Here is a 53,804-nt window from a genome sequence, read left to right as displayed (position 1 = left end):
TCCACCATTGTAAATACAGGGCAAACAGATAAACATACAGAAACAGTTACAGATGGAGATACAGATACAGATGCAATGACAGTTATAGTTACAGATCAGTTACAGATACAGATACAGTTAGAGATACAGATAAAGTTAGAGATACGGATGCAGTTAGATACAGATACAGATGCATATACAAGTACAGATACAGGTACAGATGCAGATCCAGTTACAGATACAGTCACTGATACAGATATAATTACAAACACAGATATAGTTTCAGATACAGATACAGACATATGTACAGTTACAGATACATTTACTAATACAGATATAAATACAGTTACAGCTAGATACAGGTCCAGTTACAATTACAGTTACAGATACACTTACCAACAAAGATACAGTTACAGTTAAAGATACAGTTACCAATACAGACACCATTACAGTTACAGATACGGTTACCAATAAAGATACAGTTACAGTTAAAGATACAGTTACCAACACAGACACCATTACAGTTACAGATACGGTTACCAACAAAGATACAGTTACAGTTAAAGATACAGTTACCAACACAGACACCATTACAGTTACAGATACGGTTACCAACAAAGATACAGTTACAGTTAAAGATACAGTTACCAACACAGACACCATTACAGTTACAGATACGGTTACCAATAAAGATACAGTTACAGTTAAAGATACAGTTACCAATACAGACACCATTACAGTTACAGATACAGTTTCTGATATAGATATAGTTACAGATACAGTTTTAATACAGATACAGTTACAGTCACAAATACAATTTGAGATACAGATACGGATACAGGTACACATACAGTTACAGAGACCATTACAAATACAGATACAGACACAGTTACCAGTGCAGATACAGACAGCTATAGTTTCAGATAGATACAGATACAGGTTACAGATATAGTTACACAAACAGTTACAGATACAGTTGCAGTTGACACAGATACAGTTACAGTTAATAGAGACACAGATATAGTTACAAATACAGATTCAGTTACAGAAACAGATATACATACAGGTACAGATACAGATCCAGTTACATTTATAGATATAAAGATACAGTGACAAATACAGATACAGTTGACACAGATACAGTTACCAATATAGATACAGTTGCAGACACAGATACAGTTACAGTTAATAGAGACACAGATATAGTTACACATACAGATTCAGTTACAGAAACAGATATACATACAGGTACAGATACAGATCCAGTTGATACAGATGAGGTTACCAATACAGATTCAGTTACAGATACACATAGAGTTACAGATACAGTTACCAATACAGATACAGATACAGACACAGTTACAGACATAGAGGCAGACACAAATACAGATCCAGCTACAGTCACAGATACAGTTATAGATACCGTTTTAAATACACATACAGTTTCAGATACAAATGCAAATACACATACAGTTTCAGATACAGTTACAGTCACAGATACTGTTTCAGATACAGATATAGTTTTAAATACAGACACAGTTACTGTTACAGTTACAGATATACATACAGATGCAGTGATAAAGACAAACAGATACAGTAACAGTTACAGCTACAGATACAAATGTAGATCCAGACCCAGAGCAGTTTCATGGCCCTACAGTTCCTCTACATGTCACTTACTCATCTCACCCTCCCCACTAACTCCTGGCAACCACTGATCTTTTTCATAGGGAATCATACAGCTTGTATCCTCTTCAGACTGGCTTTTTTTCGTTTAGGAATAATCATTTAAGCTTCTTTTATGTCTTTTCATGGCTTGATAGCTTATTGATTTCACCACTGGATAATACTTGGTTTTCTGCTTGTACTACAGCTTATTCATCCATTCACCTACTCTAGGAGTTCTTGGTTGCTTTTAGATTTTGGCAGTTATGAATGCTATAAATATATGTGTGCAGGTTTTTGTGTGGATATAAGTTTGCCACTCATTTAGGTAAATACCCAGGACCATGATGGCTAGATCATATGGTAAGAATATGTTTAGTTTTCTAAGAAATTGCCAAATTGTCTGCCAAAGTAGCTGGATCATTTTGCATTCCCACCAGCAATGGATGAAAGTTCCTGTTGCTCCATATCCTCACTGGCATTTTGGTGGTGTCAGTGTTCTGAATCTTGGGCATTCTAATGGATGTGTAGTGTTCTCTCGTTTTAATTTACAGTTCTGTGATGACACATGATGGTAAATGAATTTTAAACGGGCATTGGAAGCACATTTACAATGTCAAAGGCACAAGGATGGTACAAAACTCAAAATATTTTTTTAAGTGTGTACTTAATTTGATTTTGGATAGTTCATGAAAGGCAATAAAATAATCATCATGAGAAGCTAAATTTGATCTACTCCCTTGCACCTGACTTACAGTGGAGAATTATTTTTATGTTGACTTAGTTTCGGGGGAACACTTTCATTAGTCAGTGCTTTGGGACACAAAGGGAAGATCACTGGCCTCTCAGGCCTCGAACCCAGTGTGCAAGTTCTGTCTAGGTCGCTATGACAACGTCTCTTCCTCTGCCCAAAGGCTGCCATTTGCTCAACTCCTGTGTAATCTCTGTAGACCCAGGTCACAGCCTTAGGCTGGCCTCTTCTAATCCTGCCTCTGTCAAGCTATGAGTTATTTTCCTGGAAAAGGAGGCCATCCAGGCTCCTTTGATTGCCCCACGAACTGTTCCCAGCCTGCGCCATTCCTGCCCTTTCCTGCACAGAGCCCACCAGTCCCCGTGGTCTCTGTCAGCTCCTCAGTGTTTGTCACTGGAACTCTTGATTCTCCCTCATTCCTGAGCCTCTGCTCGAGCTTCAAGACCACCTCCAATATCCCCTCCTGGGGGCTCACCTGACTCCTCCCTCCCTCAGCACCTTCTAACACTTCCTCGTGGTGTTTAACTGTGTGTGTGCGCGCGTGTGTGTGTGTGAGTGAGACAAATCTGGTCCTCCCACTAATGGGGGACTTCTCATTCCTCCTGGACTCAGCATCCAGCCTGCTGCACGGTACTGATCCTTGGATGGCAGTGAAGAGGGTCCCACCTGCTCTTCTCACTCACCTACTTTGAAATTCAGAATCAGCAGGAAGCCCTTCCAAAGAATACTTTCCCTGCAGATAGCGAACCTGTGGAAGACAACACCACAAAAGATGACAGTGAGAAATAAAAGTCACTTCAGGAGAAGTTGGTAAACAAATTTACAATTACATTGGTTCCACAGGGTTTCCATGGATACCTCTGCTGCAGACATAACCCAGACCCAAGGCACTTCCATTTCTCTTAAGGCCTACTGCTTATATCCTACCACTAATTACAACTTTAACCTCACTAAATAGCACTTCATAAAAGGAGGAAAGGCAGTCATGACTTCCTGAATCAATATGCATTTTGATAAATGTTCTAGAGAATTTTGGCACTGAAACAAGGAGTGAAGGAGAGAAAAGTCAGTAAAGGATAAACCATGAAAGCAGCTCATAAATAGATTAATGATATTATATTTTTTTATTTTAATTTTTTATGATGAAACAAGTGACTGCAAGATACATAATTCCCCATTATAAAACATGATTCTTTTATTATGGTAAAATACATGTGACATAAAATTTGCCATTTTATCTTTTTTTTTTTTTTTTTTTTTTTGAGACGGAGTTTCGCTCTTGTTACCCAGGCTGGAGTGCAATGGCGCGATCTCGGCTCACCACAACCTCCGCCTCCTGGGTTCAGGCAATTCTCCTGCCTCAGCCTCCTGAGTAGGTGGGATTACAGGCACGCGCCACCGTGCCCAGCTAATTTTTTTTTATTTTTAGTAGAGACGGGGTTTCACCATGTTGACCAGGATGGTCTCGATCTCTTGACCTCATGATCCACCCGCCTCGGCCTCCCAAAGTGCTGGGATTACAGGCGTGAGCCACCGCGCCCGGCCCCCATTTTATCACATTTTATCATTTTTGAGTATACAGACATTAAGTGCATCCAGATTGTTATACGAGTCTCTCCAGAACTTTCTCATCTTCACAGATTGAAAATCTGTACCCATTAAACACCAACTCCCCTTCTCTCTTCCCCTCAGCTTCTGGCACCCACCATTTCGCTTTCTGTCTCTGAATTTGATAACTCTAGGAACCTCATATAAGTGGAATTACGTAGCATTTGTCCTTTACGCGATGCTTATGTCATTGGAATTGTCTTCCTGAGGTGAATCACCTTCCGTTGTCTGTATATACCATGTTTTGCTTATTCATTCCTCGGTAGGTGGACATTTTAGATGCATCCACCTTGTGGCTACTGTGAATGGTGCGTCTATAAAATTGGTATACAAATGTCTGTTTGATTCCCTGCTAGAAAACTTGTTTTTTAATAAATAGAAATATCAAGCAGTAAAGAGAAAGGGTCTTTGATAAAGCATGATTGCCTCTGTGAAGTAAAAAAAAAATCGATTCTCTATAAAGCATGGGCTCTGGCTCTTCTGATTGCAACTAAGATATGATAGCCATGTTTTTTGTTTTGTTTTGTTTTGTTTTTAAGTTTCAAAACAATGTTTTACAGACTTGCCAAGGTACAGTGTTACTCAGGAAGAAAATCTCATACAACAAATGCCCCTCAATGCACGTAATCAAGTAACTGTAGCCAAAAAAAAATCGACTTTCATCTGCATAGATCAATTAACTCAATACCTTGATCATCTAATTCCCTACAGGCCATTCTCCAGCATGCCCTGTGTCTCCCCTTCCAGCCTCACTGCCAAGTTTCTCTCCTTCTGTTATGCCATTTTCCCCTTGTTCACTCATGCCTCCTGCCAAATGCACTTACCCTTTTTCTTTAATGGGTTCCAGTTTTAATGGGAAAGGCTTGCTTAGTTGTCCATAAGCCCCACATGCCCCTTCACATCAATGCTGTCTTAGATTGTAAATTCCAAGGCAGGGTAGGGATTGGTTTTGTTTCCTCTGAGTTGGGAAGCTGCCTGTGTTTCCTGGTCCTCTGTGTGGAGGAGTGGAGGGAACGGGGCGGGGAAGCTGCAGAGCAGGTCCTGGCCTCCCTTCCATGGCTCTTGCTTGCTTTTATCATATCAGGGCGTGAACATCTCATCGGCATACTTAATTAGCTTGTCTTATTATGGTGCAATCAGAAAGCAGACCTTTTTGTTCACAACATCTAGTGTTTTTAATATTCTTGGCTCTTGACATTTTTGGCAACACTCATAGCTTAGTCACTTTCAGTGCTAAACAATAGCCTCTTTTTTTGGTAGTAAAGCGTCTAGTCCTGTTTAACATTAGAACTCCAGAATTCATTACAAATCCTCTCCTCTCTTGGTTCAGGTCAGCCTCAAACCAGAACATCTGCACTGAAGAAGGAGGGGTACGATCGCTTTCCTCTCCATTTCTTGGTCTTCCTCCTCCCCTGCTTATAATGATGTTTTTATTTCCTTCTTCCAATCCTTATGTCTTCAATTATTTTTGGACCTCCAGTGCAATGTTGTTTAGAAGTAATAACAGTAGCAGTAGTGGTAGTGGTAGGTATCCCTATCTTGTTCCTACTTTTTTTCCCTGTAATTAAATCACATATTCCATTTGCACAACTGAAGATTGTGTAAAGCTTGTACTAGGAGCTTTAAGGAGCTCTTCTTCAAAGAAGGTCTTGCAGAATACTTATCATTTAAGATACATAATAGTCATCTGTACAAATTCTGATATTAGCATCTACAGTTTTATTTTTAAATTAGCAAAACAGAATCAGCCTTGGTGAAAATGTGTACTGTTCTGTGAATTATAACACATGTATAGATTTGTGTAACCACCACCACAATCAGGATATAAAATTGTTCTGACACCCAAAAAACTCCCTCATGCAACTATTTCACAGTCACCCTTCCCCTCACCCCTACCTCTTGCTTAAGCTGCATCCCATAATTTTTGGCATGTTGTACATTTGATTTAATTTGTTTCAAAATATTTTCTAAATGTCCTTGTGACTTTTTATATTTAACCCATTGATTATCAAGAAGTATGTTATTTAATTTCCAAATACTTACAGATTTTCCAAATTTCCTTCCTTTATTGATTTCTAATTTTCTCCCATTGTGGGCAGAAAACACGCTTTGTATAATTTCAGTCGTTTTAAACTTGCTAAGGTTTGTTTTATGACCTGACATATGATGTAGCTGGGAGGATATACTTGAGAAAAAATGTGTACTCCGCTGGTTTTGGACAAAGTGCTCATTCATGTCCGTTAGGTCTCATTGGATTTTACGATGTTCAAGTCTTCTATTGCCTTGTTGATCTTCTGTCTAGTTGGTCTATCCGTTACTGAAAGTGTATTAGAAGTCTTACTCTTGAACTCTCTGTATTTCACTTCAGCTCTATCCATTTTTGCTTCATGTATTTTGGGGCTCTGTTGTTAGGCAGGTATATGTTTACAGTTGTTACGTCTTTCTGATGATTTACCCTCTTAATCTTATAACATATCATTCTTTGTATCTAGGAAAAAGTCATAAAACTTATTTTGTCTCATATTAGTATAGCAACTTCATCTTTCTTTTGGGTACTGTTTGCATGTTATAATCTTTTCTATCCTCTTGCTTTTTACCTCCTTATGTCTTTGAATGTAAAGTGAATCTCTCATAGACAGTTTAGAGTTGGATCATACTTATTTACCTGTTCTGCCAACCTCTGCCTTTCCGTGGAGTGGTTAGTTTACTTACATTTGGTATAATTACAGTAGGGTAGGCTTTTTATCTGCCACTTTACTGCTTGTTTCTCATATGCATTAGAGCTTTCTTGTTCCCCAATTTATTTATTACTGCCTTCTTTTGTGTTAGATATTTTGTAGTATAATATTTTAATTTCCACACTGTTTCTTTCTCTCTCCCCTTCTCCACAACATGTGGTGCATGCATTTTTTGAAGTTACTGTCCTAGTGGATTCCACAGAGATGACAATAATATCTTAAGACAATAAAGTTTGATTTAGTACCAACTTAGTTGCAATCACATATAGAGTCTTTAATGTAGCTTCGCTCTCCCCTCTTTTCTGTGCTATTATCACATAAATTACATGTCTATACATTATAAACACATCAACATGGTTTTATAATTATGGTATCGCTCTGTGTTTCTGTTTTTTAAATCTTATAGGAAAAAAGAGGAGTCACAAATCAAAAATGCAGTGCTACTGGCTTTTATATTTATATATAAGTATATATTTATAAATGCATAAATGGTAGTTACTTTTACCATCCTTCTTTCTTTCTTCATATGCTTTTGAGTTACTATCTCATGTCCTTTCATTTCGGCCTGGAGGACTCCCTTTTGCATTTCTTGTAGAGCAACTCTGCTAGTCAAAAATTTCCTTATTGTTTATCTGGGTCTGTCTTGTTTTTTCCCTTCACTTTTGAGGGATACTTTTGCCAGATATAGAATTACTGGTTTATCCCGTTTTCCTTTCAGAATTGTAAATCTGTCATTCCACTGCCTTCTGGCCTTCATGGTTTCTGAAGAGAAACTTAATCTTTTTTACATATGACATGTTGCTTCTCTCTTGCTGCATTCAAGATCCTGTCTTTATCTTCCAACAATTTGACTATGGTGTGTTCTACTTGTCCCTTTGAGTTTATCCAACTTGTGGTTTTCTCAGCTTCTTGGATGTATAGATTAGTGTTTTCATCAAATTTGGGAAGTGTTCAGCCATTATTTCTTCAAATATTCCTCCTGCCTCGTTCTCCCTTCTCCTCTCCTTTCGGCACTCTCATCATGCATATATTGGTGTGCTTGAGTGTGTTCTACAGGTCTCAGAGGTGCTTTTCATTTTACTTAACACATATTTTCTTCTGTTCCTCAGACTGGATGATCTCAGTGTCCTATATTCAAGCTCAGTGATTCCTTCTTCTGCCATTTCAAATCTACTGCTGAGCCTTTGAGGTAAAACTTTAATTTCAGTTATTGAACTTTTCAACTCCAGAATTTTCCTTTTGTTCTTTTTTACGGTTTTGATCAGTTTGTATTATCTGTTTGCTGAGCTATCATTCTCATACTCTCCTTTAATCCTTTAGACACGGTTTCCTTCAGTTCTCGGAGTATATTTATAGCAGTTAAAGTCTTTGTCTAGTAAGTTCAACATCTGGGCTTCCTCAGCTATTTCCATTGATTGCTTTTCTCTTTTTCCCTTTGTATGGGCTACACTTTCCTGCTTCTTTACATGTTTTGCATTTTTTGTTGAAAGCTGTACCTTTAGAATAATATAGTGTGTCAGATCTGGAATTAAGAGTCTTCTTTTATTCCGAAGTTTTGTTGTTTTGTTTGTTGTTGTTGCTATTTGTTTGATTAATGAGTTTCCTGGACTAACGCTATGAAGTGTGTATTCTTCACCGTGCACAACCACTGTTGGAGCACATCTCTTTAGCAGGCAGCTTACAACTCCGTCTTAGCCTTTACCTGCTGCCTGTGCAGAGCCTCAAGATCAGCCAGAGATGAGACGTCAGAGCCTCCTGAGGTCTTCTCTGGGCCTGCACACACCCTTGCATTTGTGTGTGGCTTTCTGAATTCCCAGAAATATGCTGGAGTTTTTCGAAGTCCCCTGTAGTCATCTTACTCATTAGTTTTTCTTTAAAGTTTTTTTGTCAACTTCTTGTAGGCCCTAAATGTTCTCACCACCTCAGGAGGATACGATGTTAAACAATTGCTGCTGACTGTCTTTGAGGAATGCTCTGGAGATAGGGCTGTTTACAGAGCGAACTCTGAGTCAGGTCAAACCAAGACAAATAGGGTCACCACACCGCTCGTCACCACGCACTGCCACCCGTTCACATCCCTACTCACAGCAAGCTGACTGCTCAGCCAGCCTCTACCCTTGTCTTCCTGCAGCTCATACTCAAGAACACATAGTCCTCTGCTCAGACCCTCTCATGGCTTTCCATCGCCTGTGAGCAAAGCTCAAGTCCTCACCATTTTCTATAGGATCTGCCCTTGGTGACTTCTCGGTGCCAGCTCCTGGCTTTCTTTGTCCCACTCTCTCCGTGAAAGCCCCACAGGCTCCTTTGCTGTTCTTGGGCAACCCTGGGCACACGGCCATCCAGCGGCCTTTGAACTTACTGCGCCCACAGGAATGCTCTTCCCACAGAAGTCCTGGTGGCTCCCTCCCTCACTTCCTACTGGCCTGTACCCAAAAATCACCTTCACTACCTCTCCCTGTTAAATTTTTTTCTCTCTAGAACTCATCATTATCTTACATACAATACATTTTACTCTGTTATTTAATATTGTCTCCTCTTCAAGGATATAAATCCATGAGTGCAACCATATTTCCAGGGCCCAGATTAGAGGGAACTTGGTAAAAATCTGTTGAGTGAATGAATGTGTGCATCAGCTCGTCACTCAGCAAGGCTTTCGTGATGCCCTGGTTCCACTCCCACATACACCTCCACCATTGGTCTTGGGGAATGATTATCCTTATGCACTGAGGGGGGAGGCAAGAGGAGAACTCAAATTGCTTTGCTCTCAATTAACTTACCCCTCACAGCCACCCGAGCTGCCCCTTCCCCCCCGCCCCTCCCACACCAACAAGCAGCCTTCAGCCTGCCTCTCTCCCCAAAGCCTTCTCTATTTGCCTGTTCATTGTTTTCTTGATTCCAGATTTTTCTCTTTTATCCAAGGCTGATTTGTGGAAAGACAGCCAGAGCTCATGTTAAGTCTGCATTTTAGCAGAAACTGGATGCTCCTCCCCCTCTTGTTGGCTGATGTTTCAGGTCCCTATAATGGTGGAGTAGGGGGCAGAAGAGAGGCGAGAAACCATGCTGCCCTGTGTGGTGGTGCAGGCTGCACACTGCTAAACTGCAGGGAGTGATTTCACATGCATATGGCAGCCTTGGGCAGGAAAGGTCTCACTTGAGGAGGACAGTTGTAGTTTGACATTGAAGCCCTCAAGGTATAGTGTAGTTCAAATGCTGGGGGCTTTTCCCTCAAGGGATGCTTTGCAGGCTCTTCAGAGATGACACTCCAAGAGCTGAGTGTCTCTCCCACCATTTCCTTGATGGCTCCTCTGGCTGCTTGTACCTGCGTCTTCTGCCCCTGCCCCTTGCAGGTGGTTCCCGTGAGTGGTGCATAGTCTGGATGTTTGTGAGCCCCTTCCCCCATTCATATGTTGAAGCCCTAACTCCCAATGTGATGGTATCAGTAGGTGAGGCCTTTGGGAGGTGATTAGGATTATTAAAAAAAGAAGAAAGGAGGCAAAAACTGCAACTACTTTTGCACCAACCTCATACAAGATCATGAAGGTGGAGACCCTCTGGTGGAGTTATTAGTGTCCTTATTAAAGGAAGAGACCAGAGTGCACTCTCTCTCTCTCTCTGTCTCCCTAAACCCCTCTATGTAAGTACACAGCAAGAAGGCAAGTCAGGAAAATGGTCCCTGCCAAGAACAAAATCTCCCAGCATCTTGATCTTGAACTCCACCCTCCAGAACTTCGAGAAATGAATTTCCATTCCTTAAGCCACCCAGCCTATGGTGCTTTGTCATGGCCACCCAAACTGGCTGATTCAGTCGAGGCCCTCACAAGATGATCCAGTCTGATTCCTTCCATGGGATCCATACCTGGCCCATGGGAAACTCTGGGAACAGACACTTCCTCTCTGCTTTCCTAGGGCAGCCAGCAGTCAGGCTCTTCCAGCGCAAATCAAATTCACGTCAGTAGATGCAGGCCAAGCACCTCCTCTCCTTCCCAGTGGGCAGAGGAAAGCAAATTCTAGCACCTCAACAACTCACCCCAGAGATTCGCTTCACCTGCCTCCAACCTCTGCCATGTTGAAGGTTTGTGTCTCTCAAATATGTATATGTTGAAGCCTATTCCTCAATGCGGTGGGAATAGGAGATAGGGAATGAGGGCAGGGTCTTCATGAATGGGATTAGTGCCCTGATAAATGTCCCCAAGGGAGCTTGTCATCCCCTTCTTCCATATGAGGATGCAGTGAGAAGGCTCCACCCATGAACCAACTTTGCCAACACCTTGATCTTGGACTTCTCAGCCTCCAGAACTGCTAGCAATAAATTTATATTGTTTATAAGGCACCCAGTTGGTGATATTTTTGTTAAAGCAACCCAAATGGACTAAGACAACCTCGGTAAATAGTCTTAGCTTTGCTGGTAACCAGGGGACTGGGGAGAGGTGAAGGGCTAACCCTGGTAGAACCCAGTTTGGGCATCTCCTTTGCAAGTCTTTCTGGCTGGTCTAGCCCCTCACGCTGAGATATGAGAATACTTGCACCTATTCTATTCTGGTCGTAGAGCTTTCTGTCAAAACTCCGGGGCTACAGGGAGTCTCATGTAACATCTCGTCACGCACATAAAACAAGGTGGTTATTAACATAGAGAGGAATGAAGGAGGATGGGAAAGAGAGAAGGAAGATTTTCTATTAATGCAAGCCAAGTGAACACGAATCCCCCATCCAAGCAAAACCCCACTGTGCGGGAGCAAGAGACCCCCAGTGGTCTTTTGGGGTACTGCAGGATGGGTCTGAGAACTGACTACATTTCCCAGACTTTCCCACTAATACCTCACAGTGTGGGGGTCTGAATAGTGACCCCCTCCTCCTCAAAGATGCTTATGTCCTAATCTCTGGAACCAGTGAATGTGTTACCTTATATGGCAAAGGAATCTTTGCAGAGGTGATGAAGTGAAAGATTGGCTATTGAGATGGGAGATTACCTGGATCATCCGGGTGGACACAATACTGTAATCACAAAGTCCCTTAGAATAAAGGGACATCAAACAGTCAAAGTCAGAAAAAATAGGTGTGAAGATGGAGCCAGAGGTTGGGGTGACGCACTTTTAAGATGGAGGGAGGAGGGGCCACAGGGGCCAGGAATCTGGGTGGCCTTCAGAAGCCAGAAGAAGCAAGGAAGTAGATCCTCTCCTGAAACCTCAGGAACCAGCCCTGCCGACACCCTGATCTTAGACTTCAGACTCAATGTCCATAAGATAATTAACTTCTCCTGTTTTAAGTCACTAAGTTTATGTTAATAACCAGCCCTACCAACACTTGGATTTTAGACTTCAGACCTCAATGTCTGTAAGAGAATTAACTTCTCCTGTTTTAAGTCACTAAGTTTATGTTAATAACCAGCCCTACCAACACTTGGCTTTTAGACTTCAGACCTCAATGTCTGTAAGAGAATTAACTTCTCCTGTTTTAAGTCACTAAGTTTATGTTAATAACCAGCCCTACCAACACTTTGATTTTAGACTTCAGACCTCAATATCTGTAAGAGAATTCTCCTGTTTTAAGTCACTAAGTTTATGTTAATAACCAGCCCTACCAACACTTTGATTTTAGACTTCAGACCTCAATGTCTGTAAGTGAATTCTCCTGTTTTAAGTCACTAAGTTTATGTTAAGTTGTTACAGTAGCTACAGGAAGCTAATACTGTACACGCATGTTTTATTTGCCTTTTATTTGGCCAAAGGAAGGAAAGTTCTCTGGGTACTTTCAACATCTAGAGATTATAAAAATACATAGTTATGAGGCAAACACAAGTGCTAAATGCAAATGGGTTTTCCACTGTCTCCTGTGGATTTTCAGCAGACTTAGAGGGATACTGGAAGACTTTCAAAATGGAGTTGAAATTCTATTGTGGGCTAACTTAAGAATGAGTTCTTCATGTCCAGAAAGCCAAGCTCTGATTCATTTGCTTTTCTTTTTAGAAGCATGATGAAGAATGACACCCAAATTATGACTAACAACAACCGTTCACAGGTTAAAACCCTGCATAATAATCCATGACCAGGTTCCCTGCCTGAATTCATGACTTAATTTATCTTGCCCATGTTCATCCAGTAGGAAACATGTGTTTTAAAGAGAAATAAAACTTTATTCAGGGCTCCCAGCAACATTTAACAACTGAGCCCATCTGTTCAATAAAATCTTTAATTGGGAACTTGTCTTCAGTTGTATTGAGGGAAATTTTAAGGCACCAAATGGAAAGATAAGTTTATATTAATATTTCTGTCTTAGTTCAGGCTGCTCTAAAAGAATGCCACAAACTGGGTGGCTTAAACAACAGTAATTTCTCACAGTTCTTGGGACTAAAGTCTGAGGTCAGGGTTCCAGCATGGCCTGGCTCTGGTGGGGACTCTTTTCCTGGTTTTCAGATGGCTGATTTATTTTATTTTTGCCTGGTGAAGACAGAGCGCCCCGGTCTCTTCATCCCCTTCTAGGGGCACTAATCCCCTTCATAAGAGCTCCACCTTCACAACCTAAGTACCTCCCAACGGTTCCACCTCCAAATACAATTGCTTTGGGGATTTAGGCTTCACCACATGAATTTTGGGAGGATACATAAGTTCAGATCCTAGCAGTTACCCATGTGTTTCCAGTCTTAGCCAACCATGTGACTAAGAGGTGAGGACACAGTTCCTCTCTGCATCCACGTTCTAGCCACACAGCACTCCAGTCAGCTGGAGGTTATACACTGGCCCACCCCATAAGTTCCTCTTAGTTCTCAGTGTCTCCAGTGGGGTGGCTCAGGGCCTTACACTGACCCCAGGTCTCCTGGCCCTCCTGTCAGTTCCACCACCTGAAGGCACCACCATCCCCTCTAGGCTGAGTTGGGTGCTCCCTATACTCACAGCCTTGCAGTATCAGAGTACCGCTGGCCTGGGATGCAAGCAGGAGAGTGGCTGCCTCCCCAGCCCAGGCCCCGCTGCATCCCAGAGCAGCGCCCTCATGGTCAATCGAAAAAGCGAATTCTGCCTGGGCCTGGTCCTCACTCCCCTGGCCACAGGCCCCCAGCCCTGCCCACAGCCTTAGCCCTTCCTTCCTTCCCTGCACACCCCACCCGCTCCTGCCCCCTCCCGCTCCTGCCCCTGCCTGCTCCTGCCACCCCCACTCCTACCCTCATCTGCTCCTGCCACCCCCACTCCCGACTCCAAGGCCTCACCAGACCCAAAGTTCCAAAAGAAGGAAATTCTTCCTTACACATCTCAAAAGCACACCCCAAAGAGGAGAGATGGGGAGAAGAAACCCCACCACCCATGCCCAGCTGCCTCCCTGGCTCCTTCATGTGCCCAAAACCTTTCCCTGACCCATCACTTTGAGTGCACAGAAAGCTCCCCAGCTTCTTCCCAGACACCCCGTCCTAACAACCCACCACACTCTAGAAAGCAGGCCTGGATTTCTATCGACAGTCCTCAACCTACTGGGCTCGGGACACCCCAGGGGCTTGAGCATCCTGACGTTCCTGCTGCAACTTTCTGGGGTTCTGGGCATATGGCTGTCCTCTTTAAAGCTTTCCAAGAGATTGTCCATGGACTGAGATAATTCTCAATCATCAATATCCCAAGCTAAAAGTGGTAGTGGAGCTGCTGACACAAATGGTTTCTTAAATTTTATTTTGTCAAATTAAGTACATCAAAGAGCTAAATGGTTTTTGAGAATAGACAGCCTGACTTGAATCAGGAAACAGCAGAAGTCTCCGGAATTGGGCCCATGTGACATCCCGGGCAATGATTTGTGGCAGCAGCTGGAACCCAGGGCTGGGGTGACTTAACTGTCTTTGCCTGATGGTTCTGAGCAGCTCTGTCCTTAATTAGCCCAAGGCTGGATCCAGGCTTGCACAACCTGAAGGTTTTGCAATTTAGAGATTGCCCTAAGAAAAGGAATGCAAAACTACACATAAATTAGTAAGGCACAAAAGTGGATACTTATTTAGAAGGAGCCTGTGAAGGAGGAGACTTGTACCTTAAATGTTATTAATTTCACAGCAGAGAACTTCTCTGACTTGGCTTCAATATCCTAGCACAGCTTGGGCTCTCTCTGGTGCTAATCAACCATCAATCAAGCGTCACTGTTAAGCCATCCTTGCTTCCTCGTGTGTGGATAACTGGTTGTGTTCTTAGGCCTTGCAGGGAGGGACTCCCATGTTCAAGAGCCATGAGGCTCTACAGAGTGGGCTGAGAGAGGCTGTGCATTCTGTGTTGTCTGTGCCAGGACTTCCCGGACCTGCTCCCAACACTCTGAATGAATGGCAGTTATCTGCCGCATGTCCCACGGAACTAGCATTTCCAGACCCGGTCTCGGGCATCATTTCACTCACACTTTTCAAGGTAAGACCTTACAGCATGCTTCAAATGTGTGGCTTAATGCAACTCACCTGTGACACTGTGGGTGAGCGGGGTAATCATTGGCCCAGGGCAGGCTGCTGCGCCCAGAAAGTTGGCCCCACAGCTAGGGGCTTGCACTGTCATCTCCTGGCTACAATTTCTGGTCTCTACTAAGCATTCTTTTCTTCCCATTTCCCCCCTATTTTTCTTCCTCTTTTTCTTTCTCTTCTTCCTTTTAGAACTACCAGTAAACTTCAGCTGCTCTAGACATCGCTCATTAGCATGTCTGTCTGACTCTGCAGCGTGAGACATGGTTGGGCATAGGAGCTGTATTAGTCTGTTTTCACACTGCTGATAAAGACATACCTGACACTGGGCAATTTACAAAAGAAAGAGGTTTAATGGACTTACAGTTCCACATAGCTGGGAAGCCTCACAGTCACAGCGGGGAGGGGAAAGGCACATCTCCCGTGGCAGCAGACAAGAGAAGAGGGTCTGTGCAGGGAAATGTCCCTTTTTAAAACCATCAGATCTGATAAGACTCATTCACTCTCACGAGAACAACATGGGCAAGATCTGACCCCATGATTCAATTACCTCCCATCGGAATTCAAGATGAGATTTGGGTGGGGACACAGCCGAACCATATCAGGAGCCATTGGAGGATTGAGTCAGAGTGGCTTTCAGGAGGGCAGGAACACAGAATGTGCTTTATAACCCTATGTGAATAGTAGGTGACTCAGGATAGCACACCCCAAAATTCACATCCACCTGGATTTCAGAACAGGACTTTACTTGGAAATAGGACTTTTACAGATGCAATTCATTAAAATGAGGTTATACTGGATTAGGGCAGGCCGTGAACCCAGTGACTGGTGTCCTTATGAGAAGACGAGAAGCACACAGACACACAGGGACGAAGGCCGTGTGGAGACAGAGCTGAGGTTGCAGTGACCTGGCCGCAAGCCAAGGAGCACTGAAGCTTGCTGGGAGGAAGGTTCGCTCTTAGGGCTGCAGAGAGGGCGTGTCCCTGCCAGTGCCTGGACCTCAGACTTCTGGTCTCTGGAGCTGGGAGACAACGCGTTTCTGGGCTTTGTGAGCCACCCAGTTTGTGGCAGTTTGTTACCCCAGCCCCAGGCACCTAAAATACATGGAAATAAATTACTTGATAAACCAAGTCTCAAGGGTGTGGCTGACCGTAAGGTACTGAGAGAGAAAACACCTCCACTTGCCTGTCTCTGCCTGGATCGTCCAGCGCCGCTTTCATTTCCTAATTAAAGGCAAGACCTTAGAGCAAATGGGTCCGGGAGAAGTAATACAATGATTTGACTTCGAATTCATGGTAAGTGATGTTTCTGAGCCAAACATTGTTTTGAAAACCTTACTTGGGCACTAATGGTGCCAAATATTTGAACGCAAACAGAAAATGCAGTCACATAAGTGAACATGTCTTCATGCATTTGGTTATTTTGCTATGCCCAAAGAAGGAATGAACATGTCCGGTCTCCGCTTGCAGAGTCTGTGTGGTAGCACATGGGGCATAGAGTGTGGGCTGGTGCTCAGCCTGCCTCCCGCTTTCCTCCATTCCTCTGGCTCTGGGTAAATTGCTATCACCGAAAGCACACAGAACTTTGGATATTTGCAGAAACGTTTGATAGTTTCAATTTCCCTTTGCTTATCAAGGGTTTTAAAGCTGTTTATATTCTGAAACAGGGTAGTGTTTTTTTCTCCTCTCACATAAAAAGTAAGTTGGGAAAATAGCTTCAAACTGCCAATAAAAGGTATAGAAATGATGAATGTTTTCAAATCCCAAATATACTCTTCTCTTCTCGGCTAAGAAAATGAAAGGTAATTGGAAAGTCAGTCCATCAAAAAGGGAAAATTAGGCCAGGCACAATGGCTCACGCCTGTAATCCCAGTACTTTGGGAGGCCAAGGTGGGCAGATCACTTGAGGTCGGGAGTTTGAGACCAGCCTGGCCAACATGGCAAAACCTCTTCTCTTCTAAAAATACAAAAATTAGCCGGGTGTGATGGCGGCGCATGCCTGTGATCCCAGCTACTCGGGAGGCTGAGTCAGGAGAAACATTTGAACCCAGGGGTGGAGGCTGCAGTGAGATGAGATCATGCCACTGCACTCCAGCCTGGGCAACAGAGTGAGACACTGTCTCAAAAAAAAAAAAAAAAAACCTAATTAATTAAAAATAAAAAAGGGAAAATTGAAACCATCATCTCCTAACTGCCTTTACTTGCAGAAGAATAAACCACGTTGGCTTAGAAATAAGGGATGAAAAAAGCGTGAAACATTAAGTACAACACGTGAGGATGTTGTGGCGGAAATCTACTACAAGTTATTGATTGATGAGTGTAATTTTGTGTGAGCACACATATTTTCATTATGTTTTAGTCCCTTTATTTTAAATCCGAAGTAAGCTGCAACAAGTTTGTATGTTTATAATGAAATTCAGCATTTGGTTCTTTTCTACATAATCCATGCAAGATGAGGAATGACGACAAGCAAGATTCAACATTAAAAACAAGTTGTTTTCCTGATTAGTTAGTAAATATAATCTTCGAATATTTGGATTTTTAAAAATATAAATGAGAAATGGATAATGGCATTCTTGCAGCATCTAGGGATGATAAAAATCCAGAAGGCTCACCCCAGGCTCACAGATGAATCCTGATAGTTTGTCACCTGGTAGAAGGTGACAAATCTCAATCAGCATTATTAGTTGCAAAGTTCCAAAATTAGCTTGAGGCTCACAACAGGATGGCAATTAAAATACATTAGTAGAATAGAAAAGATGAAAATGACTAAGATAAAAATAAATCATTTTATTCAAGCTATCGTCATAATAAATGCACATGCGAAAAGTGTACGTCAACTCGGCCACCAGTCCCCCTCCCCGCTCATCTCAGGCCTTCCCACTGTGGGCATCAGTGTGAGGGCCCGGGATTCTCAAAACTCCCTGTGCTGCTCGTGGGGCAGCTGCCTGCTTCCAATCTCTCTGCTTCCTGAAATCTCCTTCCATGTGAGGGGCCACAGCATGACTTAAGCTCTCGTTTCATGTATTCGGATTCCTCCTGTAACTACAAATGAAGTGCTACCATTTTGCTTTCTTGAACAAGAAGTTTGTGGTTTTCTCTTTGGAATACAGAGAATGAGGGACTTTGTGAAGCTGTGCTTAGAAACGCCAAATGAAAATTAAACTACATTTTGAGAATTAAACTATATTTTGGAAATTCTGCCAAAGTTAAGTTTTTAAGTTCAGAGTCTTAGTTTTTTTTTTTTTTTTTTCAATAAAAGACAAAACTTCATGAGTCCAGTTGCCTGTCAGGGTTGTGGAAAGCCTGACAAGGACGTTGTCACAACTGTAGACAAGACAGTCCCTCTTCTCAGCCACCACCCTCAGCTTGGCACACATACAGGTTAAATGAAAGTAATTAGAAAGGTAGCAGATTAGAGGGAAAAATACAGCCTCGAGGTTTGCTCTGAGGATCACATGAAATGAAGAATGAAATGAATAACGCAACATACTTTGTGAACTGCTAAGCATTACAATTTTTGAACTGTACTTTTTTTTCTTTTGAGATGGCATCTCACTCTGTCACCCAGGCTGGAGTGCAGTGGCAGAATCTTGGCTCACTGAAACCTCTGCCTTCTGAGTTCAAGCGATTCTCCTATCACAGACTTCTGAGTAGCTGGGACAACAGGTGTGCGCCACCACGCCGGGCTAATTTTTGTATTTTTAGTAGAGACGGGTTTCATCATATCAGTCAGGCTGGTCTCGAACTCCTGACCTCAGGTAATCCACCCATCTAGGCCTCGCAAAGTGCACGGATACTTTATAAAGAGCATTTCTGCATTTTCCTTAGATTTAATGAATGCAAGAAACCTCGAGGGAAGTTACTTCAACTTAGTTTCAGATACAATCTAAAGATTCAATTCAAGTATACCTGAAAACGCAGAACCATGTGGAGGCTGTTTAAACAGCTCTCACACCCCACTGGCGATTGGTCCAGCATCTCAAACCCTGGACATGAATCAAGGCTTTCTGTCCTTATGTCCAGAGACTGTACATATGGCGAAAATTTTGAACTGTGCTGCAGTTTTACAGGGGGGCAGGGATTATACTTCTTTTTTTGCCTTGGATAGAATTAGATTGCCTATATTTATATTTATAACCTGCAAACGTGGAGTTTTATGCGTTTATCCAGATGTGCAGTCTCAGATTATGAGTAACTATAACCTTGAGTCTCAAGCCTTTTCAGCCTATATAAATGTATATAGATACACATATGTGTACATATACACGTGCATATAATACATATTTTATATATGTAATCTCTCTGTATATATATAATTCTGCTTGCCAGTGTGGGAAGAGTGGCGGAAAGAGAAAGCACTTTAACTTTCCTCCAGCTAAAAACCTGCTTGAGAGGAAGATCTGAAGCAGAGAAAGAAAGAAGCAAAAAAAGAATAGCTTTATCCACCCATTCATCTGGTCACTTTCTCTTCAAATTCGCATAGAGCTGGGCACGTGGCTAGTTCAGTATTCGAGGGGGAAGTTCAGTGTTAGTTGGAACCTTGTGCTGACGTGACACACAGTGACTTTTCAGAACAGTCTTTCCAAAAATGTCATATTTTCAAAATCTATGTGCCACTCTAACACATCAACAGTAATGCATCTCTAAAAAGATAAATGTTAAAAAGAAAAACCCAGTGTTAAGCTGATCACAAGGCTTCTATTCAGACACATGACAGCCAGACTCTATCTCTAGTAAAAAAAAAAAAAATATATATATATATATATATATATATATGGCTAAAAATAACTGCAGTAAAACATAGAACATACAGTCCGGAAAGTGCAGACGTGACAACACAAGACAAGAAGCCAGAATGACAGATCTGACCGTTACCCACAGCCACAATGAGACTTACTCTCATTCCATGATGTTTTTGTTGACCTTTGTAAAAAGCCTGTAAATATTAATGGAAAAAGCAATGCGTTATGTTTTGAAGCTCTTTTGAGCTTTTTGAACATGAGAATCTGTGGCGTAGTCCAGGAAGATTTCACTGAATTGGAGGAGATTGCAGGCAATTATTTGAATTCATTAAATTGACTTTCTTTAACGTGCTTAGAGTTAAGGTATTATATAAATGTTCTGAAAAAGAGAGCAAGAAGTACTCATTAAAAAAATGTTTAGACTAGGATTTGCTGCTGCCGCTGCTGTTTTGGGCAGAGGGTAGTCATTGGAATAATTGGAGTTCCTTCAAAGTAGTGATTTACAAGACTTTAAGGGCTTAATTCTACACGCTCATTTCCATTTTCTTAACTGCCTGCTTGAACTTCTCTGCCCAGCTCGGCCCCTCTAGATTCTTGGATAAAAATGCTGCCTGGGGACCACGGAATCAAGAAGCATGCACTGAGTGCAGTGGCAGTTTTTAACTAGAGGATAAAAATAGCTCTGTTTTTACAAATGCAAGGAGAGAGTCCCAACCTGATCCCAAGGCTGTGGAGGAAGAAGGTGTGGGAACCTCCTGACTCCTGCTGCTTGCTTCTTTCCAGCACTCGCCCTAGTGAGCCAGTGCAAATGGCCAAAAGGCCTTTCTTGCCATGTGTCCTGTGAGCTGGACTGTCCCGCAGGCCCTGTAGGGTCTGCCAGCTGTGCAGCCCCTGTCCTGGGAGAAGTCCCAGAGGGCCTTGCATGCCCACACCGCTCTCGGGGGTCCCCAAGCACAGATGGCCGTGCTGTGTGCTGTGCGGTTGTGCCAGATGGGCACCAGACCCAAAGGCAGCCATCAGCATGTGGGATTGGGCCGGTGGCCCCAGTGGCCTGGAGAGAGCCTGGAGCGAGTGTCCTGCACAGCTGGGGAATTTTAATTCTAATGATGACTTGCTAAAAGAGTCACATGCTCTCTTTTGAGAAACTTCAACCTGAGATGTAGAAAACGAAGTATCCAGGTAGAAACTGAAGCAGAATGGCAGCCAGCAGGAAGCAAAGGCCTGAGTGGTGTGGGTGCCTCGGCAGCTGCCAGTCATCAGAGGGGGCTGACCGTCCACGCAGTGCACTCCCAGTTCACCGTGAGAAGCTCTTTCCTGGGAAGCCCTGGAAGCCTTAGCAACCTGTGTGCTTCTCTGTTCCTGGTTGCTTGAAAGTCTAACCCGGGGAGGTTCAGTAACTATGTTAGGCCTGGTCCTGACCCTAACGGAGCCCCTCCTGCAGTAAAGGCTGGGTGGGTGAGGTGGGGGACAAGACTGCAGACCAACAGAGAGCAAGGAAGAAGCTGCCTTACCCTCCCCAACCTGCTTCCAATCGCATTTTCAAAGCATCTTCCTGGCTGGGAATTGGAAAACATGCAGTTATTTGTTAGGCACAAAAGTTACTACCTGCGGGGTGTCGTACTGTCCACAGGTACAAGCCGTTGTTCTAGAGTAACAGATTCTGGGCAGAGAGCACATTCCCACTTCCCCTGCTCATAAATGCTCTCTGCAGAGACACGCAACTAACCGGGGGAACTGCGGCAGGATGAAGTGAAGCAGGAGTCCGGGTCACTTGGTCCCTGCAGTCCTTCGTCTATCCTGATGCTGTCGCTTAGGCCAGAACTCATACCCGCTGTGGCTGGGGACACAAACTGAAAGACACCAGCTGTCCACAGACAGCAGCATCGGCATCAGCCATGAGCTTCACATCAACCTGGGGGAGGCGAGCGGAGGGGCATGAATTCTAACTACAACTAAGGCCCCATGGGAACTGACTGAAAATTCACTGGAGTGAATGCCTCTATTTGGAAAGGATTCTATTAGTTTCTATGTCAGATAGACCTGGGTCTTTGAGATAAAAATCAAGTATAGTTATAAAAAAATTAAAGTTCGCTTTTACAGATAAAGCCTTGGGGCTTCAATTCTCTAAGTACCATACACATAAAGCGCTTCTGCAGCACCCTGCATGCAGCAGGTGCGTAGCCAGGCAAGCTGGTATTCTGTCTCCCACCCACACAGTAGGATTGACCGGTGGTGAGTGATGCGGGCACACTGGGTATCGCAGCTGAGACCCGAGGAGACAAAGGCCCAGAGCAAGGCAGCTGTACAAATGAGGAAAGTGTTTGAATGTGGAAGCCATTTCAAATGAAAATCATGTGAGTTGTATTTAAATAAGTATATCTGTCCTGGGTCAAATAGTGTCTCCACAAAAGTCATGTCCACCTAAAATCTATGAATGTGCCTTATTTGGAAATAAGGTCTTTGCAGATGCCATCCAGTTAAGAGGAGGTCAGGCCAGGCACAGTGGCTCACACCTGCAATCCCAGCACTTTAGGAAGCTGAAGTGGGAGGATCACTTGATCTCAGGAGTTTGAGACCAGCCTGGGCAACACAGACAAACCTGTAGAGACAGGTAACCCTGGTTACCTGTCTCTACCAAAAAAGGAAAAAAAGAAAAAAAATTTAAGTTATTAAAAAGAAGCGGGGATGGGTACAGTGGCTCACACCTATAATCCCAACACTTTGGGAGGCTGAGGTGGGCAGATCATAAGGTCAGGAGTTCGAGACCAGCCTGGCCAACATGGTGAAACCCTGTCTCTACTAAAAATACAAAAATTAGCTGGGTGTGGTGGTGAGCACCCGTAGTCCCAGCTACTGGGGAGGCTGAGGCAGGAGAATCACTTGAACCCAGGAGGTTGTAGTGAGCCGAGATTGCACTACTGCACTCCAGCTTGGGTGACAGAGTGAGACTCCGCCTCAAAAAAAAAAAAAAAGAGTTTGCTGTCTGCGTATCACAATTGCTACACAAGACATAAGAGTTCCAGCTATACAGGTTAATCAGCTCACACACCATAGCATGAAAATTAGATTTGGCATACAATCAAAGAAATAGCAAAACAAACAAAAGTGCATATGGGTGAGGATTTACAGAATTTACCTGAGTGTGGTGGCACATGCCTGTAATCCCAGTTACTTAGGAGGCCGAGGCAGGATAATCGCTTGAACCCTGGAGGCGGAGGCTTCAATGAACTGAGATTGCACTGCACTCCAGCCTGGGTGAGACAGAACAAGACTCTGTCTCAAAATAATAAGTATGCACTGATATAAGACTTACAGTGGGTGACAGTCTACTTTCCTGACCATTTGAATGAGATAACATTAACAATTACAAGTTGTATTGGCCTCAGAACTACATTAAAGGTTGTAGAGCAGGGATCTCCAATTCTTGAATTTCTCAATTTCAAAAATTCTGGATTCAATATATTTAAGGTGAGATACGTTTATCATAAGAACTGTAGCAAGTTTGACCACATGGGTGGTACTTTGATGACAAAGGATATTTGAAATGTGAAATACATTGAGATTGATTCATGATTCCCTTAGGTACTGAATAATTCCTGGTATTCAAGTTTAAAATTGTATTTGTTCATGAAACATATTCAAATATATAGACAAGCAAAATCCACTAAGAAAACATGTATTTTCCTACTCCTGGTAGGCTTATGAGGCTCCACTTGCAGAATAAAGAGGGAAATTTCCTGGAAATGTGGATGGAAGTGGGTCTAGGTGAATCGAGGTGTCTTCAGATGCCGTGTGAGGATGTCTGCATTTCATTCTGGGGCCATGGCAGCTACTGACAAGCAGAGGTCCAGTTGGGCAAAGAGAGAAGCCCAAATCTAAGCAATGGCCAAGAGGATGGAGAGATGGAGCAAATGAAGACATTGCAGAAGTCAAGTCCAACAGGTCCCTAACTCATTGGAAAGTTGCAAAGGAAATGGAGAGCCATTGGGGGGTTGTATTGGTTTTCTATTACTGTGTGACAAATCACTACATTGCAGCTTCAAACAACACCTGCTTCTTGTGTCTCAGTTTCTGTGGCTCAGAAATCTGAGCCAGTCTTAGCTGGACCCTCTGCTCAGGGTCTCACAAGACTACTGAAAGAGTGGGCCAGGCTGTGTCTTCATTTGGAGGTTCGACTGGGGAAGAATCTGCTTTCAAGCTCATTTGAGTCGTTGGCAGAATTCACATGACTGAGGCACTTGCCCAAGAAGTCACCCATCGTTCCCTGCCATGTGACCCCCTCCACAATGTGGCATCTGCTCAAGGACAGAGGGAGAACATCTGCTGCAGCTTCAAATCTCTCTGACTTCTCTCATCTATGATTTCTGCACCCTCTTCCAAAGAGCTCACCTGATTGGGTCAGGCCCACCAGTGTCCAAGGGGAGGGCCAGGAATCTTAGCATTCTGCCTACCACAGTGGTGGCGGGAGGAGAGAAAAATCAAGAGTTTGGCTTTGGACATACTGATATTTGAAGGGCCTGGGGGATATGCCAGTCAGAGAAAATATGAGCATTTAAGAGCTGGAGAATTAGATTGGGTGATGCCATGGGAATGAACATAGGGCCAGAGAGACTCCTGGAGGCCAACTGTAGAGTGGACTAGAACTGACCAACCGCTTACAGCTAATGAAATGTAATGTCCATGTGTAGTTGTTCCTTCCTGATCTCCTTATACTCTGCTTTCTTCTTTAGGCCTTCCTACTTGGCAGGGATTCTCTGACATAATTTCCAACTGTTTCCCTGAATATGGGTTTCTGGAGAAGCGTTATACTTTCCAAAGTGGTCTCTGTTCCTAGAAAAGTTGTTTTCCAGGGGAATGCATGTTCCCATTGTCTGTGTGTTTAGCTAGGTTTGGTTAAACAGGTCAGGTGTGGTGGCTTACACCTCTAATCCCAGCATTTTGGGAGGCTGAGGCGGGCAGATCACTTGAAGTAAGGAGTTTGAGACCAGTCTGGCCAACATGGTGAAACCCTGTCTCTACTAAAAATATAAAAATTAGCTGAGTGTGAGAGTGCATGCCTGTAATCCCAGCTACTCAGGAGGCTGAGGCAGGAGAATCACTTGAACTTGGGAAGCAGAGGTTGCAGTGAGCTGAGATCATGCCACTGCACTCCAGCCTTAGGCAACAGAGCAAGGCTCCATCTCCAGAAGAAAAAAAGAGTTTGATTAAACAGACATGACAGATTCTGGAGACTCAATTCCATCTCATGCTGAGAACTAAGAATTTCAGCAATCGGAAACACGAGCTAACGTTCCGCTGTTGTTGTACCACGGTGTTTTTATTAGAATGATCACGTAATGTTAAATTAATCCTTTTATTTTGAAATAATTTTGTTTTTTGAGTGGATCTGTTATCAATAGTGACTTTTACAATGTTTGCATTCCCTAAATTCTGAGAATGGTCACATCCTTTCTCTTTCTGAAGTACTTAACCTGTGGCCACTCCTCCACATACTTCTTTGTTTTCTCTCATAATGTCCCTGTTGTCCTCAAAATCAGCAGAGAGAAATAGGAACACATTTATGTCGTTCTTTTAGCTCAGATTTGTTGCCACTGAGCCACCTGCAATGCATCCTTTAAGAAGCAATGGACGTGCAGGGCCACCTGCTGGAGAGTCAGAACTGAGCATACAGGCTCCAATACCAGCTGCTTACCTTACCATCTGAGACAGATGACTCAGGGCGCAAGGAGACTTAAGGACTCAGAGAGTTCTGAAGGTCATCAACCTCCAGCTGCCCAAATTTTCCAGGGGCTCTCTCCTAGAGCATGTGGGTAGTGCAGCTGACCTGCTGACCTCAGCCAAGCTCTCCTGTTCCCAGTAGTCCTGGTCCCTGCACAGGGATAAGTAATTAACACTCATGAGTCACCTTCTCCATGCCAGGCATTGTTCCTGATGCTGTATGTCATCAACTCTTGAAGCCTGTCATGCTCCAGACAAAGGGACAATTTGAAATGCCACATGGTGTCACTGGAAGATGACTCCTTAATCAAGGACACTGATCAGGTACTGACTTAGCATTATTCTCAGAGGAATAATGACAACTAACGTATTTCCAAGTAACAGCAATCTACATTAAGGGTAAATTTTGGTTTTGTATTTTCTTAACATTTATTCAGATTCATAGGAGAAATATTTTCACCAACTTTTGTCAACACTGAGTATTGCAAATGCACATTCATGTTTTCACTTGGGCTCAAGCATCTGCTTGCTCTTAACAAGTTCTCAACAATTTCTTTGCTCATTCTTTTTTCTTACCTTGAACCTATTAAATTTTGGTAACAGTAGTGTGTTATGGCTTCTATGCTTAATCACTTCTTTTTGCTATATATATGTATATGTGTGTGTGTGTGTGTGTGTGTGTGTGTGTATATATAAATCAAACCCTCTTTTCAGCAATAATCTCGTTTATGGATACCTGAACTAGTTTATTTAAAAGCCCAGTAGATAAGATTACAGGATGTATTTTCCACCAATGTTTACTTTCTGCAATGTTTGCAAAGTGTGTAATATATTTAGTTTTTACCTTTTTATCATTCATGTACTAATAATTGTCATAAGAATTTAATGCAGAAGAAAAAAGTTTAATACTTATAGCTTTTTGGTTATAGCAAAGTGTCTATGGCCATATCACCCTGAACATGAACTAATCTCATCGAGTTATAGCAAAGTAGATATTAATTTAAATTTTTATCATATTCTGTTGTAGAGAAAAATGTTTGGGATATGAATAAGACTTTTAAATATAAAAATATTACATTTAAAAAACTCTGAGGGATGTGGAATGGAAATAAAAAATAAAAGAGGAGGCTGGGTGCCGTGGCTCACGCCTGTAATCCCAGCACTTTGGGAAGCCAATGTGGGTGAATCACGAGGTCAAAAGATCGAGACCATCCTGGCCAACATGGTGAAAGCCCGTCTCTACTAAAAACACAAAAATTAGCTGGGCGTGGTGGCGCATGCCTGTAGTCCTAGCTACTCGGGAGGCTGAGGCAGGAGAATCGCTTGAACCTGGGAGTCAGAGGTTGCAGTGAGCCGAGATTGCGCCATACACTCCAGCATGACAGAGCGAGACTCTGTCTCAAAAAAAAAAAAAAAAAAAAAAAAAACTTAAATAAACGAGGAAACAAACCATGTAAATTTTAAGGGGGGAGGTAATTTTATTCGAACATTTTACATTATGTGGGAACTTACACATCTCTTAGAACTATTAAAGTTATTTTTTAAAAATAACCCCTGAGCAATCACTCTTTAAAGAATGTAGTAGTGGTACAAGATTTTTGTTTGATTGTTTTGTTTCATATATATACACATAATTGCATTTTAGGTTCTGGGGTACATGTGCAGAACATGCAGGATTGTTGCATAGGTACATACATGGCAATGTGGTTTGCTGCCTCCATCCCCCGTCACCTATATCTGGCATTTCTCCCCATGTTATCCCTCCCCGGTAGTGGTACAAGTTTTAACAAATTCTTTTGAGACTACTCTATCAGAAAAGTGAGCAGACCAGGGAATAACAATTTTAACCCCAAGAATTGTAAAGATTAAAAAGGAAAGCGCTGTCGCAGACGCTCAACCAGGGTGCCAGCTCTGCTTCCTTCATCAGTTCCTAGGGTCATGGGACTCAAATACTAAAATATGTCCACTATCGGTGACAGTGCTGGCGAACGCTTTGCCAATCCAGTACACACCGACCTCTCACTGGAGCTTGTGTGACCCGCAGGAGCGGATAAGGACCCCTCCAGTTTTGAACGCCATTGCTGCATTGTAGGCGACTTCTCGGACCCCACCGCTGAAGCACCAGGCCCTCGGCCCACCCACGAGCGACCAAGAAGCACAGCGCAAGCCCACAGCTCCGGACACGCGCTCCTGGGGGCCCTGCCTTCCGGTAAATCCGAGCCCTTGCCACGCCCATATCCCCGCCCATCTTCGGAGAGGGCGGAGTGACATAAGCCCTATGGACCAGGCCGGGATTGGTGGGCGGGGCGGAAATGGCCTGGGAGAGGTGACGTCAGCCGTACGCACAGGGCTCAGGACGGAAATGGGGCGGGGAGTGGGTGACGCCATGCCTCTGACCCTGGTCGGATTGGTGGGCTTGGTGGGGGCGGGGTGGGGCGGGGCGATGCCTGCCCTCCGGACAGGGCCGGGTTGGTGGCCAGGGCGACAGCCTGGTGCCGGGGGGGCGTGGCCGGAACACGTGGTGCGGAACCGGCGCCGCGCCTGCTGCTGCTAGTAAGCGGGCCTTGCCTAGTGGGCCTTCCTTCCCTGGTGGGGGACCTGAGCGGGGAACGGGCTGGGCGGGGAGGACCGGGGGCAGCGGTGAGAGTCATGCCTTATTCGTGGGGGAGTGTGGGGCGCCCGGCCGCAGCCAGGCGGGAACAATGGTCTCCGGGCTGTTCACGAGCGCGCGATCGGTGGCGGAGGCCCGTTAGGGCCATGGCCTCGTGGTCTCTCGCACCTCCCTGGGCCCGGGGCCTGGCTCAGCCGGGCTAATCGTGTCCCAGCAGCGCCGGGTGGGTCCCGGGTCCGCAGGGACAAGCTGGGCGGCGCACTTGGTCTGGGCCTGCGTGGCCCTCCCTGGTGGAGTGTTGTGTAACGACTCTGGTTGCAAAATGGGGTTGCAGGGAGCAGAGTGCTGGTCAGTCCACACCCTTCCCCTGAGGCCTGCTGAGAATTTCAGCCTTTCTCTAACGGATCCCTTTCCCGGAGGCCTGGGGTGGGGGTGTGGCGGGACAGACGCGCCCCAGGTTCAAAGGGCCCTGGACTGGGTCCCTAGCTCCTACCAGCATTTGAGGCTGTTTAAGGCTGTAGGAGGAAGCATCTGAGGGGAGACAAAATTCCCTTGACAGCTTGCAGGTCTGGGGCAGGTGTCTCATTCAGTGGGCTTTTGTGGCTTCATCTGTGAAATAGAGACAATATTTGGTCTGCCTGGACGAATGTCCTTGAGACCTTGGACCTCGCAGACAGGGCCACCAAACTACTCCCCACCGTCTGCCAAGGTCAGATCCTAGCGTAGACTGCTTAAAGAAGCGGGGAACCCGGGGCCTGCTCCGATACCTTCCCTGTCCCTAATGTTTGTAGGCAGGAGTGGAGAAAGAGAAGTTCACATGTTTAGGGATCATGTTCTAGCTTGGGCAGATTGGAGATTCCTACCCCTCTTTTAGTGATTCTTATACAGAATTGAAGGTGTGATTCAGTTATTTGTGTGATATATGCCTTCAGTTATCAAAGAACAGGGACTGAGATTCTCAGAACCAGAAGACTCATTGGTGTGTACTGCTGACAGTTCCAGGTGCCACTGCAATTTCTCCTTCCCTCCACTAGTCTCAATGTTCAAATCATGTTACTCCCTTGCCAGGCACGGCTCATGTCTGTAATCTTGGCACTTTGGGAGGCCGAAGCAGACAGATCGCTTGAGCCTAGGAGTTCGAGACCAGCCTGGGTAACATGGCAAAACCCTGTCTCTACAAAAAAATACAAAAATTACCTAGGTGTGGTGGTGCATACCTGTAGTCCCAGCTACTTGGGAAGCTGAGGCAGGAGGATCATTTGAGCCTGGGAGACGAAGATTGCAGTGAGTCAAGATTGCATCACTGCACTCCAGCCTGGGTGACAGAACGAGACCCTGTCTTTAAATGAATAAATAAAGTTACTCCATATGAACTTTAGATTTTTAGAGGGGAATGAGGTGTCATTTGAAAAGATAATGCTTGCTTTTGCTCAATCCAACATACTGCTTTTACCTTAATTAGTGGTGTTCTCCAGAGCATATAAAAATGGTTCCATTTAATGGCTTTGTAACAGGCGGAGATGAAACAGGAGTAACCCGGAAGTGTGAGTGGGAGGAGAAACTGGAACCTGGCCTAACCTGGTTTGACTGGATGAGTGATTAACAGGAGTTGCTTTTTAGCCCATCTCCGATGGTGGAACAAGCTGATCTCTGTTTCCTCTCTTTTAGTGAAAGTTGTAACTTAGATAATTACAGTCATATGTCACTTAAGGATGGGGATACATTCTGAGGAAATGCACCATTAGGTGATTGGCTATTGTGTGCACCTCCTGAGGTGCGCTCACACCAACCTGGATGGTACAACCTTCTACACACTAGGCTGTATGCTGTAGCCTATCGCTCCTAGGCTACAAACCTATACAACATGTTCCTTTACTGGATACTGTAGGCAGTTTTAACACAGTGGTAGGTATTTGTGTATCTAAACAGATCTAGACAGAAAATGAACGTTTTAGCTCCATCATGATCTTTTGAGACCACCGTTGTTGTTGACGGAAATGTTGTTAGATGGCACATGACTATATTTTTGAGTGACTGTAGCTACAATGCCATTGGTTAATTTGACTACAAGAGCATATTAATGAGAATGTTCCATAGTGAGCCTGGGATTTGTGGCATTTAATAACTGGAAACCCAAACGAAAATCACCACATGTAGCATATTGTCCTGCTAAATAGGATTTCTTTTAATGTGAACAGGTGACTTCCCTGTGTACATTTTAGGCAACAGGTGGAGAACAATTTGTTCTATTAACCCTGAAACACGTCTCTCCAGCATGCTCATGGGCTCCGTCTTACTTGAGGCTCCTCCAGATGAGTGCCTCAGTGGAGAGATCCAAACTGGCTGGGAGGTATGTAAATATTCCATGCTATGTGGCTGGTGTTTGAAGAGGAGGTAGAGGGCACTTGAGAACGCAGCGGCTGCATCTCCCACCCATATAGAAATCACGTTTGTGACTTGCAGTGCCCTGCAGTTTCATCACCCTGCACAGCAACAGCCACTTTTGAACAGCTGCCACGCTGGGTGTCACGGTGGATAAAGTCTCCAAGAAAACAATGCTCTTTACGTGCAGCACGTCAGTACACAGGTAGCTTGGCAGAGGTAGTTTGTCTGGCATGTAGACACGGGGCTGTAGTAGGGTCCTGTCACTCTGCAGCTGTGATTTCAAGGCACTTCAGGTCCCCGCAGTCTTGAATTTGCTCAGTATAGCTGGGCGCTTTCTGCTGCAGAAAGCTAGTTATGAAAGTCCCAATACCAGAATCATTTTCACATTGCATTCATTCTGACTTCTGAAAATAGTCTAATAATGTGTTTTCGCCTGTATCTGTGAGTGGGGCACAAATTGCTGGGTGTCATGCATGAAAGCAGGTGAGAGCACGCACCCTAGAGGCCGCGTGGCCTCTTCTCTTGGTGAGGGGCTTGTGGAGGTTTAGCGGTTGCCCTTTGGCTGTGTCTGGACTAAGATCATCAACTTTCTTCAACGGAATCTGGTTTTCCTTGGGCTCTGTCGTCTGTGTCATGGTTTTGTGGTCGTGGACACAGGATGTGACATTTTTGCTGGGATTCCCTGAAGAGACTGTATCCTCTGGGATAATAGAAAGTAGAAATTATCTTTGTGCTTTAAGAGTGTAAACATTTTATTAAAGTCCTAGTAAAACTAAAAGTGCCTACTTTTAGTTTTCATCATATTTTCTTCAACCCAGGCCCTCCCTCTGTTACCTGTGGACACAGTATTTTGTGTAGTTTTTCCTTCCAAGTAAAGAAGGGAAGATTAGTCCCAGCCTCTAACTGGTTCCCAAAGCTTTTGTGTCTGAGGCCGCAGTCACTTCCTGGAGCCTCTCTGGCTGAGGGTGTTGCAATGCTGGCCTGGAGGGTGGAGCAGCACTTTACAATTCTGAACAAGTGCCTTCTGGGCCAGTCGCCCAGTCAGTCTCCACTAGAGACAGGACTGACCAGTTCCTCTTCCTTCCAAGAACCTTCAAGATCTGCGGTCTGGGGTCTGGTTGAAAGATGGCAGCCCTCGCTACCCTGTTTAAGTATATTGATGAAAATCAGGATCGCTACATTAAGGTAAGGGAATATTCATTTTAGGAAACATTAAAATCTGATTTAATCCCATGGGGCCCAGAGAAACTGTCAAGAGCTAATATGAATTATGCCATTTAAATTCAGGGTTAGATGATCTGCCTAGAGATTTGTTCCATTAGCTTCTTCTCATGGTATAGGTTACACTTTTGGTTTTTGACAGAAAGTGTTAATATGTGTTTCTAAGAATAGCGAATCTAATTGAGATTTTTGTTTCATCTCCATCAATTTCTTGTGATAGTTACAGATTAAATAGTTTGCATGAAGCATGTTCTAAGTCATTTAATAATGTATATTAGTCTGTTTCTTGATGTTAACTTACAGCATTGTGCTTTAAATTTATTCCTCGTAGACACATTTCAGATGAAATCTTTAGAATTCTCATTCTAAAAATTATACTTTGGAAAATATGGCCATTGTCGGGATGATAAATAAGTTAATTTGGACAGTGGCGACAGTGGGTCTTTTCTGTATCTTTCAGTTGTAATTTAGTCTGATTCAGATAAAAACTTATTTATGGAAGCTGATACATTTTACATTCACTTCCTCCTTAATGATTAAAAATAAACCTTCTGACATTTTTCTTGTGTACTCTAGTTCTTGGTACAGGGTTAGTACAAACAATTTTTTTTTTTTTTTTTGAGACCGAGGTTTCACTCCTGTCAATCAGACTGGAGTGCAATGGCGCAATCTCGGCTCACCGCAACCTCCTCCTCCTGGATTCAGGCAATTCTCCTGCCTCAGCCTCCTGAGTAGCTGGGATTACAGGCACGCACCACCATGCCCAGCTAATTTTTGTATTTTTAGTAGAGACGGGGTTTCACCATGTTGACCAGGATGGTCTCGATCTCTTGACCTCGTGATCCACCCGCCTCGGCCTCCCAAAGTTCTGGGATTACAGGTGTGAGCCACTGCTCCCGGCCCAGTACAAACAATTTTTAAAATCTGAAACACAAAGCACTTGTGATGGGTCTGTCCTTCTTGGAGTCCACCTGTTGAAGTGCAGCAGCCGCGGAGGGCGAGCCAGCCATGTGTGTCTGGAACGTGGCAACACCGTGGAAGCCTTTTCGCCCTTAAGGACACCTTTTCAGAATCCCTCGTTGCTTATTGTCCACCACAGAAACTTGCAAAATGGGTGTCTATCCAGAGCGTGTCCGCGTGGCCCGAGAAGAGAGGCGAAATCAGGAAGATGATGGAGGTTGCCGCTGCAGATGTCAGGCAGTTGGGCGGCTCTGTGGAGCTGGTGGACATCGGAAAACAAAAGGTGGGAGGCCGCATTCTTTGCATTGCAGGACCACAGATTCTGCCTGAGGGGTTGACAAGACTCCACGACTTCTTAAAAGATCTTTTGCTTCAGATAGCCCACTCATCTTTAAAACAAACCAAAAAGGACGTGCCCAATTTGGGTGGTAAGTTCTGTACGTGACTGCTTCAGTTGGATCAGGGCAAAGGTTTTGTGGCACTCAGCATTTTTCTCCGGGAAGCAGAACTGCTGACAGTTACTGAGGACTAAGTTAATGTAACAGTCATTCTTAGAGGATTGCTGAGATTCTGCTCCCAGCAATCATCAGTAACCTTTCAAACTAGGGAGTTACACTTTATCCATGTCCATTTAAAAATGATACAAACTAGGAAGTTACACTTTATCCATGTCCATTTAAAAATGATACAAACTAGGGAGTTACACTTTATCCATGTCCATTGAAAAATGATACAAACTAGGGAGTTACACTTTATCAATGTCCATTTAAAAATGATACAAACTAGGAAGTTACACTTTATCCATGTCCATTTAAAAATGATACAAACTAGGAAGTTACACTTTATCCATGTCCATTGAAAAATGATACAAACTAGGGAGTTACACTTTATCCATGTCCATTTAAAAATGATACAAACTAGGAAGTTACACTTTATCCATGTCCATTTAAAAATGATACAAACTAGGGAGTTACACTTTATCCATGTCCATTTAAAAATGATACAAACTAGGAAGTTACACTTTATCCATGTCCATTTAAAAATGATACAAACTAGGGAGTTACACTTTATCCATGTCCATTTAAAAATGATACAAACTAGGAAGTTACACTTTATCCATGTCCATTTAAAAATGATACAAACTAGGGAGTTACATTTTATCCATGTCCATTGAAAAATGATACAAACTAGGGAGTTACACTTTATCCATGTCCATTTAAAAATGATACAAACTAGGAAGTTACACTTTATCCATGTCCATTTAAAAATGATAAAGACTTCCCCCAACCCCCAGCCTCACACACACAGTGCTGCATCTCTGAGCCCTTTTTTTTTTTTTTGAGACAGTCTCCCTTTGTCACCCAGGCAGGAGTACAATGGCGTGATCTCAGCTCACTGCAACCTCTACCTCCCAGGTTCAAGCCATTCTCCTGCCTCAGCCTCCTGAGTTGCTGGGATTACAGGTGTATGCCACCACGCCCAGCTAATTTATATATTTTTTGTAGAGATGAGGTTTTGCCATGTTGGCCAGGCTGGTCTTGAACTCCTGATCTTGGGTGATCCACCCCCCTCGGCCTCCCATAGTGCTGGGATTACAGGTGTGAGCCACTTTTTGATAAGAGATACTTTGTTTGGCGGTTGGTTGCTTTTCAATGCAGGATTTTGACAGGTAAGAATGGTTTGTTTTCTTCCTAAATGAACAATCTCACTTCGTGGTAGAGTAAGTACTCATGTCATCCATAGGTTCTTAGAAACTGCAATTTCAGGCAAGACAACGTACAACAGGTCCTTGAATAAGGTAGTTTTGTTCACTTAAAGTCAGTTTCTAAAAGCCTATCCATGAAGTTGAGTGAGATTTACTCTGTGTGTGTATGTATGTGTGTATATATATATGTATATATATGGTTTTTGTTTATTTGGTTTTTGTTTTTTTGTATTTTGTCGGGACGGGGTTTCACCACGTTTCTAGTCTGGTCTCAAACTTCTAGTCTCAAGCAATCTGCCTGCCTTGGCATCCCAAATTGTCATGCCACCGTGCCCGGCCTCTTACCGTATATTATTTCACTTGTTTATTTCAGATGATTTCAGCCTCATGTTAATTGCATGTTTCATGCCATATATTTTCAAAGTTTGTAATATTCTTTTATATTCTTTGATCTAATAACAAGCTTTGGCTTATCTTGGTTCTTTGGCCTGATGATTTGGGTGTCAAGCTGAAATCACAGCCCTAGAAGCTTGGGTGTGGCCGTTCAGTTTAGTGCGCTAGTTTCATGGTGGAGGAGAGTGGAGGCCGGGCACGGTGTCCACTGGGAGCCCACAGAAGGCTCATTCAGAGCAGGTTCAAGCTCAGGCCTCCCAGGCAGTGCTGTTCATTTCAGGTTTTCTCCTGAAAACAAATTTAATAATTGACTTAGGGTATATTATGGCTTCCCAGCAACTTTTCCCCCACTCTTGGGAGAATAAACCAAGTTTCTTCATATTGTTTCTTTTTAGGGTCAGACTCACTTTGCTCCCTTTCCTTTGTTTTCCTAATATATTTAAAAAATTTAGGTGCGGCAAATCATTTTTAGGAGTTGTTTATTACAATAGTTATATTTACTTCATTGATCGCTGACAATGCTGCACAGTTCTTAAGAAAGCGCCTTTCATTAAAAACTAATTATCGTTATACTATTTTGAATTACATAATACCGATTTTTATGAAGGAATTAAAAGATATCATCACTGGTGGAAATCTTCTGCGAGACGTTTGCGGTATGGGGTGACCACACATCTTCTCTTGTCTTCCTACATGTCTGTGTGGCGGTAGGATTCCGTTTTTCAGAGTGATGGCGACTTGAGGCAGTGGTGAAGGTGGAGATGGGTGTTTTCCTATGTCAGTGCAGAAATTGGAGTATTTTCAGGCTCATGACGGAAAGGTGATGTTGGGCATTTCAGAACAATTTTACCCATGGGCCCGAGCAGTTTCTTAGAAAATGCAAAAGTATTTCAAAGGAGCTCTATATTGCATGGGAATTTATTTAGAGAAACTCTGTTATCATTTGAAAATGATTTTTCTACTCAAGCAGCTGAGGGCCAACTAGGACTGCCAAGGCCGTGGGTCCTCTGAGACCGGAGGCCCATCACCAGCACTGTCCTGATCCAGTTGTCATTTCAGTGACCGCTCCTTTTACCTCTGAATTGCCAACTGTTAATTTAACTTCATTATCAGTTTAGTTTGTGTGATGTGTCTATTAATACCTATTTTTATGAACAGTATTTTCTAGTAACTAGACTAATATGTAAATATGTCGTGGTTTAGTATGAACAGTCTCTTCCTGCTACAGCTAAAACCATGCCCTGCCACTAGCTTGTGACACATTGTGATGATCATGGTTTTTTTTTCTATTGGAATATAGGACTGGTAGAGGAGCTACATGGTCACAGGAGTTTTGTACAGCCTGAGTGGGCCACGGTCTAAAGTAAAAGATGAAGACCATTGACCTGATGTGAAAGTTGGAAAAGACCTAAGATTGATTTGCCTCCATCTAGATGCAGGGGTGGGCTGGGACGCCTGTCCCGTCCTCCCTTCCTATGATTCACCTCCATCTGCGTGCAGGCGTGGGCTGGGACGCCTGTCCCGTCCTCCATGCCTGTGAGATTGTGGAACACTAGTGCCTTTCAGACAAAGCTCAGAAGGAGTACCAGCTATCACTACATTTTTAGAATGGCTAAATGTAAATTTAGATATAAAGATATTATATATATATATTTCTCTTGGTTTATATCCCTTTGTATGCATAATTGTCATTTATGTACAGAATTTCAACAATGTATCTTCTGATTTAAGATTATAATTGATTTTAACCATGATTTCAGAAAATAAACTAAGTTGCATCCCGAACTCAGCCTGCATGTTTTGTTATATAAAAGTCAAAGAAAATCAGCCTTTCAGAATTTACCAAACCCGGCCAGGTGCGGTGGCTCACACTTGTAATAGCACTTTGGGAAGCTGATGTAAGTGGTTTGCCTGAGCTCAGGAATTCAAGACCACCATGGAGTCAACATAGTGAAACCCTATCTCTACTAAAATATAAAAAATTAACCAGGTGTGGTGGCTGGCTTCTGTAATTCCAGCTACTCTGGCAGCTGAGGCATGAGAATCACTTGAGCCTGGGAGGCACAGGTTGCAGTGAGCTGGGATCACGCCACTTACTCCAACCTGGGACCAAAGGGAAATTCTCTCTCAAAATAAAGAAAGAAAGAAAGAAAGAAAATTTACCAAACTGCCTGCAATTGGCAAACATGATTGAGTATATGTGCTCCGGAGTACAAGGAAGTAAATCCTTAATTAGTGACTCCATTGAACAGTGTGCTCTTAAACTCTACAATAGAGGTTGATTGATGAGGACAGATAAGGAAGCTCAAAGTCTTAATAATCTCCACTGTAAATACCGAATTTCTTCAACAAAAGCTGTCCTCGGTTCCTTTCCTCTCCACCCTCAGCTCCCTGATGGCTCGGAGATCCCGCTCCCTCCTATTCTGCTCGGCAGTCTGGGCTCCGACCCACAGAAGAAGACGGTGTGCATTTACGGGCACCTGGACGTGCAGCCTGCGGCCCTGGAGGACGGCTGGGACAGTGAACCCTTCACCCTGGTGGAGCGAGACGGTGAGCACTGCGTGCCCGTGTGCCCAGAGGAAAAGCAAGGACCTTTGCAAAGTCACTGCTAGTCTGCTTTTCTCTGTTTCCAGTACATACTGTTTTTATTTCATTTTATTTTTATTTTTTTGAGACCAAGTCTCATTCTGTTGTCCAGGCTGGAGTGCAGTGGCAAGATCTTGGCTCACTGCAATCTCCGTGTCCCGGGTTCAAGTGATTCTTCTGCCTCAGCCTCCTGAGTAGCTGGGACTACAGGCATGCGCCACCATGCCTGGCTAATTTTGTATTTTTAGTAGAGATGGGCTTTCACCATGTTGGCCAGGCTGGTCTCGAACTCCTGACCTGATGATCCACCCACCTTGGCCTCCCAAAGTGCTGGGATTCCAGGCATGAGCTACTGTACCTGGTACAGACTGTTTTTAACATAAGCTAGAAATGGAGGTTTCTCACATGTGCCTCTGTCGCTGACCTTCCGGAAAGACTGTTTTCACGTGTGCAAACGAGTTCTCCGTGACTAGGGGTGACTTGGGTCAGCCAGGCTTCCTCTCCTACTGACGCTTCTCAGAATGCAAATTTCGAATTGGAGCAGGGCTGTCCTGAAAAGCCTGTCCCCTCGTACCCCTCCTCTGTCCTGACCAACAGCTGCTTCTGCAGTGTATGTTAGTGACCTCCTTCACCCCAGCTTCCCTGGTTGGGGTGGCAATGTCGCTGTTATTCACTGAGTGCTTCTGTGTGCCGGGCACCTACAGGCCTTCTGAGGCCCGTGCTGTGAGTGACCCCGCAGGCCAACCTCTTTTCTTCCTGCTTCTTCTGGGGTAAAGGCCTTCCACTTTCCACTTTCAATTCTGAATTTCTACATGTGCCTGCACAAGACCGCGTTTGACCAGATGAGGAATCCTCCCGCCCTGGTGGCGGGCCCCTCCGGGCTAAGTTCCAGCCTCTTCTCATCGAAGCCCTTCCAGCTGGATCATTGCCTCTGTGCTCTAACCTTTCCTGCCCCAGTGTCAGTTGTGTTCATTACTGTGCAAAATTGAAAATTTTACTGAAAGCAAGGTTTTTGATGAGATGTGATTCTATGCCATTATCATTGTCACAGTGGAATTACTGACTTGTGGTCGATTGTAGAATTAACCCTCTCTGTGCACTTGGGCGCCCCTCGAGCATGGTCCGGTGTGTCTGCTGGCCGGGCCCTCGCTGCTCAAACTGGCTCTCTCTGAACAGAAGTCCTTGTCTTTACTATTTGTCTTCTCTCTCACAGTCTCCGTGGATGGCACCATCTCTCTGCCACCTGCCCCAGGAACTGGGTCCCCATCCCTGCCAGGCCCTCCTTCAGGCCACTGCCTTTCCCATGTTGAAAGCCCCCTGTCTCCACCTCCCACCCCGTGCTGGGTCCCGCTCCCACTTCTGAGCCTTCACAGTGCCACTCCTTTTCCAGGCTGTTCCCAGAGTGACCTCAGCATGCCACTTCTCTCCTTGACTCCCCCTGGAGGACTCAGGATGGCACAGAGGGTCCCTACCCTTGCCTGCCTTCTGCCTCCCCTTCTCCCACCTGTACCCAGCCACACGGGACCACGTGCAGCCCCCAGGAGCCTGTGCTGCTCAGAACTGCACCTGCACGGGCGTCAGCCCCATCACCACTGCCTCGTCCTCTGAGGCCTGTCTCCGACGACCCTCTCAGCCCTCCCTGTCCCGGCCTCAGTAGGCTCCTGACTGTCGAAGAGGAGCACCTGTACCGAGGGAAGCGTCACTGCCAGCCACACCGCCTCCCTCTCCTTGTCAAGGAGTCTTGGAGGGTGGGGGCAGGTCACATTTGTCTGCAGCTCTGAGCCAGCACCGTGTCAGCCACCGTAGTTGTTCAGTGTTTGTCACAGGGATAAGGAATTTTTTTAGAAGAGTTTATATTTGATCTTCAGTTTTTGTGAAAAGTTGGGTTTCATTCATGAAAGAAAACTCCCCAGGTAGTGATGCCTTTCATACTACTGTGGGCTGGGTCATGCTGAGACTGCGGGACCTGGGAAGCAGGCTGAGCCCCGGGAGGTTGGGAGACTGGCTGGGAAGACCCAGGCCCAGCAGAGGGCCGTGCCCTGAGGCCGGCTCCCTCCTCAGTCTGGTTCCATGAGGCCGGACCATGTGGCAGAGGATGGAGGAAGGGGGGGCCTTGTCTTCGAGATGTCGCTTGTGTTGTCAGCTTCCTCAGAAGCAAGTGTGGTGAGGGGCCACTGTGACTGATGACTGATTACAAGCAGTGCCTTGTCTGTAGTTTTCAGAGTGAGAACTACAGAATTAGAAGTAGAGGCTAAATGATAAACATGCTAGTTCTCTGTTTTTTCTCGAATTCAGTGTCACAATTGGGTGGGGGTGAGATTACGGTCCTTTTTTGACAAAGGTGCCTTAGGTTCCTGAGCAACCGGGCTTCAGTCCCCATTGCTCCCTGCTGCTTCTGGTACATGGGTTTTAATGAACTAAGCAGCTGGCTACAGCTTCCTGAAGTTAGACTGGAGGTCTCCGCCCTAACCGAGCAGGAAGCCATGCCCCCCGCTGACCCTGTGACCATGGTGGGAGAGGGAAGGGGTGACGTGGGAGCATCCACGTGGCTTATCTCTTCAATGATGGCGAATTCTTTGGCACATTTAATGATAGTGTTGGGTGGAGACTTGGGGCTCCTGATTGGAAGGAGAAGGCTCCCTCGTGTTTGCTTTGCTAAGGGGTCATCAGATGCGCACTCGAGATATGCTGCTTCTGGGTTCGTTGTAATCATCAATTTATGAATTTGTGGATTGCTGTTCTAGGCAAGCTGTATGGGAGAGGTTCAACTGATGATAAGGGCCCCGTGGCCGGCTGGATGAATGCCCTGGAAGCGTATCAGAAAACAGACCAGGTATGCCCCCTATGCTGACTCCTGCCTGGGCCTAGGTTCCATCTGAGCCATAGGAAGACAGTCTCTCTGTTCACACAACAGCTTGTAAAGCTCACAGGAAAAGAGAAGACAGGCACCCCCCAGCCCCTATCCGCACAGGTGACTCGGATTTAAGAGTACAGGTTTGTTTTCCAACTTTAGGAAACATTCAAAGTTTAATTGTTTTACAGCTGCTCAAAGGTCATAATATTGGCAACTCAGCATGATTTTTGCCACTGCAGGAAATGTGACAATGTGACAATGTGACTTTTCGGCCCCTGACTGTCCCTGTGAGTGTGGTTCCTTGCTAGAATGTAATGCATGCTTTGTGACATCACACAGGCCCTCACTCTCTCTGTGTGGTTCACATCCTCTTAAAAATAAATTCTGTTTTTTAAAATGTATTTTCCAGCCTGGTGCGGTAGCTTGCACCTGTAATCCCAGCACTTTGGGAGGACGAGGTGGGTGGATCACTTGAGGTCAGGAGTTCGAGACCAGCTTGGCCAACATGCTGAAAACCCATCTCTACTAAAAATGCAAAAATTAGCCGGGCATGGTGGTAAGCACCTGTAATCCCAGCTCCCGGAAGGCTGAGGCAGGAAAATTGCTTGAACCAGGGAGGTGGAGGTTGCAGTGAGCCAAGATCGTGCCACTGCACTCCAGCTTGGGTGACAGAGTGAGACTCTACCTCTACAAAAGAAAGCTGTGAAATATCTGCTCATTGTTCAAGGTTTGCTAAAAAGCAGACAAGTAGAGAGAAAAATACTTGCCTAGAATCCAAAGACAGTATTTTGAAATCTACCAGGATTTTCTGTTGCTTTTTGCCTAGTTGTGATCATGCTGTGTAGACATCTTTGCATCTTACTTTTATCTTGTATCCTGATGAAATAAGAATAAGATAAGCATTTTTGACCAAGTATGGAATGTTAGCTCTGAAAAGGGTCTCAGCCCTTCTGGTCCAGGGGATCACTTTACATGGTGGGAAAGTGATGCCCAGAACCACCTGGCCTGGCATGGCAGAGCCTGCATGCTGGGCAGGAGCTCGGAAGCCTCCCGAACTCTGGCCCCGTGGAGCCCTCAGCCTCAGCTGCAGTGGAGGTACCTCAGGCTGTGGGGGAACCAAGGATGACAGGTGGCTATGCACGGGGAGAGGGCCTGTGGAAGCTTTTATGTGAAGGGCAGAAGCGGAGGAGGAGGTGGCGGGGGAGGAAGCACATCCATGAACAGGGCAGTCTAGGACTCAGTGGCCTTGAGTCCTCGTTTAGGCCCTGCTGTTCTTTATGCTGTTTGGCCTTTGGTAAGTCACCAGTTTTGTGTACAACGTCATTTTTTCACCTTTGGGTGTGCGGGCTAGAGTCAGAAGAGCAGCTGTGAAGCCACAAAACATGATCCAGACACTCGGTGAGGTGTGCAGGTTGCCACCGGGCCCCTCAGGGAGAGCAGCACTTCTGTGCCCGGGAGCAGCACAAGGTCACGTGGGAGGACCCACGCCGCCTGCGTCAGTGGCTCCCCCGCTATAATCAGGACTCACGTGGTGTTCTTTGTGTCGTGGCCCTTACTGCAGAGGGAGCAGCACAGGCTTTCCTGGAAGCTCTCCTCGGTCATGCGGGGTGGCTGCAGAGAGCCCCACCTGGTGGGACTGGACCTGTCAAAGTGGCCTGGAGCCACAGTGGCCTGGCAGGGCCTGGGGAGAGGGTGACGACAGGTGCACACAGAGGCCCATGTGATCGGTCTGGAGAAGGCCGGAGATTTGAAATGTGTAATCCTGAGTGTGGTTTCTAGAAGAATAGTTCGCAAACTGAATATCTGCTCGTGCTGTTCCCTTCTCATAGGAGATTCCTGTCAACATCCGGTTCTGCCTCGAAGGCATGGAGGAGTCAGGCTCTGAGGGCCTAGACGAGCTGATTTTCGCCCAGAAAGACAGCTTCTTTAAGGATGTGGACTATGTCTGCATTTCTGACAACTACTGGCTGGGGAAGAAGAAGCCCTGCGTCACCTACGGCCTCAGGGGCATCTGCTACTTCTTCATCGAGGTGCAGTGCTGAGTCCTACGGCTTCATTTTTCTCTAACCTCTGAGTCTCCTGGTTCTTCCAAACCCAAAGTAGGCAAGGACCCAGAAGTCAGGCACACAGGCTAGAGAAGCACAGGGCTCACTTAGCGCCCCAGTTCCCAGCTTCCATACCCCAGGTGGACAGCAACACCTCCAGTGATCAGGAGTTAATCTCACAGCAGCATCAAGCTAGGTCAGTGTGATTTGCAATGCTGCCTTAGAGCAGCTGAGAGGAGATTAAATGTTAGTTCATTTCGGAAGATGCAGACACATACAAAGCATTTTAGAAACACTTCCTGGCCAGGTGCGGTGGCTCACGCCTATAATCCCAGCACTTTGGGAGGTCGAGGTGGGTAGATCACGAGGTCAGGAGATCGAGACCATCCTGGTCAACAAGGTGAAACCCCATCTCTACTAAAAATACAAAAAAAAAAAAAAAAATAGCTGGGCATAGTGGTGCTCACCTGTAGTTCCAGCTACTTGGGAGGCTGAGGCAGGAGAATTGCTTTAACCCAGGAGGCGGAGGTTGCAGTGAGCCGAGATCGCGCCATTGCACCCTAGCCTGGGTAACAAGAGCGAAACTCCGTCTCAAAAAAAAAAAAAAAAAAGAAACACTTCCTTCTGAAAGTTGAAATATTTATACATTAACACTTAGGCTCCTTATCCCATGACTAAGTGACTGACTGCATGGGATACAGAGAAACCAAGACCGGGCGTGGTGGCTCACGCCTGTAATCCCAGCACTGTGGGAGGCCGAGGCAGGCAGATTACTTGAGGCCAGGAGTTTGAAACCAGCCTGGCCAACATGGAGAAACCCCATCTCTATTAAAAACACAGAAAGTTAGCTAGGCGTGGTGGCGGGCACCTGTAATCCCAGCTACTTGAGAAGCTGAGGCAGGAGAATTGCCTGAACCTGGGAGGCAGAGGTTGCAGTGAGTGGAGATTGCACCACTGCACTCCAGCCTGAGGGACAGAGCGAAACTCTGTTTCAAAAAAGAAAAAAAAGAGAAACTGAGGCAGCACTGAGCGTGGGAAAGGCCAGGCCTGGGCCAGATTCTGCCTCTCACTGGCTGGTGGTCATCTCCCAATACCCCACAGGGTAATGTGTGATTAAATTAGGTCCTGTCTACAGAAGTCATTTATAACCTGAACAGTGCTAGAAATCATTGCAGTTGCTACCCTGGGCCCTAACTCTGAGCAAGGCAGCATTCTGGTTTTATAGGTGGCCCCGTGTCACCCCCAGTGCTGGGAGGGGCATTGCACCTCTGCCCATTTGCAGGCGAGGAGCCGGGCACTCGGCGGGCAGCTGCTTTACGCTGGGTATGTGCTGCTCAGTGCAAGGGTGAGGTCTGACCTCGGGTCTCAGGCTCTGGGCCTGTGGCGGGTCTCATTCATGTTGGGCTGCCCTCAGCAGAGGTGCAGGGTCTTCATGAAACTTCTAGAAAAGGCTCTGAGTGGCAGGCAGATTGCCCTGTGGAATGCTTGTACCTGTGGCTAGTGTTACCAGCTTATCCATGCTTGGCATACGCAAGAGTCTTTTTTGTTCCTGCCTGAGGTTTTAATTTGGGAAATGCCTTGCTTTGCTCCCTAAGAGAGGAGATTTTGATTTGGAAAATTGTCAGGCCTCGTAAATGCCCTTTGTTGAATTCACTGTCACATGACAAAAATAAGCTCCCACTAGGCAGCCAGATACAGCGGCCTTTGTTTCCGTCCAGGTGGAGTGCAGCAACAGAGACCTGCATTCCGGGGTGTACGGGGGCTCGGTGCATGAGGCCATGACAGATCTCGTTTTGCTGATGGGTAAGTGTAGGATTGGCGTTCAGTTGCCGTTTAAGGGAAAGTGGACGGGCATGATTTCCAGGCTGTCATCAGCTTTGGTGCATTTCAGCATTCCACATGAACCAGCTTGTGTCTCGGTTTCCAACTGCACCTCCCCCTCCCTCCACTCACTCGTCCCTCTGAGAGGCCCCCTTGTTTTATTTTTGCTTCTGAAACCCTCCCGTGCCTGTCACTACCTGTTGAAATCTTGCCCTGCCTCCAGCAGCCAACTCAGCTGCCCCCAGGTCCTGTCTGGCCAGGCCCCTCGAGGCACGTGCTGCTGTCCTTCCTCTAGATGTGGTCATTTGACATCTCTCGCAGGACAGTGTTTTGGTCTGTCTTATGTGATAACCAGCCCCATCCACGTCCCCTCGCTTGATCAGCTCTTTGAGAGCAAGCAGCCCATCGCGCTGTTCCCAGCGTCTTCCTGCGGTGAGGCCACCCATAGCCCACTCTTACCGCACCGCCCCTCATGCTCTCCTTTCCTCCCTGCCAGATGCCAGCCACCCACGTGATGTCCACTCTGTCACACCCACAGTTTACCCCCATCAGTTCGGGAGCAGCTTGTTTCTTGTGGAATGCACATTAAAAAGGCACACAGGCAGTGTGGTGGTTGTCAGAGTGGCGCTGCGTGAAGCCAGTCTGCTGGTTTGCCTCCTGGTCCATGACCAAGGACAATTCCCTTTCCCCACCTGCTCCTCAGTCTCCTTATCTAAGAAATGGGCATGCCTGAGCTGCTCCCTCATTGGCCGTTCTGCTGATTACATCACTGGCTGAGCCTAAGGCCCTGGACAGCGCCTGAGAGGCAATGCATGCTGGGACGCATCCCCTGAACATTATTCTGTGGACCATGGTGGCTGCTCTTGTCCCCTCCCTCAGCCACGTGGCTGTGGGGCCCAAGCTGCGTCTCTCCCGAGCCAGGCTCCTGGGGTTGGTGCAGGAAAAAGCAGCTCTCCTTTGCACAGCTCCCCCCTGAGTGCTGTAACCCTATCCCACTTCCCTCAGGCTCTTTAGTGGACAAGAGGGGGAACATCCTGATCCCCGGCATTAACGAGGCTGTGGCTGCTGTGACGGAAGAGGAGCACAAGCTGTACGACGACATTGACTTTGACATAGAGGAGTTCGCCAGGGATGTGGGGGCGCACGCCCTCCTGCACTGCTGCAAGGTGCTGGCTCAGGGCTCGGCCCTGCCGCTTCCCTGGGTCCCGGGGGTCCCCGAGGGAAGGAGCTGGAATGTCCAGTGCACGAGTCATCAAACAGTGCAGGCATTCCGAAAGCAGGTGTGACCGGGTTGCTAGTCGTTGGGATTTTTAAATATCAAAATCCACTTTTGATTCCATCAGACCTGGAGAAGCATGCAGAGGGGACACGGGCTGTCACCTGCTGCAGCGGCTCTGCTGTGTTCGTGTTCGTAGAGTAACCTTCTTACTGCTGGGCCCAGGGACCATTAAGCCACACCAGAGCCGAGTGCTGGGTGGAAACTGTAGAATGTTCACGTGTTAGGGGGAAAGTGGGTCATGACTCTTCTAATAGGCCATAGGTTTATGAGGTATATGTAGGTTCTGTGCCATTAATTCAGCCTCCATCCATTGAATCCAGCACTTAGGTGCTTGGGAGACAAGGGAAATAAGGCCAAGCTGGGCCCTTGAGGTGTGTCTCCCAGAGACAGGCTAGCAAGAACTCTGGAAGGCAATTTTCCAGATTTGGAAAATTGTCAGGGAATTTTCCTGACAAGGGCCATGCTGGGGAGTTCCAGAGGCTGTGGGCCTGCATGAGAGGAGGGTCGTGGTCCTGGGAGCAGCTGAGCCTCTGATCAGAGGGTCCCGTTGGCCAGCAGAGGTGCAGGGCGAGGCTGGCGTGCCGAGTCAGCAGGAGCACAGACATGTAGGCTGCTTGGGGTCAGATAGGCAGCAGAGTGAGTCCTGGGACTGATACCGTTGTGCCAGCCTGAAGGCCTGGGGGCTGCCATGGAGCTCCGGGTCTTCCTAGGAGACGTGAGCCACAGCAAGGCTTTGAGTTCATTGATCTCAATGACAGTGGGAAAGTTATGGGTCAGGGTGTCGGAGCTGAGACGGTGGAGCTCAGAGACCCGTGAGGATGTTGCAGGTGCCAGAGCCTTGGCTGGCATCAGGGGGACAAGGGAGGTTGGGGGACACTCAGCCCCTCAGGGAGGAGCCTCTGGAACAGGAAGAGAAGGTCCCCAACAGCAGTGACTGAACAGAGATAGATATCATGGACCGAGGGGTTGGGTGCAGGGAGGAGGGGCTGGGGAAAAGGTGGGCCTGTTTCTCTGCCCTGTTCCCTCAGACTTGGGTTTGCTTCTGTGCAGGGGGTTTTAGGGCCTTGTCTATGCCTCCTAGATAACATTGAGCTGTTTGGTTCACAAATGGAAATCTACACATTCAATGGCTAAGTCACCGAGGAACCTTCTGGAAGCTCCTTCGGGGGCACACCTACTCTCTTGACCTGCCTTCTGCTGCTGCAGGGACACAGGGGGAAGGGGCAGGCAGGAAGGTCGTGGCATTGATGACACACTTGGGAAGCAGGAGACGAGGTCTCCCCTGGTCTGAGGAGACAGCATCACTGGTAGTCACAGGCCATGCCAGGTGCGCTGATCAGCCTGGCTCTGCTCTCTCAGTAGGAATGTGCTGCACACCCGTGTCCCGTGGGCCTGGGAGAGGTCTGCATGCAGCCTGGGCTGCATCCCCTCTTCCTCCTCATGCCTGTGGCTCGTCAGGAGCCCCAATATCTGTGGGACCTTGATAGCCCCAGTTCTGCAGGTACTCAGTGACCAGCGTGGCTCTCCCAGTTCCCCCAGGTGGAGGACCTGAGCCACCCACCCTGCAGTGAGGGAGTGAGATGCTTCCCCTGAGGCTGCGCAGCCAGTCAGGGGCCTCCTTTGTGCTGGGTCGCCGCAGCTCTAGAGTGCTGGAGCGGGCTTCCCTGCGTCTGGACCCCCGGCCTGTGGTGTCAGGGTCCTGGGCCAGGCCCTGCCTCACACTGCTGATTTCCCAGACAACATTCCCATCTCCTCAGTGAGCAGATGGGGCTGGCACCGAGTGCCTGAGGTGTCCCTGACCCTCTTGATTTTTCTGCAGAAAGACATCCTCATGCACCGATGGCGGTACCCGTCTCTCTCCCTCCATGGCATTGAAGGCGCCTTCTCTGGTTCGGGGGCCAAGACCGTGATTCCCAGGAAGGTGGTTGGCAAGTTCTCCATCAGGCTCGTGCCGAATATGACTCCTGAAGTCGTCAGTGAGCAGGCATGTGGGGCCGGGACATGGGGTGGGGCCAAGGTGTCTGGGCAGAGACTTGGGTAACCAAGGCTCTTACTCGGCAAACACCCAGCCATGCGTGCCCGACTTCCTGGCTCCGGCCACATCAGTAATTATGACATTCATGGTTCAGAAGCTAATCAGAGATAATGCATCCCATGGAAGTTACTGATGAGGCAGGCCAAAATCTGGCCTTTGACCTCACCCCAAGGCTCCAGGCCAAACACGAACATTGGGCCAAGCATGTTCTGGTCCAAGTCCTGGAGCCACCCCCACCACGGTGCCATGTGGAGGGGACTCTGGTGGCTTGTGGTCAGCCCAGCTTCTGACTGTCCTCCTCAGCTGGGATTCATGGGGAGGTGGAGTCGGAGTCTTCCTGCTGGGAACAGGAGTCTGGGGCTAGCCCTCCATGCAGAACACTGAGGTCTGGGCATGAGGAGGAGTCCCTGGGTCTGTGCCTGGCCCTATCCTGGGTCTGGATGCGATGTAGCCTGTGGCCATTTATGAAGCGCCTCAGTCTGCTCAGGCTGCCACAATAAAGACCACAGGTCGGGTGGCTTACGTGGCAGAAATGGATTCCTCACTGTTTCGGAGGCAGGTGAGTCCAGGACCAAGCTGCCATAGCTGTGGCATCTGACGAGGCTTCCGTCTGGCCGTGGCCCCTGCCCCCACGTGTCCTCATGTGGCGGAGGGCAGGCTCTCAGTGTCTTCTCACCTAGGCCGAATCCTGCCCTTCTAGCCTCATTTAACCTTTGTCTAAATAAGGTTTAGAAAAAGGAAAAAAAAGCCAAGCTTTTAAAGAATTCAAGTTAGTTTTATTCAGGCATCTCTCTGAGGGCTGCAGACTGCAGCCCGGGGCCCAGGAGCAGCCTTCGAGAGAGTTGGCCAGGCTGCTCTGAGAGCGAGCAACTCAGCCCACAGTTCATCTGCCGGTGGCGGAGCTTGAATGCACACAGAATCCCATCGCACCTGCTCGGATGTTACATTCCAGCAGAGCCACGAGGCTCGGTGTAAGAGCACGTGTGGTTATGGGTCACAGAGGCACAACCACTAACACGGTCAGGTGGTCAGGCGCTATCTTACCTGTGGAAAAGATACGGATGGGGTCATTTATCTCCTAAGGAATGCAGCGATTCAGGCAAGAGATGGGGCAATGTGTGCTCTCCCTGTTTTGTCTTCAAAGCATCTTTTCCGAAACTGCAGGTCGGGGTAGGGTCGAGCTTGTGAAGAGGCTGGCAAGCAGAACGGGGCACACGCAGCTCCTCACGTTTGTCACTTCGTCTCACACCTTAGCTACTTCTGTGAAGTCCCTATCTCCAAATGGAGTCACATGGAGTTTCGGGCTTTGAGGGCATGCAAACATTCTGTCCATAATATAAAGCAGATCAGGGAACATTGTTTTCCAACTTAATTTAAATTGTATCATCATTTGGAAGATCTTTGGAAAGAGTGAATTGCTTGAAATTAAAACATTGCCTTTTACCTTGAAATCACTGGGTTTTATTTTTTGATAGGAAATCCCCCGTTTCTTTACTCTAGTTATGTAGCTGAGTATTAAGCAACAGAAAATGAGACTCATCATAGACTCAGCATAGACCATTGCAGACCTGTCCTAGGCCGATGTAGGCTCACTGTAGAGCCCTGCTAGCAGACTCGTAGGTCACAGGCGTTGGATCAGATGCCAAGCTTCTAAAGCGTCGTATGTCTCCATTCTGTTTGCGGTTTAGGTCACAAGCTACCTAACTCAGAAGTTTGCTGAACTCCACAGCCCCAACAAGTTCAAGGTGTACATGGGCCACGGTGGGAAGCCGTGGGTCTCCGACTTCAGTCACCCTCATTACATGGCTGGGAGAAGAGCCCTGAAAACAGGTTGGACACTCCCCTTGCAGATGCATATTGAGACCTCTGTGTGTCTGACAGGACTCTGTTATATCTCATGGGCGCACAGCTGCGTCGGGCACTGCTGTGGCACGTGGGCATGCAGTTAAGCCAGCATGAGGACAGCCAGTGTGTGGGATGAGCCCGGGCCCCTGGCGGGCCTTGTATGAGGCTTGCTGTCCCCAGGGCCTTGCCCAGGGTCTGACTGAGTGCTGCTGAGTCATGGTCTGAGACAGATCCCCAGCCCTGGGGCCCCAAAGCTCACCATTTATTTTATTTCATTTCCCCCAGTTTTTGGTGTTGAGCCAGACTTGACCAGGGAAGGCGGCAGTATTCCCGTGACCTTGACCTTCCAGGAGGCCACAGGCAAGAACGTCATGCTGCTGCCTGTGGGGTCGGCAGATGACGGAGCCCACTCCCAGAATGAGAAGCTCAACAGGTGAGAGGCCAGGGAGAGGCCCCAGTTGGCGTCTCCTGCACAGCCCCCCTCTGGCCCCCGTGCGCCCCCCTCCCCCGTGTGCAGCCTCACCTCCGAGAGAAGCGGGCGGAGGTGATGACCCCATGACCCGCCCTCCTGTATTTGTGTGAAGTGAGAACATCAGATGGGAGGCGGGACGAGGCCTTGCAGGAGGGGTGCTAACGAGAACGTTCATGCAGCGTTCTGTTTATCTCAGTACTTCATCTACCCTCTCTCCATTTCTTTTTTTCTGTTCATTTTTCCGTTTCCTTTTTGAGAAATTGCAGTGTCATTGCTAACTGCATGCGTTGCTGCTTTGACACATCCCTGACTTGGGTGGACGTGATGGGGATTCTTCCAACAGAGCGGGCGCAGCCTCTGAGCCGGTCTTGAGAGCAGGAGGGGCCCAGCAGGCAGGGGTCTCGGGCAGTTCTAGGAGAGGCCTCTGACCCCTAGAATTGCTGAGGAGGGCAGAAGGCAAGGATGTGTCCTGGGGTAACCAAGGCAGACGATTAGGGACTAAGACAGAGGCAAAGACCCTTCAGGAAGGAAAGACGGGGAGACAGAGGCCTGGTCTTCAGAGACAAGCGGGCAATGGGAGGAGCCCACGATCCAAGCTTGACATTTACTACCCAGGCACTAGGGGACCAGGACTGGTCTCTGGGCTCAGCAGTCAGACTCAAGCTGCACTTAAGAACTGAGGGGTTGAATTCTGAAAGCAAGCAGGGCTCAGGGCCCCCAGGCTGGGATGGGGGTGCTCCCCAGGAAGAAGGCAGAGTGTGTCTGGGCTTGGGAGGAGTCACCCCATGCCTGGGTGTTGGCCCATGACACCAGCTGACATGATGCTGTGTTCCTCTCTACCAGGCGTAACTACATAGAGGGAACCAAGATGCTGGCCGCGTACCTGTATGAGGTCTCCCAGCTGAAGGAGTAGGCCCGGCTCCGTGTGCTACTTCTGGCGAGAAGGAATCCCGCCCTCACCTCGCCCTTTTCCGACTTGCCCAGGGAAGTGGAGGTTCCCTGTTTCCTTTCCCTTCTGTCAGGTTATCCATGACTTCAGAGAACAGACACAAATGAATCCAGCTGTCCACGGATAGAGCTACCCAATGGACTTATGAGTGACCTGAAGTCACAGCTGAGTAACCCTGGGTAGGTTCTCAGAGCAGTCGGGATGGCTTGACCTGCAGAAAATACCCAAGGTCCAAAAGCACAAGGTCCATGGAAAGCTCTGGTTGTTGGCCGGGCACAGCAGCTCACACCTATAATCCCAGCACTTTGCGAGGCCAAGGCGTGAGGATCACTTGAGACCAGGAGTCTGAGACCAGCCTAGGCAAGAAAACAAGACTGTCTCCACAAAGAGTTTAAGAAATTAGCCAGACATGATGGTGTATGCCTGTAGTCTCAGCCAGTCAGGAGGCTGAGGCAGGAGGATCGCTTGAGACCAAGAGTTGGAGCCTGCAGTGAGCTATGATCGCACCTCTGCACTCCAGCCTGGGCAATGTAGCAAGACCCTGTCTCTACAAAAAGCCTTTTAAAAATGAGCCAGGTGTGGTGGTGCATGCCTGTCGTCCCAGCCACTCAGGATACGGAGGTAGGAGGGTTGCTTGAGACAGAGTTGGAGGCTGCAATGAGCCGTGACTGCCCCCACTGCACTCCAGCCCGGGTGCAGAATGAGACCCCATCTCAAAAATAACAAGTTCTGCTTGTCATTGAATTGAGATGAACAGAGAGCTCGATGCTTTCTGCCTGTCTCAGGTGATGCATTGCACATTTGGGACATTTGGAGAGGAAATGAGGAAAGAAGTCCGGGGCCTCCCCGATCTCACTGTCTGCGGGTCCTGTCCCTTTCTCAAGACCTTCACCATTACCGGTGTCTTCCTGTCTTCTCTTTAGTATGATCCTCAAAACCTCACCTAACTGGAAGATGATTTTGTCTCAGTCTGTGCTCCTCAATAAAAAGTAAACATGGCACCTCTAAAAGAACCTCTCTGTCTGAGTTGCTCATGGCGTGCGCACTGTGCTTGTTGAAAGGTGTCTGGTTGATGGTGTCAGCTCAGGGCCGGGACAGCAGGCAGGACCCGGAAAACTACCCAGGTCTTCCCAGGCGAGCACTCCCTTCCTCGTCCACACAAGTGGAGGCTCACTCAGCTCCCTGCAGGTCCCAAGAAGTGTCCCTGTCCCTGCTCCTTACAGCTGTGGGGCCACAGGAAGTCCAGCTGGCTTAAACATTGATCGGCCCAGTTGACATAAAAGAACAGAGTAAACTCAATGAAAGGAAAAGGCTCCTTGAAGTGGTTGGTTCCAGGGCTAGGCAGGGAAGATGTGAGATGAGTCCTGAGCGTCTCACATCAGAACGTAAGGATGTGCTCCTGACAAGGACACAGGAGCCAGCCTGGAAGAGCTTACAGGGCCCCGGGAAGCAAGTGGATGAGCAAATAGCAGTAGTGTCGGATTTTTACCATGGAATAGCTAACAGTCCATGAGTCTATACTAATATAAATAAATCAAGTGACAAAGCGGGTGAGAAGGGGCGCTTTGATGCAGAATCTCCACTAATGTGGGAGGGAGGTGGGAGACCCCTGACACACTCTAAAGTTGGTAGGCAAAGGGTTAAGGAATGGGATATGTGCACAGCTTGAAAGCACCTCCCAAGGGGAAAACAGTAACTTCACAGTAGAGAGACCTGGCAGGCGCCACCCTCAGATCAAAGCGAACCTCAGTGGTAATGACACGTCCACATCAGGCACTCCTGACGCCACTCCCTGAGGACGACGTGCCGGTTCTGGGAACATCACACTCATCATGAAAAAAATCAGACAAACCCAAATGGATGAAACATGAGGAAAATCTGTAGTTGGTTTTATGCAGATGTGAATCTCTTTGTTTCGATCATTGTGCTGTGGCTGTGTAAGAGGTTAGCTGGGTGAAGTGTATCTGGGGACCTTCTATGACTTTTGCATCTTCTACGTCTCCTATCATTTCAAAGTAAAAACAAAAAAAGAAGACAAGATCAGCGGCTTCAGGTAGAGCTGGACCCAGCACTCAGTGCTACCTGGGCTTGTGGCTCTGACTCAACTCCTCCATCAGAACTGTGAGAAATGCATTCTTTCAGCTTCTAGTCCTGCAGAAAGAACCGCAGGGTCTGGATTTCCCCAGAAATCCCAACAGTAGATGCTGGGGGCTCATGCATGTGAGCTGCATGCGGGAACCCACGCTGAGAGATGAGTGCTACAGTTTGAATGTCTGTCTCCTCCCAAACTTGTGTTGGAATTTAATAGCCATTGTAACACGGTAAGAGGCAGGACTCGAAGAGGTGATCAGGCCGTGGGAGCCCTGTCCTCCTGACTGGGTGAATGCTGTTACTGTAGGAGGGACTCCTTACTAAAGGACTTGTTTGGCCTCTTGCTCTCTCTACCCCTCTCTGAGCCCTCGTGCTGTGGGATGACACAGCCAGAAGGCCCTCGCAAGGTGCTGGCCCCTCTACCTTGGGCCTCCCAGCCTACGGAACCATGAGCCAATACATCTCTGCTCATCGAAAATTACCTAGTCTTTGGCATGGTGTTCCAGCAGCACAAAGCAGCCCGCGGCAGTCACCACGCTAATACCTGCAGCACCCTGCATGGCTCAGGCCAGCCAGGTTCCCCTGGAAGCAAGTGTGAGGTCAACACCTCTGGAAGTGCTAGGAGAGGGTGATCTCCCAGAGGAATCAGAGTGGTGTTCTACTAGAAGGCCGATGACTCCTGGGTGAAGTCACCTCTGTCAATGCTCACCTCTGTCTCTGCAAGCTCGGTCCCTCGTGGAATCTCCAGGGATACAAGGGCCATCTCGACAGCTCCACATCCCAAGCCTGACCCATGATCAGAGAAGTGCCTAAGTTGAGGTGGCATGAACGTTTGCACACATCCAGACTGCTTTATGTTAGAAGCTGGGCTGGCATGCCACTAGCTGCTTTTGATGTAATTAACAGATATCAACAAATAGCAAAAGCGGCCTCTTGTAAAAC

The 53,804-nt window shown here is 46.6% G+C and overlaps 1 protein-coding gene and 1 long non-coding RNA gene across 4 annotated transcripts; one reads left to right on the top strand and one right to left on the bottom strand.

The window, feature by feature from the left end:
* The first annotated feature begins 16,247 nt into the window (after positions 1 to 16,247).
* CNDP2 (carnosine dipeptidase 2) lies at positions 16,248 to 51,784 on the top strand. Of its 3 annotated transcripts, XM_064379019.1 has the most exons (14): positions 16,248 to 16,443; positions 25,812 to 25,934; positions 27,655 to 27,819; positions 31,695 to 31,791; positions 32,927 to 33,070; positions 37,273 to 37,435; positions 40,216 to 40,304; positions 42,155 to 42,355; positions 44,089 to 44,173; positions 45,197 to 45,357; positions 47,290 to 47,454; positions 49,194 to 49,335; positions 49,636 to 49,783; positions 50,666 to 51,784. In XM_064379019.1, the coding sequence occupies exons 4-14, from the start codon at positions 31,732 to 31,734 to the stop codon at positions 50,733 to 50,735; spliced, it is 1,428 nt and encodes a 475-aa protein (XP_064235089.1). In that variant the 5' UTR covers positions 16,248 to 16,443; positions 25,812 to 25,934; positions 27,655 to 27,819; positions 31,695 to 31,731; the 3' UTR covers positions 50,736 to 51,784. The 3 variants fall into 3 exon arrangements, with proteins under 3 accessions (XP_064235089.1, XP_064235090.1, XP_021529209.2); XM_064379020.1 differs by lacking the exons at positions 16,248 to 16,443; positions 25,812 to 25,934; positions 27,655 to 27,819 and adding an exon at positions 28,090 to 28,163; XM_021673534.2 differs by lacking the exons at positions 16,248 to 16,443; positions 25,812 to 25,934; positions 27,655 to 27,819 and having other exon boundaries at positions 31,614 to 31,791.
* Positions 21,244 to 27,778, bottom strand: LOC135276048 (uncharacterized). The gene is made up of 4 exons (XR_010343599.1): positions 27,627 to 27,778; positions 25,585 to 25,761; positions 23,029 to 23,143; positions 21,244 to 21,756 (listed from the first exon to the last, which is right to left on the bottom strand). It is a non-coding gene; the product is annotated as an uncharacterized LOC135276048 (long non-coding RNA).
* Positions 51,785 to 53,804: the final 2,020 nt, after the last annotated feature.

The sequence above is a fragment of the Aotus nancymaae genome, unplaced genomic scaffold, assembly GCF_030222135.1.
Source record: "Aotus nancymaae isolate 86718 unplaced genomic scaffold, 86718_ANA_hifiasm-v0.15.2.pri h1tg000020l, whole genome shotgun sequence".
Lineage (NCBI taxonomy): Eukaryota > Metazoa > Chordata > Mammalia > Primates > Aotidae > Aotus > Aotus nancymaae.
The sequence above is the reverse complement of the archived record's forward strand: the minus strand, read 5'-3'. Positions and strand labels throughout refer to the sequence as shown.

Excerpts from the sequence above, each read along its gene's own strand:
- CNDP2 (XM_064379019.1), top strand. The coding sequence starts at position 31,732 with ATGGCAGCCCTCGCTACCCTGTTTAAGTATATTGATGAAAATCAGGAT. Across the intron at positions 37,436-40,215 it reads CACCCTGGTGGAGCGAGACG|GCAAGCTGTATGGGAGAGGT; the intron begins GTGAGCACTGCG and ends TTGCTGTTCTAG. Across the intron at positions 45,358-47,289 it reads CCCTCCTGCACTGCTGCAAG|AAAGACATCCTCATGCACCG; the intron begins GTGCTGGCTCAG and ends ATTTTTCTGCAG.